This window comes from Xenopus laevis, chromosome 5L (assembly GCF_017654675.1).
Source record: "Xenopus laevis strain J_2021 chromosome 5L, Xenopus_laevis_v10.1, whole genome shotgun sequence".
In the NCBI taxonomy this organism is placed as follows: Eukaryota; Metazoa; Chordata; class Amphibia; order Anura; family Pipidae; genus Xenopus; species Xenopus laevis.
Genome location: NC_054379.1, coordinates 18,177,563 through 18,238,510, shown reverse-complemented (window position 1 = coordinate 18,238,510; position 60,948 = coordinate 18,177,563). Strand labels below are relative to the sequence as shown.

Here is a 60,948-nt window from a genome sequence, read left to right as displayed (position 1 = left end):
TTTTTTTATACATAAATTAAGACATTACATTTATTTTCACCAGTTTTTTGTGTGTGTGTGGGTGTATAATTTGAATTAGAATTAAATTATATGAAAGAATTTATATCAGACAGTCAACAGTAACAGACAGAGGCTGCTTTGCATTATTAAAGGGGATGTTCACCTTCCAAACACTTTTTTTCAGTTCAGTTGTTTTCAGATTGTTCCCCAGAAATAAAGACTTTTTTCAATTACTTTCCATTATTTATGTTTTTACAGTTTTTCCAAAAAGTGGAATGTCCGTGTCTCTGGTGTTTGAGTCTGGCAGCTCAGTAATTCAGGTGCAGATTCTGAACTGTTACAATTTAGTTGATCCATTTCTCAGCTGCATTTCTGGAGTATCAGCAACTATTGTATTAATTCTAACAACTGCCTGTAATGAAACCCAGAGATACTGCTCCGTAGGCACAAACACAAGAAATGTATCAACTAAATGTATCAATTTAGAACAGTTTACAGGGTCGGCGACCCCCCTCCCAGAGATACTTTAGAACAGCTTTTTACACTTCAATATTAGAAAAATGGTGAAACATAGAAAATAGAAAGCAATTGGAAAAAGTCGTTATTTCTGGCGATCTATCTATCTGAAGTGTTTCCTGAACATCAGTCATGGGCACAAGTACCATGTGTAAGAGACAATCGCTGACCTCACTGGCCTTGGCAACCAGAAAGCAGATTAATCTATCCAGATTTGCACTCACTTTTGTTAACTTCTTGTCTGTAGTTCACTGCCTGGTTGCAGTAGGATCAGTTTAAATTCTAAGTTGCAGAACAAACGTTTAACAAATTAAAAAGTACCAAATGCAATCGGTCTTATAATACCACTGCTTGGTTTAGCTTTATTTTTAGTAAAGAATGTTTTATAATCTTTTTGAGTGAGGCGATCATAGACTTTATCAGCCCCCAGATTCTGCACAACTGATCATAAAAAGTTGTTTGGCCAAATGCTCTTATTATGTTCATTTAGGCCGACAACCCAAGCCAACATCACTGCCGGAAGGAACAAATACCTGCCCCTGCCCCCAGCAATTCAGCAGCTAAAACTTTGCATTTGATTAGACACGTTCAGATGGACCAAGTTTGAACACATACGGCTCCTTTAAATGTATAGAAAAGCAAACACTATAGTTCCAACTCTATAAAGGACATGGCAAGTGTGTTCACTGGGGAGAACAGGGGTCTGAGTTTGATGTTATTGTTAAAATTTATTCTGAGTAAATCCTCCGATTAGTTGGAACAACTGAGACAGAAATAAGGCTGCCGTAAAATCGAAATGAACCCCAAAGATCACTGGAAAGGTAAAAAACCTTGTCATGTGACCCCCCACCCCAAAAGCAGCGAGATACTCTTTATGTGGCTTTTAGTATTTAAAATGGTTGTTTAGTTAATTTTTAGTAGGTTATAGAATGGCTCATCTTCTGACTCTTTCTAACTTTCAATTGGTGGTCACTGAGAGCATGGGTTACTCCCTACTCTTGGAAACCAAAGAGTTTCTTCATGGGCTGCATTCTACTGTACTGACACCAGATGGCAGCATTGTATCTTTTTCTCACTAAAACAAATGCTACATTTATGTGCAGTTATCAGGATTGGCAGTAACAATTATATTAGCAACTGTTTCTATATGAGATGATAATGATGATAAAGAATATTAACAGAGCAACTGGATTATGTGATTTTTTACTAAAATCCAATGAATGATCCCTATCCCCATGATCTACAATTAGCTTTACTTCTCCTTTAATACCAGTGTTGTTTAAACCCATTTATCAGTTTTGAGGGGAGTATTAAACTTTGAGGGGAGACTCAAGATTGGGGTTGTTTTCTCTGGAAAAAAGGTGCTTGCGAGGGGACATGATTACACTTTACAAGTACATTAGAGGACATTATAGACAAATAGCAGGGGACCTTTTTACCCATAAAGTGGATCACCGTACCAGAGGCCTCCCCTTTAGACTAGAAGAAAAGAACTTTCATTTGAAGCAACGTAGGGAGTTCTTCACAGTCAGGACAGTGAGGTTGTGGAATGCACTGCCGGGTGATGTTGTGATGCTGATTCAGTTAATGACTATAAGAGGGACTTGGATGATTTCTTGGACAGACATAATATCAAAGGCTATTGTGATACTAAGCTCTATAGTTAGTATAGATATGGGTATATATAATTTATGTGAAAGTAGGGAGGGGTATGTGTATGGATGCTGGGTTTTCATTTGGAGGGGTTGACCTTGATGGACTTTGTCTTTTTTTCAACCTGATTTAACTATGTAACTATATACTGAGAGGTTCAGGTATTATAAGGAATTATATACCCCCTATTATAAATGATAAGGATATTAGAAGTCACTGAGGGGTTCTGTGACCATATAAAGGCACAAGGCTGCAGGCTGAGTTATACAGGGAACTTTGAGTATCACTCATGTGTTATAAGGGATAATGTACCCCCTACTGTAAATGATAAGGATATTAGAAGTCACTGAGGGGTTCTGTGATCACTTAAAGGCACAAGGCTGCAGGTTTAGTTTCTTTTTTGGAATCTTCTTACCAGACAAATGTTCTTTTATTCACAGTGAGAAAGAAGAGGAACCTGAGCAACTGAATGAACATAAACATTCTATTTCTGCCTCTCGGGGTTTGGATATGACAGATGGCATCTCAGGCACCTCTCCGGCTCAGTGATCTTTTGCCATAATGTCTCTTTCTGTGCCCGGCAAAGAGAAATGTCTATAGAGATCAGTTAGATCATTGTGTCGGGCAGAGAACCATGAATCACTAAATGTGACTTCAGCAACATGTGAGGGCCTGACTTTTCTACCTACCAAACCCCACGCGGATTAATTTCTTATCAAACTAATCAAGTAGTAACTCACATAAGTGCTCAGGTTGATGCTGAACTTTTCCCAAAGTTAATACAAAAAGCATCTAATACTACAATACATCATATGTAATAAAAGGCACAATGTTTGCCCAGGAGCAGTAACCAATAGCAACCAATAAAATGCTTCATTTTAAACAGGTGACCAGTAAATGCTACCTGCTGATTGGTTTCTAAGGGTGATAATTGTAGCAAACTTTGCTCCTGATATTACATAACCCTCATTTATTTTATAGCCCCCTTAGGAACTTCTTTCTGTGCCCCCTGATACCATCTCTGTGTGCCTGTGGTTGGGCGGAATAAAGGGTAAGAAGACCCAGCAGCGGGTGAGCAGGGAGATCTCCGCAGTCAATGTGGGGAAGTGTTGGCATCATGGAGACGATCTCCTTCTCTCTCTGCAAATGAGCAATGGCAGCAATTCAAGTGGCCGCTTCCCTGCACATTTATTAAGGCTGGAACCGGCAGTTCTGCCAACAAAATCAGTTTAGTAATTAGTTCCCCAGTTATACAGGGAAACACATTTATTGGATCAACATGGATAAACAGCACTGGGCATGGGACCCCCAAACACACAAACTGTTCATTGACTTGTGATAGAAGTGATCCCTGTGCAGGAAATGTTATAAGGATTTGATCGTAAGCTCTGTTTGGGCAGGAACAGATATAAAGAAATAAATAGGATTGGAATAAATAGGTTGTATTGTATCTCTATAAAGAAATGTTACAGATATACCTTGAACTAGTGGTGGGCGGAAGAAGCAGAGAGTTACAGTTCATCATCAGTTCAACTGGGTCCCACTGCAAAAAAAAACTTTTTGGGACCTCTCTCAACATCATGTTACCCAGGCTGCTGTCAGAGGCATATTCTGCTGTGCCAGAGAGGGGGTCAATACACAGTTGGGTAACTACCAGGGTGTGAGGGGTGCTGGGCCAAACCTGCTGGAGTCGCACAAAAGGTATATCGCAGACAAAAGGGGAATGCAAGATTTACAGGAATTGTTTAATATAAAAATCCAAAAATACTGTAGCACACCAGTCCAGTTTTGTAATGCAAAAAGTGCTTTTATTGGCTCAAAGTAGCGATGTCTACTTTGAGCCAATAAAAGCCCTTTTTGCATTATAAAACTGGACCGGTGTGCTACAGTATTTTTGGTTTTTTTTGTTTTTTTCTGACCCTGAGCAGGGGGGTCTTATAGACTGTTTAGCACCTGGCACCTGAAAAGGTTTATTGAGAACAGGTGAGCGCTCTAATTTTGTGTAGTGTAAAAATAAAAACTGTATAAATAGGCTGTGCAAAATAAAAAATGGTTATCATGTCAGTTAGGCAAAAATGTAATGTATAAAGGATGGAGTGACTGGAGGTGTAACATAATAGGCAGAACACTTCTTTGCAGCTCACTTGGTTTCCACTGATTGGTTACCAGGCAGTAACCAATCAGTGACTTGAGGGGGGGGGCACATGGGTCATATCTGTTGCTTTTGATTCTGAGCTGAATGCTGAAGATCAATTGCAAACTCACTGAACAGTTATGTCCCATGTGGCCCCCCTTATAGTCACTGACTAACTCAGAGTTAGAGAGCTGAAAAGCAGGAAGTAGATTTCTGGCTATTATGTTAGACATCCAGTCACTCCAGCCTTTATATTACATTTTTGGCTAACTAACTATATTAGAAACTTTTTTTTATTTTGCACAGCCTATTTATTTACCCAGTTTTTATTTTAACACCTAACTGTTCCTTTAAGGCACATTAAGTATTTGGGGCTTGTGGGGAAGCGGTTGATAGTAATCAACCACTTCATGGATCAAATGGATCTAACAGCATGGGTGAAGGCTGGGGGAAAGGTGCCAGGGAGATGTGAGTTTTTTATGGCTCCCCAATCCTACCTGGGCCCCTTTGTGGTCACAGGATCAGCTAATAGGTAGTTATGCCCCTGCTTGTGTTTATACAGGCCCGGATATGTGGTGAGGCCACAAAGGCCAGAGCTTAGGGCGGCAAAAACTAATAGAGGCGGTGGCAGCTCTCCAGTCCCCCGGCACATGTGCACACGAGGGGGGTTAGGACCGCACGGCCCAGGGGCGCACTGTAGTTGAAATCCGGCCTTGTGTATATATAGAAGATATGCAGCGATTACACACATCTGTTCCCGCCACCTAGGGGCCCCTTTCATACAGTGGGTGCAGGACAGCTGCCTTCTCTGCCCTCCAAACATAGGGGAACCATATTGGCCATAGCTACGATTACATGTAAACACCTTTTAATAAAAAAAACCTGTGCATTACATATTTTTCCCATAAAATATGTAAAAGTGTCATCATGGGGAATAAGACTGGCATTTCCTTCAGTCTGCAATACTGTCAGTGCCCAGGAGGTGGCGCACCTGTTCAATCACAAAACCGAGTGTCTCATTTAGGCAAAACAATGAAACTTGGAATAACGACTGCAAATATCACAATAACATTTTATTAAATACAAAGGAGGAGGGCGGAGCCTCCAAACATGGACGCTCTCTGTTAAAAAACATTAGAAAACACAGAAAAAAAATCACCCTCATGCTTTGTATCATTGGTTACAAGAATAACATTATTTACAGTGTAATGTACATCGGCAGCCCCGTGGTATGTACAAAACCAGATTAAACCGAGGGCATTAGTGTACCCCCCCCCCCATGAAAGTACCAGTCTGTGGTTCTAAGTTTCTCTTTGACCCTGAGGGATCATTCTTTTTTTTTTTTTAAACATATCCACTGAATAGACAGCCTTATTGTATTTAAAGTATACGTACAAGTGGGCGGGGACCAGGGCTGCCGTTAGAAACCATGGTGGCCAATCCCCATCTGTTTTGTAGTAAGCACTGCCCCTTTCATGGCATTCTGAGTCATTGAGACTGGTCCCCTGAAAGGCACCCACTTATATGGGAGCTGCCATAATGTTCTTTAAAGGATTCTCTGTAGACATGTATAAAACATCACCGTCAACTACCGGTTCATGATATTTCGTTACAAAATGCCTTCAAGTCTATGGAGTGTTCCTCAGCTAAGGCAACACTATGACAGAACAGAAGACTGGAAGCTGCCATATTGCTGCTTGGCTGATGCGTTCACCCTACACTTCAAAGAAAAGTACGACTTACGTGTCAAAAACGGCTTGTAAGGCTCTCTGTGTGTGTGTTTGGTCCCACCAATACTCTATTTAGATACATTGTATCCAGAGGAGTCTGTATAAGCAATGGCTTCCTACATAGCAGTGGAATTAAAGGACAAGGAAAGCCAAATCTACTGTATTTGGGTAATAATCGCTTACTTTTTTTCTTGGGCCCTTCTGTGAATATGTACGTTGGTCCAGTGTTGCACAACCATTCCCAACTCACAGGGAGATTATTATTTTAACATTATCTTACCCTTTGCACTAAATAGATGCACCCAATAATCTTGATTCTCGGCAGTCACTAAGGCAGAAGGGGCAATGGCAGTGACATTTGCAGCTGGACGGACATGTCCGTATGTCAGGCAACGAGTCTGCTGCTGGATCTACTCTATGGAGCATCTCAGAGACAGGCTGCCTGGACAGATATCCCTGGCGCTGTTGTGAGATCTGACTCATGAGCCAATTTTAGCTCCATGTGACATTTAGCCAACACAGAATAAGCCCTTTGCTGCAGTCAGAGTTCATGGGAAATGTCTGTTATGAAGCGGCTGAGTCTTTCTGGCAGTATCCAACAAATTCCATAGATTTGACAGATCTTTGCTATTTAAGGGGAACTTAACCTTTAAGCAGCTTTGTATTAACTTCCTATTTTTTTTTCAAATTTGTTTCCCTTTGGTTTAACGTGACCCTTGGGGAGGGCCCTACCAACATGTAGAATGGGTTCCAACATAAAAAATGGCCCCTAAGTACCACTTCCCTGTTCTGCCCCATTATGCAGAACCCCCTCGTTTACAACCTCAGCTTTCACATCTTTTGGGACCCCCTCTCCCACAGGGCCATCAGTACATTACTCTCCCAATGGTGGCCCTAAATGGGGCCCAAAATGTCAAAACTGAAGATCACAGAACAAAAAATATAGACAATTAAAAATCCCACAATGAAAGATTGCAAATTCCCTTAAAATATCACTATTTGGTACAGAAAGCACAATTAAAGGGAACACTTGAAACATGAAATATCACATTTAATGACTGATGAAGGTAAGTGAACTGGTTACGTGCAAAATCAGGCAGCACTGTCACCCCTAATGATATAATAGGCAGGGGTGTGGCTATTATGGAACTGGGTGTGGTCAAGGTGTAACTGGGTGTGGCCAGGCATTTAGGATGTTCCAAATGTGGCTGTTCAACTACGAATTACTACTATTAAATTAAATAGCAATGAGACCTGCCATACTGCATTCGCTAAGTAAAAATCCCTTATATAACTTTATATATCACAATGAAACTGCTCCTCCTAGTGGCTGAATAACACATGGACTGATAGGATATGGTTATTTCCAAGTTCACTGTCAGTACAAAGTCCCTTTTTAATCGTCTATAAAAAAGTACAATATTAAAATGTTTTTTTCTGGCCACTGATACTTGTCTTTCTGCTCTACAACCAAGATACCAAGTAATACATTTCCTTATAGCTATATATATATATTAGTTAGAGTGGAGTATCTGCCATACTGTCCATCCAACAAGTAAGAAACACAATTAATACATGAATATACTGGTGAGAGGGCTTTGTTTGCCCTTTGTAGCTCCTGTAAATAAGGAAAAAAACAAGAAGAGTGTCAGTGATATGATCCTTCTCTGATTCCTGCAGGGAGTTGATTCCTTGGGCTGGAAGCCATATTCTTGTGAGTGGAAGCCATTTCTCTACCACTGGCCACTGATGTTTGGTACAGAACTTGGGTACTGATAATAGTCAGGTTTGGTACCAATGGAAGCAGAACAACAGTGCCAGTAGGGCTGGATACTAGTGAAATCCAGATACTCGTATTATAATCCCTAATAAAGCAAAAAATTCTACATAAAATTCCAATTTTGAGCGAAGATTTGGTTATACAGGGGGTGATCTGTAAATCTTCCACCACTGAAACACATGTGGTCCAGATCCTCATAGTTCATTGCCGAGCTCCAAAGGGGAAGATACACGTTGTAAATACTGAGTAGAGATGCCGGGGAGAGGAGGGATTTGACCAATTTACAGCTGCTGAGGAATCCCCTGGTCTTTGTACCCTGCACCGACATACAAACAAGTGTTACACAGAGGAGAGACATGGTCACATATAACCTAGCTCTATCTATCTATCTATCTATCTATCTATCTATCTATCTATCATCTGTTATCTATCTATCGATCAATCTATCTATCTATCTATCTATCTATCTATCTATCTATCTATCATCTGTTATCTATCGATCAATCAATCTATCTATCTATCTATCTATCTATCTATCTATCTGTCTGTCTGTCTGTCTGTCTGTCTGTCTGTCTGTCTGTCTGTCTGTCTGTCTATCTATCTATCTATCTATCTATCTATCTGTTATCTATCAATCTATCTATAATCTATCTATCACCTGTCTGTCATCTATCTATCTATCTATCTATCTATCTATCTATCTATCTATCTATCTATCTATCTATCATCTGTTATCTATCATCTATCTATCTATCTGTCTGTTATCTATCTATATGTCTATCTATCATCTGTCATCTATCTATCTATCTGTCATCTATCTATCTATCTATCTATCTATCTATCTATCTATCTATCTATCTATCTATCTATCTATCTATCTATCTTCTGTCTGTCTATCTATCTATCTATATATCTATCTATCTGTCATCCCTCTATCTATCTATCTTTCTATCTTCCAATCAATGTGTCTATCTATCTATATATTATCTATCTATCTATCTATCTATCTATCTAATTATCATCCTCATATGGTGACCCTATGACAAGCCTGTGCTTCTACCGAGTTGCCCGTTAGTTGGCCAATGTGACATGCGCTTGATCATAACAGGAACCACTTACCTTGTGAGACTTTGAAGAAAGATAAGGAAAAACAGAAGAAAAAATAAGAATGTGTTACTCGTCTCATTGTAACATGTTTATAGCTTACAAGCAGCTCAATAGCAGCAGCAAATAGAGAAACGGGCATATCAGTGGAAATGCAGGATATTGCCCAGAAGTGCATGTATATTCCATATAACACATGACAGAGCTGCTGAGAAAGAGACCTCATTTGTATTTCCATGACAACTTTGCAGAATAAGAGAGAGTGAAATCAAATGGGAATATATGCTCAGTCGGGGAATTTACTACTGGTACTAGGGATGCAATCAAGTGAGATTCTAACACTTCCATTGTAACTGACTTGCATGGTGTTAATGTTGGTGCCTAAGGTTAATTCTCTTTCTGCCCAACTATATGACCAACCCTAGCAACTTGTGCAAAGGGAGAAATATTTAAAAGGGCAAGTGAAGGTGTGGCAACAATTGTATTACACATATGTCCTCCCCAGGATTCTCCCTTGTGTGCCACCCTCCCTGGCACTACACCCGGGACTGGCACCAACTCTACTTAATTTATTACTAATCAGAGCGCCAGGACTGAGGTACACAATAGCAAATCTGTATTTTGGTTCCTTTTCAAAAGTCTTTTTGCTGTTTTATTATTTTCCGAGATGAAGGGACTTTACCCGACAAAGAGAAAATTACTGTCCCCCTCCCCAGTGCCTCTCACATGCTAATTAACAGATGTGTTCCATGGATCTGCTATAAAAAGAACTAATTGTATTCTCCAGTAACAAAACGGGATCAGCTTCTTTCCCTGATAGAACTCACAGGCACTGCCCGGCCCGGCATAATTACAGCAGGGCCCAGGAAGGGTTAAAGGAAGAACAGGCACAGTAATCAGACACAGGAGACTCATTAAATGGAGAAAATCAGTATTTTTAAGGCAGGAAGAGAAGGATCTCATTGGGAATAGAAATATGTAGGTTGCTCAGGGCTGGGAGTCTGGACTTGCTGCCTCCTTATGTGACTTCAGGGTAACAAAAAAGCTGTCAGGCGGCGGGGAAAGAACCGAGGAGAAGGGCACAGAGATCATATTGTTACAGGCAAACGAGAGTTTAAATAGATCTGGGCTCCCAAGAGCAATAAAAACTTTCTATACATGTGTGCATCTAAGTATCAATGAATATATGTGTATCTAATCACTCTATCTGCATGTCTGTTTATGTAACCTTACCTGTTATAACTATATACCAAATAATGTACTTACCTGAGCATTTTATCGGCCTACCCATAAAGAGTTATGAAGATATCTGTCTACTGTATTTATCTTTCTTTCTGTCCATTTACACCAGCTATGTACCTATCTCTACACCTATGCCTAACTATGGCTGCCTATTACTCTCTGTGTTTATAGTAGGGATGCACTGAATCCAGGATTCGGTCAGTATTTGGCCAGGATTCAGCCCTTTTTTTTAGCAGGATTTGTATGAATCCTTGTGCCTGGCAGGACTGAATCCGAATCTTTAAAATCATGTGACTTTTTGTCACAAAACAAGGAAGCAAAATTTTTTTACGCGTCTCTCTTCCCCCCCTCGCTGATTTGCATATGCAAATTAGGGGTTGATTTCGTATTCAGACGAATCGGTCACAAAGGATTCGGGGGTTCGGCTGAATCCAAAATAGTGGATTCCGTGCATCCCTAGTTTATAGTACCCTTATATTGGAGAGGTATCTGTAGATTTGGGAGCAAGGATACTCCCATTCATTAGATATATATAATGAATATGTTGGAAACTAAAAGTAATTCCAGTTTCTACCACTAAAAAGGTGACATGTATTTTTACTTTTGTACCTTGTCCCAAAGTGTCTAAAGGTTTCTTGCAGAGTGTTCTTAGACTTGATGGTTATTGTATGTTTCGGTGAATGGGAAAGCCTTCTGGTTTTGTTGACCTGTAATTTGCAAACTCTATGGTACTTGTTCCCAATATATGGGGCTCCCTGGTGGACCCAGACATGTAGCATGACAAAGGGGTTACGCCCCGAAACGTTGCATCCGCAATAAATGAGCAAGGGGTTTCCCTGCTAGAAGCAACCCATGCTGTGCCAGTGTTTTCTTGCTTTTCATGTGGATTTTGAGGTTGCCAAACACCTCCTTCACTGAGCACCTGGGATTCGTTCTGATTAGGAAGGCCAGGGTGTGCGAGGGTAATTTCTTTTCTACAAATACAGTATAACCTGACAATTACAAAAGGCAGCTTTTAGTATATTCTGGTGCCAGTCCCGGATTGGCAATCTGTGGGTTCTGGCAAATGCCAGAGGGGCTGCTATAAGGTGCCATAGAAATTCACTATTTAGTGGGCTGGTAGGGGCTGTTTGGGCCTCTGTGTACCTGTAATGCCAGGGCCTATTTTAATTCTCAATCGGACCTGTCTGGTGCTCAGCGGGTAGAGTGTGATTAGGTTGCAGGACAACAACAATGAAACTGCCTCATGCTTCAGCTACTGTTTCCAGGCCCGGATATGTGTCGAGGTCCATAAAGGCCCGGGCCTTGGGCAGCAAAATATTAGGGGAAATCCGGCCCTGACTGTTTCTCACATTCACAAGCTGTAAATAACTAAAGTTATGGCAAAGTGACATTGATTAATTCCAATCTGTTCAATTCTAATAAAAAAAACCCTTCACTTACTTGCAAGGATGACCATGTCCATTCCCCAGAATATACTCATGATCCACCCCACCATTACGATCGCCGTGAGGATTTGGATAAGAGCGGCGGCGATGTTTAGCCAGAAGACGCAACACATGTGTCTGTCCGGTAGGTCTGTCCTGGCCCCACACAGTACAGTGAAAGCTGATACAAACGTTCCTAAAAAGAAGAAGAAGAAAGGGAAAATATCAAACAGGTGAAATCCTAGGTGCCAGCCGCAAGGGCCTCTTCCAGCCACTGATAGTTTCTAAGTAAAGATCACGTTAGTCTCAGTCCCCAAATTGCTGCAAATAATACCATATTCGGTATAAATGTTTTGTTTGCCCCTCATATAGCAATAAATTAGAGGAGGTGCTTCTCATTTGCACCCACAACCATACAGGCAGACCAAAGGCCATCATTGAGCAATTTAGTCACACACACTGGTGCCACACCGGCCAACACAGCATCGGGACTGATCAAATACATGTTTCAGAGGGGAGAGGCAGAGTCACCCTTTCACACACCTCCCAACATTTGAAAATCAGAAAAAGGGACAAAAAGTTCTGCCTACACGTGTTGAAATGTTTTTACCACACCCATTTTGTGGCCACACCCCCTAAATACCATGTCCGCTTAACAAAATTTGGCAGTTTATGAAAAGTCTGAACTTTTTGCACCCCTAAGTAAATAGGCCTTTCCTTCTCCTTTAATAGTTACAATTGTATCCATGGTTATCTTAAAGTGATACTGACACTAAAAATTTTCTTTTGAAAATATTAATCTACATTAAGAGTCACCTATAGGTCATGTTGATTGTTTTTGCTGATAATTCCACTTTTTTAAGTAATTGTCACTTGAAGTATCTAAACCTGACTGTTTTGCCAACCTGACTGTCCCTTCTTAACCCGTCAGTTAGAGTTTCTAATGCTAACGGACTCCTGCTGCAAAAATATGGCAGCCCCCTCATAGAGGAACAGGGTAGTAAGAAAGGTAATGTAAAAACATCAGGCAAATACTTTTATGGCAAAATGAATTAATAGCATTTAAAGACAATGTTATGATAGATGGCATCTCACAAACAGCCAAGGGTAGGATGCATACATTATACATGTACCACCACAAGGGTTTCTTCTGATGCCCCAGGCTAAAACCTTTTTTTTTAAAAAAAATATAGAACCGATAATGCCAACACAACAATTCCTTTCTTGATAAAGGTATCTCGTCAAGGAAGGAGAAAACTTTATCAAATAATAACAACTCTGATGTTCTATCATGTATACTTACCTATAGCCCCCAGTACAATTTAAAGAGGAACTGTTATGAAAATTTAATATAAGCTTCAGCATAGTGAAATAAGAAGTTTTCTAAATATAATCAATTAAAAATTCTGTACTGTTTCTGAAATAATTAAGTTCATGTTCACTATTCCTCTCTCGGCAGATCCAATATATCTTATAGGGGGGCTCCTTTTGCCTAGAAGATGTATTTAGAGCTCACTCTATTAAAATCCCCAGACATCATGTCTCTCTACATGCAGGATTTGTGCAAAAGGCAGTTATTTTGTTAGATTTTGTTTGTACTGGAATCAGTTATTTGAGTGAGCTCTAATTCATCTGATAGGAAAGGACCCCCCCTATAAGATATATTGGATCTAACTGTCAATGAATATCTGACACCCAACTGCTGCATGAAGACAGAATGAAGAGAAACAGATTCTGAGAGGGGGATAGTTAAGATAAACTTGCTTATTTCAGAAACGATGCAGAATATTTAATTATATTTAGAAAGTTTCTTATTTCAGTATGATGAAGCTTACATAAAAGTTTCATTTTCACAAAATGTCCCCTTTAGTAAAAACATCATTGATAAAGATTGTATCTATTTTGCAAACCGACCCTACCCTGAGTCACATTTTAAACCAAGGTTAAAGGGGAAGTAAAGTCTAAAATAGAATAAGGCTAGAAATGCTGTATTTTGTATACTAAATATAAACACGAACTTACTGCACCACAAGCCTAATCAAACGATTGATTTATGCTTTCAAAGTTGGCCACAGTGGGTCACCATCTTGTAACTTTGTTGAACATCTCTGCAAACCAAGACTGTGCACATGCTCAGTGTGGTCTGGGCTGCTTAGGGATCATCATAAATTATCAAAACAGTCAAATAATATCTGCCAGTAGCCAATACAGCAAGACTGATTAATAATCAGAATATACAGATTGCACTGGGTCCTGTGCTGTTGTAATTTTATGTAGATTTTATAGTTTTTGTATTGTTTAATACAAACTTTCTCCAACTCTGCAGAACCAGTGGCTGCAGCAAAATAATCCTCCAAATAGAATCCCAGTTTATCTGTTTAAATCTGGCTCCATGATCTTTGTCCCAGCAGCTGGATTCGGAAACAGTAAAGGGGATGTAAAGGCAAAAATAAAATCCGAAACTAATCTCTACACAGTTGCCGACTGCTCTACAGGGAAACAAACAAAGCTGCTTGAGTTCTGCATGGCTGGGAAGTAAGGCGGGGCTCCCCCTGCTGTTCATAAGTATGATTGGTTCCCTGCAGAGCAGTTAGGGACAGTCAGACAATTCCTATCCACAGCAGTAAATGAAGGGAGAATTTCACTGCATACACTCAGGTTTCTTGTGAAAACAGTACACATTTTTTAATTAAAGTATATTGGAGATAGGTTTCTTTTTCATTAAAGTAAAAATGGGATATTTTTTTTTGCCTTTACATGCCCTTGGGTAATAGATCCTCCCCCCAGCCTTGTTCAAATGACTAAACAAAAAGAAACTTGGCTTTCAACTAAAGGAATGTCTAAATGTGGCTCGAGCCAATGCATTATCTGTAAACACGTTAAAAAAACTCTTCACTTCATTGTTCACCAAAAAAACACATCAAATACGACATTATTTTAATTTACATGAGATATGTTATTTATTTATTAACTTGTGAAAAACTTAAAAAAAACAAAACAATATACAGGACGAACCCCAGTGAAATGAGTAGGCTTGGGCAGAAGACACCCAGCGCCTATATATCAGCATTCAGTGCAGCCAATTCTACTGAAATCTAATTTTCCCCAATCTCTAATGATGATCTGGCCGCACATGAGGTGGGAATGAAACACAGAAACACAAGAGACGGGCTTATCAGCTCTGCCCATTCTACTACAGCCTCGCACTCTATTAATGGCTGCTCTTCCTTCCTGCTTAGGACTCAAATCAACTGTCATCAGATTCCCTAGGTTGCTAGGCAACAGTTATACATGCTGCTGCACAGAAGGGGGGAACTGCCTGCTTTCGTGTGGTAGATGTTTCTTCTGTAATGTACCTTGTATGGAATAACTGGCTTCGTCTTTCTTCCTGGCAAATGACAGTATCCTAGTATTTGGTGTGAATATGACCAAACAGAATGCAATTGAAACTCAGAAATGTCATTATTCAATTCAGCCTTTGTCCCCAAGGGAGTAAATAACAACAGGAAAACAGTTAACAGGTTCATTGTTTTTAGAATTGTTTACAATATTCACTGATACCCGTGTACAACCATTAAAAACTGGGTGGCATGTGGCTTCACCTTTACTTCATGTATACTTTTAGCATAGAATATCTTATTCCTATCAACTTTGCAATTGGTCTTCATTATTTATTTCTTCTAGTTTTCAAATTATTTCAAATTATACTCTTTCCTCTTCATCTTTTTCAACTTTCAAATGAGGATCGCTGCCCCACCAAAAAACAAATGCTCTGTAAAGCTTAAATTTTACTGTTATTGTTACTTTTTCTCACTTTTCTTTCTATTCAGCCCCTCTCCTTTTTGTATTCCAGTCTCACAATTAAACCACTGCCTGGTTGCTAAAGCAAACAAAAACCTGGCAACCAGATAGTTACGGAAATTCCAAACTGAAGAGTTTCCAAACTTTTAGAGAAGAGACACACGCTCAGATTTGGGGAGAGTAGTCGCCTGCGATAAATCTCCTCTTCTTCGGGGCGACCAATCTTACCAAACTGCCTCCCGCTGGCTAGAATGTAAATCGTCGGTTGGATGGCACTAGGAGCACTTTTTTTTTTTTTTTACTGCGTCGAAAAACGAAGCGCACAGATTGACATCCCATCTCGATTTACATTCTAGCTGGCAGGAGGCAGTTCTGGGAGATTAGTCGACCTGAAGAAGAGGAGATTTATCAATGGGCGACTAATCTGAGCGTGAGTTGTTTCAGATATAACGACTTTTTCCCAATTACTTTCTATTTTCTATGTGTGACCGTTTTTTTTTTATATTGAAGTGTAAAGTGTCATTTTTCACCTTCTAAAGCAGCTCTGGGAGGGGGGGTCACGGACCCTGTAAACTGTTCAATCTCTGGGTTTCATTACTGGCAGCTGTTAGAATTGATACAATAGTTGCTAAACTCCAGAGATTTTTTTTCAAAATAAATCTGCACGCACTCCTGCAACCATGGCCATGGAGGTTAAAAATGTAACTTTATTCCATATTAGTTAAAAGATATGCGTCCTAACGCGTTTCGTATCAACAGATACGTAATCATAGGCACTCACAGTGCCTATGATTACGTATCTGTTGATACGAAACGCGTTAGGACGCATAACTTTTAACTAATATGGAATAAAGTTACATTTTTAACCTCCATGGCCATGGTTGCAGGAGTGCGTGCAGATTTATTTTGAAGACAGAGTTTGCCTAAGCTACGGGTTCGGGGCACGGCACCCGGACCATTCGGCTAACTTGGTGAGTGTAAAGCTCTTTGGCTGTTTTCTATTATCTAACAATTGGAGTGAAGGGCCTGGGGTCTGGACACCCAGGTCAGATTTTTCTGCTTGGTAAGGATTGCCTAGCGGTTTACATCAACGTAAAATTTGTGCAATTTGAGCAATTATATGTATATATATATATATATATATATATATATATATATATATATATATATATATATATATATATATATATATATATATATATATATATATATATATAAAAATAAGGGATTTGACCCGTAAAATTTTATAAGTGGTTTTGCTCTATTTATATATTATAATCAGTCCAAAGGAGATTGGAGCCGGCATTTTCTTTTTTGTAAACTCCAGAGATGCTGCTGAGAAATCTATTGAATAAATATTGCAAAATTGTAACTGTTTCGATTCTGCACCTGAATTACTGAGCTGCCAGACTCAAACACCAGAGACAGGAACATTCAACTTTAAACTTAGATTTTGGAAAAACAGTAAAAAAATAAATAATTGAAAGTAATTGAATTTTTTTTTTTCCTGTGGAATAATCTAAAAACAACTGAATTAAAAAAAGTGTTTGGAACATGAGCAACCCCTTAAAGGTTAATTGCAGAAAAGCCACAATATTTTATTTAAAAAAAAGCCAAATGCAAATTGTCTCTGAAATGTCTACATCTAAATAAAAGTCGATTTAAAGGTGAACAACCCCTTTAATTTATTTTTAAAGGTGTAATAAAAGGAGCACCTCATTGAGAAGTTAACCTAACACAATGGGACCCCTGCACAGATCTTCCTGCCAGTATAAGGTTTGTTGTTTTGGTATAATGATCCTCAACCAGGAGCCCGGGCAATGAAAGCAGACCTGGGTAGTGGGGCTTGTGCAGGGGTCCCAGTGAGTATGGTAGCCTTGCCCATGGACCCCTGCAGGCCTGGACTGAGATTCAAAATAGGCCCTGGCATTTTAGGTACACAGAGGCCAAAACAACCTCCCACTAGCCCAATATACAGTGACTGTCTATTGCAACTTACAGCAGCCCCTCTGGCATTTGCCAGAACCCACAGATTGCCAGTCCGGGCCTGAACCCCTATATAGAACTGCTGAACTTGCCATTGTTCAGGGTGAGTTTTGCTGGGTTATAAAGGTATTTTGAATCCCAGGCATAAAGTAGAGCAGGATAGAAGGAGACTGGAAGGCATATACTGACCATAGAAATAGTGCCTATACATTATACAAATTACACCAAATCATGGTTCTCCAATGGATTCCTAGCAATGCACTTACAGCTGATTAAAACTGATTAGTGCTGCTATTTAATAACATCCTTCCATTACCATTAATAATTTTCATGCCTGTCTCTGTACATTTTCCAGTCGTGGAAAGGAATGTCTACAGTCTATGACTTACTCCATGTCTTTAGATATTATAGTATATAACATATTCTGTTCAAATATGTGCACACACAATCTATGAAGAACCAGCAGTTATTGACCATATCCATCCATTGATAATATCTCAGTGGCCCTGTGGTGGGGTTAATTGACAATATTAAGGGTTTCAGAACTGCCTCAAGGTGCTTTCATTTCCATGTAACCCCCCTCCTCTGATAAAGTCCCAATTATTTAATTACCCATATCTGTCATATCAGTATTCTTTCTGCTGGCTGATTATAGCGATGTGACAGTTTATAGCAAATCTGTCTGTTCAATGTCAATCACTGTCATTTCTGAAAAATACCATAAAGGTCACACCACGTTTGCATTTACTATAGTGAGATGTGCTGCTCCCGCGGGGAATGGGCCGCATTAGATCTATAATAGATAATGGATCCAATATACTGACAGGGAGAATGGAAATTGCTACAGATAAAGAGAGAATGGAGCAAAATGTGGCCTTAAGATCTTGACCTAATATAAAGTCTTTAAGGTTGCGTCTGGTCTAGCAACAACCAATCACATATTTGCTTTCCCACCAGCTAATGCTACCTGATGATTGGTCGCTATGGGTTAGTAAATCTGTTTGTATTCCCATTTCAGTCCATTAAACTGTGACCTAAATAGTGCACACATGGAGAATATACTAAGTACAGCCAAGGCCATAATAATCCCTTATTAAATGGCTGATAGCAAGAATAAAAGCAGATGCATCAGACAATAAATGACCTGCACGGTACACAGGCAAAGCAATAATAAAAATATATAAAGGGACAGGTCCTCACATGATTAGCCTTTTTTTTTGGAAATCAATTTACATTTTCTCACAGGGTATAATAGCTCTATGTTATTTTCTGCTGCTCTAGTCTATACAATCTGATATATTTATACATTTTGAACATTCTATTCTCTACCGGAAATTAGGCGAGAACCTCTCTCTGCAGCACTGCATTAATTTCTTAACAAGCACTTCAGATAAAGGGTAACTGATCCTGTGGCTTGTGAGGCAGGCGTGAGACAGGTGTTCTGATCCTAAAAACATACAGGGAATGGTCACCTTAAAGGAGAAGGAAAGGTTAAAATTAAGTAAGCTTTATCAGAAAGGTCAATATAAATATATCAGTAAACCCTCAAAGTATTGCTGCTCTGAGTCCTCTTGCATAAGAAACACCACATTTCTTTCCTTCTATTGTGTACACATGGTCTTCTGTATCAGACTTCCTGTTTTCAGCATAAACCTCCTTGCCCCAGGCGTGAGCATGCTCAGTTCGCTCCTCTCCCTCCCTCCTCGCGAAACGGCGCCGGCGCCCGTTTTTTACTTTTTTACTTCTATCATAGCTATTTATCATTTTGCAATAAAAGTATTTGCCTGATGCTTTTACATTAGCAAACTGATCCCCCATGTTCCTCTATGAGGGGACCACCATATTTGTACTGCAGTAGTCTGTTATTAGAAACTCTAACTGACAGGCTGAGAAGAGACTGTCAGGTCAGCAAAACAGTCAGGAACTTCAAGCAGCCCATCAGCAAAAAATGAAAAACATGGCCTATATGTAATTTTTAAGAATAGTTTTATAGTGTCAGTATCATTATAAAGCCTAGGTTATAAACTATAAACATAGGGTAATATGACTAGGGTAATATAAACTATAAACATAGAGTAATAATTATTTAAAACATAATACTATGATTTCAATATACCTTTAAAGAGATAGTTCACCTTCCAATGCTTTTTTTAGTTCAGTTATTTTTAGAGTGTTCACCAGAAATAAAGACTTTTTTCAATCTATTTTCTATTTGGAACCATTTTTCCATATCTCCCAACATTTTGGAAGTAAAAAGAGGGACAAAAATTTTTTTCCCGCACGTAGCGCAGCAATTTTTTGACCACACCCCTTTCTGTGGCCACACCCCCTAATTACCATGTTTGTTTTACAAAATTTGGCAGGTTATGAAAGTTTGAAAATATTTCTCCTTATCTAAACTGTGTTTTTGTGTCTCAAAATTGTTACAAAGTATCATATTTGCACCTGTTAGCTGTTCTGGGCTCTCTGCTAAAGGCCAATTAAGTGAGAAACTTTGTTTCTTTTTCTGGCTGTTCAGTGCATAGAAAAGAGGGTCTTTCCAGTAAAAATGAGGGACTGCGGGTTGAGCTGTCAAAAGAGGGACTGTCCCTCCGAAAAAGGGACAGTTGGAAAGTATGATTTTTCTAATATTGAAGTATAAAGTTTAATTTTTCACCTTCTTATCTCTCTGGGAGGAGGGTAACCGGCTCTAACTGTTCTAACTTGATACATTTCTTATCTTTGGCCCTGCTGATGTTGCAACTAGTTTTCTGGCCCCTAAATTTATAGACTCGCCCATGCTTGGTCCAATGGGATTTTTAAACCCGCCAGGGTATATATTGATTGGAGAAACACGTCTGAGGGCCTCATACACTGCTCAATAAACTACCAACTTAATCTGTCGCCAGTTTATATTTATATATCTATCAACTATCTATCATTATATATAGTATGTGTGTGCAGTTGTCCTATGCAGCTGTTCCCAGTCAGTGCCTTTACCTTGTGTTTTCTTATTAAAACATCTACAATAATAACTGGGTCCTACCAAAACAAAACAATAAAAATGATTCCCCAATTACAAATTCGGATCGCTGGGATTGTTCAAATTTTCAAGTGTTATTAGACAGAGACTGAATACATCATTACGTCATTTCATTTATTCACACTGCCGTGAGATCATTGGTGTGTGGTGCCTGATCTAGAAAATCTGGGAAAGAAGAGAGTCTTTTTGGTCAATTTATTTCAATTTCATCAGTTATTTTCCAGTCTCTCACATTGAGCCAGAAATAGGTTTGCGGGTCTTGATGCTAATTTGATTGCATGTTTTTTAATACAGTGATGGAATAGGCAGCAAACAAGTATATTATATACATACTGTATGATGTTCCTGCATACATATTCCCCTGTACTAAGCACAATTCACCAGGAAAAGCCCCATAAATTGTCTGTACAGAGATATACCATAAAACTATGGCAGCATACAGTAGGATTTCCCCTGTACTAAGCACAGTTCAGCAGGAACAGTCCCTAAGTTTGTTCATAGTCTGTACAGAGAGATACCATAAAACAATGGCAGCACATTCCTCTGTACTAAGCACAATTCAGCAGGAACAGCCCCCTCAGTTTGCTTAAAGCCGACCTCATTTCTATTAATGGCTATCCTACAGTAGAGTTGACCAGAAAGCGGCAATGGGAAATCATCACCAGTTGACACTGTAAGGCAGGGGTCCCCAACCTTTTTAACCTGTGAGCCACATTCAAATGTAAAAAGAGTTGGGGAGCAACACAAGCATGAAAAAGTCCATTGGGGTGCCAAATAAGGGCTGTGATTGGCTATTTTGTAGCCCCTATGTGGACTGGCAGCCTACAAGAGGCTCTCTCTGGCACTATACTTAGGTTTTGTGCAATTAAAATTAGATTTCAGGCTTGACATTAAAAAATAAGCACCTGCTTTGAGGCCACTGGGAGCAACATCCAAGGGGTTGGAGAGCAACATGTTGCTCACGAGCTACTGGTTGGGGATCACTGCTGTAAGGAGATGCCATATTTGCCCCCTACTAAGTAGTGCTGAAATCTGTCCCGGTAGAGCAAGGTTTCGTCAGTGCCGGCCAGATGCAGTGTGTGCAGTGGTGCATGGCTAACACCGCGCCTTATCATGTGTGAAAATGCCTTGCGCTTGCGTATCAGTTAATTAATCTAATTAGGCAAAATTATTAAGCACAGCTAGTTCAGTTTAGCAAATTAATTACTGCAAATGAATTGGCACATAAAGGCTGAAGAACAGCAAATGTTACAGAGGGAACCATAAATCATATATAATATTTCCTGACAGAGGGGTATACAAGCTTATAAACGATAAATGGAGCCTTTTGACTGGTTACAGAATGGTCACATCAGGACTCACTGTTACAACGCTGAACCAGAAAGTGATTATATATATATATGAGCCGTACCCTTTACCCAGTTAACTTTGCACCCTCACCCCATGCCTTGAGAGTTAACACAATGATTTATAATTGATCTTGGGATCCTCTGGAGACCCCTAATCAGTGGAGTAACTATAGAAGAAGGAAGGGGGACGCGGAGGAGGGGCGAGAGCAGGGCTGCCATTAGAAATCACAGTCACCGTACAACAACATTTTCAGGGCCCCCTGGGCCCTACCCACCCTGGCTCCCAAGCCCCCCCAGACCCCGCCCCCTCTACACCACAAAGACATCAGCGCTAAAAAAGTAACCCCCAACACCCACAAGTTATTAAAAGCTACTGATGGCCAGGGCCCCCTATTAAGTTTTTTTAAAAAGCATTGGTTCTAGGGCCCCCCTTACAAGTAAAAAAAATTGGGGCCCCAAAAAAATATTTTTTAAAAAAACATTTGCGCCAGGGCCCCCCTTACATGGTAAAAAAAAAAATTGGGGCCCCAAAAATGTCTTTTTAAAAAAAACATTGGCGTCAGGGCCCCCCTTACAAGTTAAAAAAATTGGGGCCCCAAAAAATATTTTTTAAAAAAACATTGGCGCAAGGGCCCCCTTATATGTTAAAAAAAATTGGGGCCCCAAAAAATATTTTTAAAAAAACTTTGGTGGCAGGGGCCTATAGAATATTAAAATAATATAAATAATACATTGGTGGCCAGTGGATTAAAAAAAACTAAATAAAAAAAAACACAAATTGGTGTTCAGTAGAATTGAACTTATGGCTTCAGGACTTCAACTTCGACTCCTTTCGTGACTTTGGGTCTTTTCACCACTTCAGGACTTCAATTTCGGTTGTTTTAGTGACTTCGGGTCTTTTCGCCGCTTCAGCTGTTCGGCACTTCTGCATTTTCGGCTGTTCGACTGGCCGCAAATCTTCGGCGCTCGCAAGGGGGGCCCGGCTCTTTCAGAAGTGCTGCACTGCCGGGCCCCCCTTCATGCCCGGGCCACTTGTCCCCCCCCATGGTTGCCCTGGGCGAGAGGATGGGGATAGGAGTGCGCTGAGACCCTCTGAAGATTTTTTTGCAGGGGGGCCAGGCACACTCTAGTTACGTCACTGCCCCTAATTGTTAACAGATTGAAAGTCTCTTATACCGTTAATAAGTCAGGGACCATCAGAGATCAATTTGGGTTAACTTTTAGTATGATGTAGAGAGTCATATTCTTATTTTCATTTTTTACTACCTGTGGTTTTTTACTTATTTAGCTTTTTATTCAGCAGCTCTCCAGTTTGCAATTTCAGCAATCTGGTTACTAGGGAGAGATGGTGCCTATAGTAACAGTGGGATAATAGTCTCTGGGAAGGGAGTGTGACTGTGGGATAGCAGGTATAGTAGGGAGAGATGGTGCCTATAGTAACAGTGGATAATAGTCTCTGGGAAGGGAATGTGACTGTGGGATAGCAGGTATAGTAGGGAGAGATGGTGCCTATAGTAACAGTGGATAATAGTCTCTGGGAAGGGAGTGTGACTGTGGGATAACAGGTATAGTAGGGAGAGATGGTGCCTATAGTAACAGTGGATAATAGTCTCTGGGAAGGGAGTGTGACTATGGAATAGCAGGTATAGTAGAGATGGTGTCTATAGTAGCAGTAGGCATTATATCCTCTGGGATTCTTGCACAAATGGTACATTTTGTGTGCATAGAACTATCCATTTCAACATGGGAAGAAAGGATTTTATTAGATAATTATTTTCACATATGAAATGACATTTTAAAATATTTAGAAATTCCAACGTGACTGGCAGGATCCCACTCTAAATCAGTGACATTAAATTGGTTAATGTTTCGCAAAAGAGAAACACGAGAGAGTGAAATTCAATCAGGGAGCAATCAGCGCTCATTCAGTCTGATTGACTCTATTCAAGCGGAAGCATCTCTATTGATTTACCACTGGGGCTAACACTCTCCCCCTCGGCTGAGATATACACATTGATAAGTAATATCCCCGAGGCTCTAATGTGCGACTAGTGAAGCAGGGACCGGGCAGGGAAACATTGGCACAGAACTCATTTTCTTATTGAGGTTAATGTCACGTTTGAAAATGCCAATACTGCCCATCACTATGCACAGGGGGCAGATTTTGAAAACATTCATTATGGTGGCAATAATGTTTTAAAGGGTTACTAAACCCTTAACTTTTCCTGTAGCATAATGCTAAACCAAATCAATAAAGGGATAATTTCCCCTTTAAATAACAGCACTATGGGGGCCCACTGTGACTACAGATGACCTCCCATACAAAGAGAAATCTACTTAACCTGTAAGACCTTTTATGAAATGGAATGAAATGAGAAATATATATATGCAAAAATATGCAAACGAGGATTCGCAATTTTCACGGTCTGGTAGTGAGAAATGACTGCAGAATTACACATCGCCCCCCGGTATCTATTTAGGAGAAAAGGCTTTGTGTATCATATCTGCAATGCTTCCCTTCCTCCAAATGAGGGAATTGGCATAAATTCAAAGCACTTTTATGGCGAGTTATTTACAATATACATTATTTTTACAATATAACATTCACAATACAAGGCTGATTAAATGAGAGTCAGATTACACGGCAGCATAGAGATCAGTGCAGTAGTGATGTGCAGGCCAAAACCAGTGGGTCGGCAGGTTCGGGCCGACTCCTGCACAAAATCTTCGGGTCGAGCTCTTGCTCTCCCCACCCGCAACCTAGCCGGAATTTATAGAATTCCACCCGCCCCCGTCCCTTTTGTGACATCACTGCGGGTGGGGCGGGTCTATAAACAGAGGGCAGCAGCAGGCCTGGACCGGGTACGGATTGAGAGGGGGCGGGTTAGAGTCGGGTACGGGTTGAGAAATCCATCAGAATTGATTCATAATCAGTCCTGTAGCATCAGCCATCGGCCTCACTATAGAGGAAGCAGGAGGTATAGAGCCCAGGAGGTATAGGGGCCCCATGAGGCCCTAATTCTTATACAATTTCAATAAATATTGGTAAAACAGGGCAACCTGTAGACATTTTGGGGGCCTGAAAAATAATTTACTGGGGGGCCTCATAATATCCCCATGAATTTGATCATCAGTATTCGAGTGCGGTCATACACAGTGGAGCTGAAGCTGAGGTCAGCCCAAATACGCAAAAGGAGGCATTTCCAGGCTGACCTCAGCTTCGGATCCACTGTGACCGCACACAGGCTGATCGAATTCAAATCAATGGAGCACGGGCAGGGAGTAGATCTGCTTCTCTCAGCCTGCAAAAATGCATAGGCTGAAAACAACTGGAGCCTTCAGCCTGTGTGCCCATAAGCTTTCTCCCCAGCAGCTCAGAGCTCACTGAGCATGTGTAGTGCCACTGACACACAAAAGATGCCTTACAAGATCCAAGATCGGGAACTGCTGGGGACAACTTTAAAGGCCTGGACTCCTGAACTTCTTGGCTGGTACAGTAATACAAAATACAGCATTTTTAGCCATGTTCAGGCACTATATAACAATCACTTGACTATGGTCATGTGACTATTTGACTTTAGTTGTGTTTTCGGGAAAATAGCTACTTATTTACATAGATAATGGTAGGTACATGGAGGTTCATGCACTGAAGAGCAGAATGGAGCAAGCAGACAGTCCAGTCCAGACAGTCCAAGTCCGGTGCTGCCGTGGCCCCATAAACTGAGCAGTGATGTAAATGATAAACCAGTTTTTTTCTCAGTGTAAAGTAAGGGAAGCTGCCAATCAGCCCAGTGAACCTTCCCTGTAAGGCAGCAAACAAATGAGCAATTATTATGCAAATATCTCTCGCTGCTAATTGTGTAAAGGTCCTGCTGCTCGAGATATGTAACGATCGGCTGTTTGTAATTAAACGAGTTCATTTAAAGGGGCTCTGTGGCACAAAAGGAAATGAAAAGGAAGTTTTTGAGAGAGCTCTTCGGCACCATATACTTTCATTTTCTCTTTGCTATGGTTTAAAAGATATTTGCAGTATTAGATTGCTACATGGGACAAATGATCTATCTCAGAGGTGAGGTTCTGGTGGCCTCTGGGTTAATTGAATATGTTCAAGGGTGAGTAAGAGAGGCCTAAATAGAAAAAAGAGTAATAAAATACAGCAATAACTATACATTTGTAGTGTTACAGAGCATTTGTTTTCTAGATGGGGTCAGTGACTCCCCCATTTGAAAGCTGAAAAGAGTCAGAAAAAGAAGAAGACTAATGAAGACCAATTGAAAAGTTGCTTAGAATTTGCCATTCTATATGCTCAGTGTGGTCTGGGCTGCTTAGGGATCTTCATAAATTATCAAAACAGCACAAGTCAAATATCTTCCAGAAGCCGATACAGCAAGACTGATTAATAATCAGAATATACAAACTGCACTGGGTCCTGTGTTGTCATGTAATCTAATGTGGATTTTATAGTTTTTGTATTGTTTAATACAAACTTTCTCCAACTCTGCAGAACCAATGGCTGCAGCAAAATAATCCTCCATGATCTTTGTCCCTACAGCTGGAGTTGGAAACAGTAAAGGGGATGTAAAGGCAAAAATAAAATCCAATACAAATCTCTACACAGTCGCCAAGTGCTCTACATGGAAACAAACAAAGCTGCTTGAGTTCTGCATGGCTGGGAAGTAAGGCGGGGCTCCCCCTGCTGTTCATAAGTATGATTGTTTCCCTGCAGAGCAGTTAGGGACCGTCTGACAATTTCTATACACAGCAGTAAATGAAGGGAGAATTTCACTGCATACAGTCAGGTTTCTTAAAAAACAGTACATGTTTTTAAGTTAAAGTATATTGGAGATAGGTTTCTTTTTCATTAAAGTAAAAGTAAAAATGGGATTTTATTTTTTTGCCTTTACATGCCTTTTAATGTAAGGTTGACAAGGAGATTAGTCGCCTTTGAAAAAATCTCCTTTACGTGGGCGACTAATCTCCTGCAAGTGCTTTCCTATATCCCAGTCCCAATTTCCCAGTCTGTCTTTGCCTTAAAACTATACCAACAGCCAGGGGAAGGGGCTGCTTTCCTCCAGCCTTGAACAGTTTTCTAAGACCCCACTCACTAGTTATTTTGTACAAAAATTAATCTTGTGTTCTTGCTCGCTAACCTCTAGAACAGTCGCATCCACATTACTGGGACTATGTAATAACCAATTTGCCAATTTCTCTAGATTTAGTTAGCCAAAGCCCCGTAGGAGGTGCAGACCAGCAAGTGAGACAATGGCTGCTGAAGCAAGGCTGAAACTGCAAATCAAGTCAGTAGCATTTTTATAGAATAGAGAATAGAGAATAGAGTAATGAAGCAAATGGATATACATTCAGTAATTTCCTTGGGCAAAGCCATAGGGAAAATAAAAGGTATAGGGATCTTTTCTTTTCAAATTGTTTACAAGCTTAAATTGCTACATCTGATGGGCCCAGGGCAAAATCACCATTGTAAACCACAGGATCCCCCAGAAAATGATGGACGTGCTGCCCTAACCCTATTTAATACTCATTCATCTGCTAGAAAATTCACAAGTAACCTGTTAAATGGAACATCCAAATTCCCTTTCAGAATCAGTAACCTTTCTAAATAACTCCAAGATCTGGCTTTTCCAGACATTACACTTAAGGGTTAATATTAAAGTGAACTGCCCCTTTAAGGTGTATAAATGTGCATATGTGCAGGTTGCACCCTTCCTCACACACCTCTAGTGCAGAGACAGGACTGTTTATTATGGGATGTGACGGACAGGCTGCTTGTTTCCTGGTCACTCTGCTTACTGTTCCCATGACCTGACAGGGGGGTATATTCCAATTCCCCGTATACTTTATCATATTATAAAATCACACACGCCTGCTTCTCGTCATTGATAGACAGCTCTGCGGTCTTAGAAATGGCTTTTCCATAATCCTCCTGCTGGTCCTGAATACATTTCACTTGTATTTATTCTTTCATCCAGAATATATATATATATATATATATATATATATATATATATATATATATATGACCTTTCTCAAGGAGATAGATAGATCGCAAAAATAATATCATATGAAATGAATTTTCGTATGATATTCGGTGCGTGTATGGTGGGAAAAGAGCCGACCGATATCGGTCTGGACGGAAAATTTTGATTGGGTGCCTTTAAAGGGACCCAAACATTGTCCATTGTTAGTGCTGAATCGTCAGATACAGGTAGAATTCTATTGTTTCTACCTGTATATCTACCTGTATATCTGACGATTCATCACTACACATGTGTATTGAATCGAACTATCGAAGATCTTTTCCAAGAAAGATCATAATTGTTACATCTATGGCCAGCTTTAGCGTGCGGACACACATCTGGTGGGTGGGTGGGTGTGTATTTATAATCCCCAGAAGTATATCCCCCTTCTTTACAAAGGAATCCCTAAACAACTGAGGCTCAAATCCATCCACTTTCTGGTTGCCAAGGTCTTTTACCTTAGTAACCATTAACTATAGACAGGATAAAAATGCAAATAATTCCCAGAACCCCAATAAACTGAAAAATACAAACCAACTGCAAACTAGATTCAATTCAAGCCATGTAACCCTAAATTCTCAGGATATCCATTCATTACACATGTCCAATGGTTATAAAGTTAAGTGTCAATGTCATTGCTATTAAAAGCAGCATCTGTCTGTCCGGATGGAGACTTCATTTCAGAATTGTCTCTATTGGGCCAAAAAGGGATTTTCTCCTCTAGATAAAATAAATATAAGATAAACCCTGATTCCAACAGGTTTATCTGCCAAACAAGTTATTACATAAGAGCACAGTTCCATACATATGAGGAAATCTAATAGTACTGCGCTCTGCAGTCGGACCTTACAGATGGTGGTGACAGATGCAAATCCTGACAAGCACTTAATGGGGAACAATAATGTCTTTAATAAGAAATAAGGATCTGTTTTGCTGCCAGGTTCTGGAATTTATTTTGTATCTACTTTTGCCAAAATCTTAAAGCTGCAAAAAACAGTGCAATTAAAAGCACGTTAACGCAGCACCCACTGCTGTTTTAGATCTTGTTTTGTTCCATATATGGATTTATAACAGTTTATGGCATATTTCCATGTTCCAAAGAACAGGTGAAAAGGTTGGTTTTGCCTTTAATATAACCATGGTGTCATTTGTCAGGGAATGGTTCTCTCTGTTAGAGAGTCAGCTGTTGGGTCAGTGAGTTGGAGTGTTTTAGAAGGAACAGTTTGGCACACACTCCATTGCATTTGTTTATCTCACATACTAGATCAGACCTTCCATAGGAACGGTATTTAACTGGTATTAGAGTCTCAGCGTGGTCTCTCTGTGAGCTGGGAGACTCCTTGTTTGGCAAAGGAATCCCCAGTGGACTGCGGGTGCTGTGTTCCACTGAGCACTACCCAAAGGTTTGGGTAACTGAAGTATGAGGGTGGCCCCAAATATGTCGCTTTGTTCTACTGGTAGTCCCCAAGGGGTCCAGATTATTAAGGGAGCTCACTAAGTGTGTTATTAAATGAGTTATTTTTATGATTTATTTGGGTGCTGATGGGGAGGGCAGGAGATGATTCAATCAAGGACCCTGTGGCATAGTGTGGCCCGAGAGGCAGGACTGTGAGATTAAAGGGTCAGACTTATGGAGGCTTTTTAATTGGGGCCCCTCTACTTCTTGACAAGGCTCACTGTACAGGGGCCCATGTGAACAGTGGATTCATAACTGGAGCCTCCTTGTGGGAGGACCCAACTAACTTAATAATATGAAGCCCTAATGTTGGCCTGGCTGATGAGCAGCCCTGTGCTTCAATGGAAACTGAAGAATATGTCAGCTGTGGATGCCAGAAGTTTACACCTGCTTTAATCTAATATTCTGTTTATGGAGCACATTGTGCCGTGGGGAGCATACACTCAAACAGATTAGTGCCCCTAAAAGTGCATCACACACACAGTCTCCAAAGCATAACAACCCCATGCTGTGCTCCATCATTCCATCGAAACCTCCTTTAGTTCATATAAGGATATGGACAAAAACATGGTGGCAGCAATTGCCCAAGAACAGCTCCTAGAATGGTCCATAAATAAGAAAATCAGCACTCGCCCCAGATCTCAATTCATGTTGGGCTGCCCTATCTACTGTAGTGGAGGGGGCAAGACTGGCACATCAACCTGAATCAACAACTGTGCATTATGCCACCCACAGTGCCACTAATCCTGAATGATGGTGCCCAGTGGCAACTGTTTCAAATATGCTTTCTTTGTCCAGTGGCCCCAAACTGCATCACACAGTCCATCATATCCCCAGAATTGGATCATCTTCCCCAATAAATATCCCATTCTGTGCTCTTCTGTCTCTATTCTGAGATGATGCTGAGAAAGAGCCGGACAGCCTCCCATCAAACATTCTTTCTCTGTATACAAATGCCTGATCTACTTGCAAACTACTGGCCTATGAAGTGTAGGGATGGAACAGTCACATAGTGCTTTTGATGCTGTGATTTATGAAATCATTTTTATCAGTTTATTCTAATTTCTGGCCTTGGAGATGTGAGACATTAACAACCCCCCCCCCCCCAGAAACATGTTGTCGTAGATACAACATCCCCATAGGATTTGTGCAAGGAGCTTAAGGATTCCCCACGGGATGTAAGTACCTCTTGATAATCATTCATAGTGTTAAGAGCACAAGGAAATGAAAGGTCACTGACCACTTACACTGGCATATCTGCTTAAAATTAAAGGGACCAGATTAGGTCATACATTATGCTAAAATTTTGATGTGCGTGATTGAGGAATGGATGGGAGAGAAGGTCAAGGCTTGAGAGGGGGCTTATGTATTGAAAGGGGTTTCTTGGCAGCTTAAAAAATAGTATTAGCCCATCATCGCTTCTGCTACATTATTTCAGGAGTCAGAATCAGCAGCGCAGAGCAGAAATTCAGACAGGCAGATACTGCTTTCAATAGCAATTCCATTTACATATCACTATAAAACCAGTAAACATGAATAATACATTTATATTGGGAAGTTACTTTTCCTTTCATTATGCAAAAAAAACAGTGTTCGGGCGGAGGAGCTGTTTAAAGGGGAAGTAACTAGGGCATGTGAAGGAAATTTTCCAAGAAGTAGAAAGAATTAAATCATTTTTTAAGGGACTGAGCTGCATGGGCAAATGTGTATGATCACTAAATAGGTCTTTCACCCATCCTATACGGAATAATAAATGCAAGGATAGCAAAATTATACATAGTGCAAATTTTGCCTTTATCCCCTGTCTGACAATCCCTGTTAGCAGTATTAACCCCTGGTGTTTAGGGTGCCATAACCATAGCAACCAAACAACAGTCAGTGCTGTCCGAATGCGGAGAATGATGGAAGATGTAAGATATGTTGCTACGGCTACGGCAGTTATGCAGATTCGCACCTATGTTATTATTAATGCAGATAGATGCTTCGTAGAAAGTGAATTGCTTAGCGACACCCAGCAAGAATTACACTATGTCTGTAATTATGCCCCAGCCTCTGCCCTTGCCAGCGCCAGGCAGTACAGGCATAGCCTCCCACATATAATATATATATATATATCTATATACACACACACGTAAAATCTGTATTGCAACCCCAAATCACTCCCCAGCCAACTCTCTGTAAGAACAAAACACTTCTGCCTGTGCTCTGGTGCCCCCTTTTGGTAATTAGGAGAAAAGCCTTTAAAATAGTTTTGGTATAAGTTGAACGTAATAAATCGTTTTTCAGCTGTGATAATAACAGCAACAAAGAATCAAAGGATAAAACTGTTGTTTGTTTGCATTAAAGAGACAGTGAGGATAATCCTAAAAGGCAAAACCTTCCCTGTTGGATTTGTCACACAGACTGATTCAATACTACATGTATTAATAAAGCACCAACACATATTGCAGCGTTGTACCTATGGTTCCACTATAACTGACTTACAGGCAAACAAGTACATGTATTAATAAAGCACCAACATATTCCACAGAGCTGTACCTAAGAGTCCACTATAACTGACTTACAGGCAAACAATTACATTTATTAATAAAGCATTAACATATTTCGCAGTGCTGTACCTAAGAGTCCACTATAACTGACTTACAGGCAAACAACTACATGTATTAATAAAGCACCAACGTATTCCGCAGCGCTGTAACTAAGGTTCCACTATGACTTACAGGCAAACAATTACATGTATTAATAAAGCACCAACATATTCCGCAGCGCTGTAACTAAGGTTCCACTATAACTGACTTACAGGCAAACAAGTACATGTATTAATAAAGCACCAATATATTCCGCAGCATTGTACCTACGGGTCCATTATAATTGACTTACAGGTAGGTTAATGAGAACCCTTTCAGCGAGAGCGTACAATCATTAACCTGTTGAGTGCCAGAATAGAACACAGCACATGGCATCAATAAACCATCAATAAAGAGAAACAATGATTTACTGTAAGGTAGTAGTGCCCCTCCCAGCCCAGATAATACTCCCAATGTGAAGATGTTGCCATCAGGGAAAGTTTAAATCTCCATCCCTTGTGTCTATGACATTGTCCTGCCCCAAGTTCCCCGGTAGGACCAAACCCTTTCAGAGAGAGATCCCTCAGGGGAAGGTACAGAAGAGGTGCTACTTACCCAGCCCTGGCACAAAGGTGTTGAGGAAGAGGCAGATGACAGCCACAGGGAATGGCATGTAAGGGATGGCAGCTCTCAGGGGTCCCTTCTTCTCTCTGACCTGTACCACCACTCCGCTGGCAGATGTTCCTCTGTCTATCATGTCCCCTTCTTTGATATCCATTCTGGTGGTGCCCCCTGGGTGCCCTGAGCAGAGAGCAGTGGATCGGGATGTGCTGGAACTTGGTGCAGGTTTGTGTAGGGTCAGACTGAGCGAGAGAGAGAAAGAAGGCAATTCCTCTCCTCCTCCTCCTACTCCTCCTCCTCCCCTGTCTCCCACTGTGTGTGTGTCACTGTGTGTGTGTATCTTACACTGATTGTGTGTATATCACTGTGCCTTAAGTTTGTGTCTCATAATTAAAAAGCTGCATATTAAATTACACACAAAAAAATACAATTTGGCATAAAATGGCGCACCTATTTCTAAAACTGAGTGATTCCGGATAACGGATCCCATACCTGTATATGTCTTTGTATGTGTCAGTGTCTCTCTATAATTGTCTTTATACTAGGTTTTCTCCAAGGATGTCAGTCTCTTAACCTAAGTGGGACTGTCTCTCTTTGGTAATCTGTGTATTCTTGTCTATCTATGTGCCCGGCTCTCAAACTATCTACACCTGTACACAAGTTCATCACAATATTAATAATGTCATTAGAGTGAGATTCACTTGGTGAAAATCAGTTGTGGCTATTAGGCTAATCCGCTAAGGGCAGTGGCAAGTACAGACTCACAGTAATTTCAGCGGTTCCTTATACCAGTCCGTACTGTAATGGAGCCCATAGGGTGTGAGTACCATTATGAATAGAGTCCATGCATGCTCAGGATTGTGTCTAAAGAATTTACAGTTGGACTTGTCTTCATAAACGACACATTTTTACACCTCATTATAAAGGTATAGGACCTGTTATCCAGGATGCTTGGGACCTGGGGTTTTCCAAATAATGGATCTTTCTGTAATTTGAATCTTCATACTTTAAGGGGCACATTTTCCAAGGGTCGTATAGCGAGGGTTAATTAACCCTCGATATTCGACCCTCAAAGTAAAATCCTTCGACTTTGAATATCGAAGTCGAAGGATTTAACGCAAATGCTTCGATCGAACGATTAAATCCTTAGAATCGAATGATTTGAAGGATTTTAATCCATCGATCGAAGGATTTTCCTTCGATCAAAAAAAACGTAGAAACCTTATTGCGAAGGTCCCCATAGGCTAACATTGATGCTCAGCGAAGTAGTTGATCAAAGTTTTTTTTTAAAGAGACAGTACTTCGACTGTCGAATAGTTGAACGATTTTTAGTTTGAATCATTCGAGTCGAAGTCGAAGGTCGAAGTAGCCTATTCGATGGTTGAAGTACCCAAAAAAAACCTTCGAAATTCAAAGTTTTTTTCATTCTAATCCTTCACTCGAGCTTAGTACATGTGCCCCTAAGTCTACTAGAAAATCATGTAAACATTAAATAAACCCAATAGTCTGGTTTTGCTTCCAATAAGGATTAATTATATCTTAGTTGGGATCAATTACAAGCTACTGTTTTATTATTACAGAGAAAAGGGAAATCATTTTTAAAAATGTGAATTATATGGATAAAATGGAATCTATGGGAGAAGGCCATCCTGTATAACAGGTTTCCGGATAACCAATCCCATACCTGTATATGTATATGTCTTTGTGTGTGTCTGTGCCTCTCTATAACTGTCTTTATACTAGGTTTTCTCCAAGAATGTCACCCTGTGTTTACAAACATAAGAGAGAAGGGGCACAACCTCAGAAACAAAATGCGGGGTGCTAATCCATAGGAGGCTCCCCATCCGGGTCTCCAAGTCAAACTGCTAAGCACAACCACCCATTTGGGCTCACCAAATATAATTTTTGTATTGTTTGTTATTTTTTCCTTTTTTGTAATAAATTAATTTTTATTGACCTGAGTGTGCTATCCATTACTTACAATATTTCTCACCCTTTGTTGGACTGTCTCTCTTTGGCAATCTGTGTATTCTGGTCTCTCTATGTGCCTGGCTCTCAAACTGTATGTACACTCTATATGTACACTCTATATGTACACTCTATAAGTACACTCTATAAGTACACTCTGTTTGTGCTTGTCTCTCTCATGTTGTGTGTCTCTCTCTCACTGTATGAAAGCCTCCCCATGTAGTTACTTGTCTCTCTCATGTTTTATGCTGTCACTCTCACATGCTGTATGTATAGTTTCTCTCCATGCACTCTCTGGGCTGTCCCCCCTTGAATGGGAGAATCAACCCACTCACCTGTTAGTATTAGCAATGATAATAGGGAATAGGGAATAAATACCCTGCATGTGGCTTCTAGGAATTACCTAACGATTAGCACAATAATACATTCTCTGAGTATTTGCGTCTGATTTCATGTGTCACGTGTAATTTTAACTCCCTGAGTGCCAGTCATACACTGAAAGGGATGAGATGCCATGAAATATATAATGTGCTAAATTCTCTCTCTCTCCATATGCATTTATGTATTTACAAGAAATACCGCAGTCCAGAACTTTGGTTTTAATTGGTTTATTGTGTAGTTCAACGTTTTCATCTGGACAACACAATAACCCGTTTTGTGTGTGTCTTTGAAGTCCTGCGAGTGCCATTTCATTTACAACTATCACCCAGGTAGCTGCTTACTGAGCATGATATATATATATATATATATATATATATATATATATATATATATATATATATATATATATATATATATATATATATATATATATATAGTGAATAAAGTACCGCCTCTTTTAAAATATAAGGATATTATAAGTTACCGAGGAGTTTCATGACCATATAAAAACACGAGGCGGAAGGCCGAGTGTTTTTATACAGGTCAGGAAACTCCGAGGTAACTTCTAATATCCTTATATTTTACAACTGGGGGTACTTTATTAATTATAATACACCAATTTTAGTGAGTCATGTGACAAAAATTACATCACTACTCACCGTTTATAACTGATGACATCACTACTCACCGTTTATAAGGATATAATTTACAAGATATTCATGGCTTTTGTGTATTTTATATATATAAACTTCAACTCAAAGAACCGCACCATCCAGGACTTTCAATGTTCAATAAAGTGAAAAATTTATTATCAACGTTTCGGCTCTGTGTCTCGAGCCGTCTTCAGGACACAGAGACACAGAGCCGAAACGTTGATAATAAATTTTTCACTTTATTGAACATTGAAAGTCCTGGATGGTGCGGTTCTTTGAGTTGAAGTTTATATGTTTTTTTTGATCTTGCACACAGGCACAAATGCAGTTTACTGTGTGCACCAGCAACTCGTTTTCTTATATATCTTCTTATATATGTTAAATTTAGACACAGTGCACACGGAAAACCAAAGAGAAATGCCTGTGTGCTGGTTATATATATCAATAGTAATAAGCATAAAGAAAAACCGCACCAACAGGTCTTTATACAAAAATAGAAAAACTTTTATTGATCAACGTTTCGGCTCGCTGGACCGCTGGAGCCGTCTTCAGGAACAAAAAAAAAAAGACGGCTCCAGCGGTCCAGCGAGCCGAAACATTGATCAATAAAAGTTTTTCTATTTTTGTATAAAGACCTGTTGGTGCGGTTTTCTTTATGCTTATATATATATATATGTATATATATATATATATATATATATATATATATATATATATATATATATATATATATATATATATAATGATGATGCCAAGAGAAGGTGCTTCCATTCAGGTTAGGGTTGTCAGCTTTGCAATGGCTAAACCCAAACAAAGGGGGCAGGGCAGATAGCATTGGGGGTGGAGCAGTGATGTTCGGTTTGGCATGATGACATCAGAGATGATGTCGTGGAGTTATGATGATGGGTCAGGGTTATTGCATCACTTATACAGTATGCAACTGGCTGGATTTCTATCCAGTTTTCGCAATGTTTAAAATGGGACAGAAAGTTTTGAACAGACAGCCCTTTGACAAACTGAGATGCCCAGTTGAAACCCATACGGCTGGAAACCCTACATCTATGTATTCTGCCTGATAAATAAGTCCAATCCTTTAACTATAGGTATGGAATCTATTATACAGAAATCAGTTATCCAGAAAGATTTGAAACATAGCAATGCTAATTTATTTTTGATTCTGTAATAACAAGAAATTAACTGAAGCTGATAAATAATGACTAAGCCATGTCAAGGTGAGTATCTTTGTATTTAATTGGTTTTCATATATATATTGGCCAGATTATTGTTCGGGTTTCACAAGGCTGAAAACTGAACAGAAAGTTGAGACCCCAACAGGCCTTAAAAAAACCGGACTGTTCAGGTCAAAACCAAACAGGTGGCAACCCAAATTCAGGTGGTTATCACTATATTTCCCATAGTGTTTAGGATCAATCATGATCTTACAATCTATGTGCACCTCTCTGTATATACACAATGATATACTGCTGCAAGTGTGAGCTCTTTGTTATATAAACATGAATATGATTATTGTCATGCGTGCACCCTATGGGGATTAACACAAGGGCTCACACATAATTATGGAGTCTATGGGAGATGGGAAAAGATTCCTGGATAACGGGTTTCCGAATAACAGATGCCACACCTGTATAATTATTATATTTAATCCCCACATGGACACTAAAGACTGAACAGAAAGACCCCTCCACACATAGATCTTTCTATAGACACAGTGGGGCTTATTTCTAAACGTCGCACAGTGAAAATATTTGCCCTGCACATGGTTATATTTATAAAGCTGGATAAGAGTGGTGTACTTAATGTGCAAACAGAATTGCAAATTTGTTTTCACACTGCGTATGTCCATAAGAGCGAGTACTCAGCGTCTGAGTTACGCCACAACTTTGGTGGCGGAGAAAATATTTGCAAAACAGTTTCATAAATAGCAGCCCAACCTAAAAGCACCGACAGCCTGTCACTATTCATCACCTGTCTGATGAGTAAGTAGAAAGGCAATGGTTATAGGCAATAATAAATAGAGTTTATTCTTATAGTTAGAGCTCATTATTTATAGCTATTATGAAGCTATACCCTCATACTATGGAAAACAATATGGCAGTGCCTACCCATAGGTATAAACACAAATATACAGAGAAGGGATGTTCTGGGCATACAATAAGCTATTCCTTCAGTTTCTATTTTGCCTGAAACCCCCCCTCCACTAATATCCTATTGTTCCTTTAATATGAATGAGGTGCCGTGTTCCAAGGGCAAATGTTTGTCTGTACAATACGCAGCTCCTCTATTAAAGGCAGTTTATTGGGTGAATCCGTGTAAATAATGTAAGACGCATGCAGGAGAGTGCAGTCCCTTTCATGGCTTAATGTACATATTGTATTTCAGTGGTTAACAACACCGGTACTATAGGAAGCTGCTCAGCCAGTTTATAATATCTCATCTCAAACACCAGCCTCCTCCCGAGGGAAAGAACATTTAGACAGTCATCTGTCTGACCTCCCAAAGTGCTCAGCAGGGAATTCACTCAATATTCCAGACTATTAGATCCACAAATTAGCACAGAGCTAAAAATCATCAGTCTCTTTTGGGCAATTACCAGTTAATTGAGCTTCCTGACTAAGTTAGGCAAATGCATGATAGAAAAGGACCTGGGGGCACTGATAGTAGATAATAAATTCAGCTTTAGTAAGTAATGCCATTCAACAGCTTCAAGGTCAAACAAGGTTTTGAACTTCCCCTTTACAAATAACTGGTAAGGCCCATATAGAATACGCTGTGCAGTTTTGGGTTCTAGTACTCAAATATTAATAAATAGAGAAAGTACAGAGCAAAGCGACTAAGCTTATAAGGGTTAGGTCACACCTGGAGATTCGGGGAGATTTAGTCACCCGGCGACTAATCGCCTCTTCTTTGGGGTGACTAATCTCCCCGAACTACTTGCCCGTGTCTTTCTTTCTTTAATGAGAAATCAGTTACACTGGAGAAGAGGCAGTTAAGGGGGATATGATCACTATATATAAATATATAATGGCAGTAATGAAACAGAGAAAGTACGAAGAAGAGCGACTAAAGGTGACTATACACTGGCTGATATAAGCTACCGACAGACTACATTGGGGGCTTATTGGGCAGTGTATGGGGCCCTCTGCAGGCTTCCTCTGATTCTCCAAAAATTGGTCAGATATAGATTAGGCAGGTTTAAAAATCCCATCGGATTAAGGACCACATTAGTTCATTGATGCAGTCCTCAGTCCGACTGCCTGTATTCTTGGCGTTGTGATCAGGGACATAAAAAGAGCGCACCAGGCCCCCCTACCAGAAAAATGTTTGGAGGGTCCGGCGAGCAAAGGCGGTCCTGCTTGCAAGTCTCTGCAACCCCCCTTCCCCCACTGCATGCTCGTTTAGAAGAAGCATAGGGCAGGCAGAGTATGACACACACAGGGAGAATAGGACAGGCAGAGTATGGCACACACAGGGAGCATAGGACAGGCAGAGTATGACACACACAGGGAGAATAGGGCAGGCAGAGTATGACACACACAGGGAGCATAGGACAGGCAGAGTATGGCACACACAGGGAGCATAGGGCAGGCAGAGTATGGCACACACAGGGAGTTTAGGGCAGGCAGAGTATGGCACACACAGGGAGTTTAGGGCAGGCAGAGTATGGCACACACAGGGAGCATAGGACAGGCAGAGTATGGCACACACAGGGAGCATAGGGCAGGCAGAGTATGGCACACACCGGGAGCATAGGGTAAGCAGAGTATGGTACACACAGGGAGAATAGGGGAGGCAGAGTAAGGCACACACAGGGAGAATAGGGCAGGCAGAGTATGGCACACACAGGGAGCTTAGGGCAGACAGAGCATGGCACACACAGGGAGCATAGGGCAGGCAGAGCATGGCACACACAGGGAGCTTAGGGCAGGCAGAGCATGGTACACACAGGGAGCACATGGCAGGCAGAGTATGGCAAACACAGGGAGCATAGGGCAGGCAGAGTATGGCACACACAGGGAGAATAGGGCAGGCAGAGTATGGCACACACAGGGAGAATAGGGCATGCAGAGAATGGTACACACAGGGAGCATAGGGCAGGCAGAGTATGGCACACACAGGAAGCATAAGGCGGGCAGAGTAAGCACACACCGGGAGCATAGGACAGGAAGAGTATGACACACAAGGAGCATATGGCAGACAGAGTATGGCACACACAGAGAGCATAGGACGGGCAGAGTATGACACACACAAAGAGCATATGGCAGGCAGAGTATGACACACACACAGGGAGCATATGGCAGGCAGAGTATGGCACACACAGAGAGCATAGGGCAGGGAAGGAGCAGAAAGGATGACAATCTGTGCAGGAGGCTCATGTAAAACCCTTGGTATAACGGAGAAGTGACCTAGTGAATCACATACGCAGGGCAAAGTAATATCTGTAGAATGTCCTAAAATAAACCTCATACATGCAGGCTTACTGGCACTGGCAAGGTCATTTGTTCAGCTAAAGGCAAGTTACAGTGAGTCAGAGCCGACTCCTGCCACCTGTCTGGCTCTGGAACTGCTCAGGTGCCTCCAGGCATTTATACAATTCTCTGCCTTAGTGCAAAATACAGAATTGCTTAGAATGACTCTCTCTTTCATTGGGCAATAAACAGTGTTTGGGTGCAGATCCCCTTCACTATGTTATTTGTGCTAACCCAAAAAATCTGCACTCATAGCCCTACTATAAACCAGCAGCACAGCACATACCTAGTCTGACATTATAGTGATGATATATTGGCTAAATCAATGGCTAACAGTATTAAATATACTGAACAGAACACTGTAATATTCACTTTCATTTGTGATCTATAAAAGTGATCTATAAAAGTATTGTGTCCCTAAAGAGCACTTCTGACTTCTAATTAGTGATGGTCTCTGAGCGATTATATACATAGAAATATATATAAATACATTAATTATTTGCCAGTAATGCTGTGCAGTCTATAGTGTAGATGACTGTGTCCGTATAATAGCAGTGATGGTACGAACTGTTATCCAGAATTGTCGGGACCTGGGGTTTTTCAGATAATGAATCTTTCCATAATTTGGATCTTTGTACCTTTTTTTTTTAAAAGGTATTTATTTTGTAGATCAACTTACAGAGGCATACAAAATGTAGTACTGACCGGAGAAAAATTGTTACAGGTATATTGCATTTAGCTGCTCTGTAAGCCATTTTTAATTAACAACCATGGGATCCCCAACATAGAATTAAGTGACAAGAGCAAAGAAAGAGAGAAAAAGTAAGGAAGAGAGAGCAGCACAGAGTAGAGGTAGGGGGGGGGGGTGGACCAACCTGCAAAGGAAATAATTAGAACAGGTAAAAAGAAAAAAAAAATTGGTGCAAGTCAACTAGGGTCTAGTTGGGAGCAACAAGCCAGTCCATTGGTTGGGTGGGAACAGTTACAGTTCTATTTGTATATGTTTCGTTGCGCAATATCCAAAGTGTCCAGATTTTATTGAATTTCGTGGGGCACCCCCTAGCATAATAAATCTGTTCCAAAACAGGCAACGTTTGCTCCACCTGAGCTATCCAGAAAGATAGGGTAGGAGGACTCTCATCTTTCCATTTTAAGGCTATTGCCCGTTTCGCATGGAACAGGAGAAAAGTGAGCAGAGTCCTTTCAGAGCGTGAGGACGTAGTATCTTGTAGGTAGTTTAGGAGTAAAACAGCAGGATGGAACTCCACTGGCATAGCCATAAGTTGAGTAATATAATCAGCAATTTCCGCCCAAAAGTGTTGAATTTGGGCACAGTCCCATACCATGTGAAAAAAGTCAGCATTAGGGCTATTGCATCTGTTGCACTTATCCGGGAAAGCCGGATTCATTTTATGTAGAATGTAGGGGGTATAATAGGCACGGTGCAAATATTTGAATTGGATAAGTCGGTCCCTGGATCTTATCAAGGGGGTAAGAGAGTTAGCCAAAATATAGGACCATTGCTCCACTGTTAAATCCGGAATATTGACAATCCACTTCTGCAGCAGATCCCGCCTTGTGGTTTGGTAACTGGTGCGCAATAGAGAGTATATCGCAGAAAGTGGTTTAGGTAGGTGCTCCTTACGTACAAGGGTCTCCAGACGGGAAAGTTCAATCCTGGGGTCAGCAGACCGAAATTGTTGAGTGAGAGCATGCCTCAACTGCAAATACCGAAAAAGCATACCATTAGGTAGGTCAAATTTGTCCTTAAGTTGTTGAAAGGAACAGAGGGTATTGTCCAAATACAAATCACCCAGATATTTCACATTGTAGTAGGCCCACAGTTGAGGGTCAGGTACAGTAAGGAGTTGTGACAAATTACCGTTAAACCATAATGGAGTATAAGGAGATAGAGTCTGGGTACCAGCACCTATTCTCTTATTACCCAGCTGCCAAGCTTTAACCACATTTTTCATCATTGGAGTAGCCCTGATAGGGAAAGAAGCCTTTCTATAAATCAAATTACACAACCCTTCAAGCGACCCTACTATTTGAGCTTCGAGAAGCGTCACTGGATCTTCAGGAGTTGGGGTTTGCCACCACCTCAAAGGTGTCAGTTGGGCTGCTATAAAGTAGTCAAACATATCAGGGGCAGCAAGACCGCCCTCCTGTGACAAGGATGTCAGGGCAGTGTATTTAACCCTAGCAGCTCCCGGAGACCAATAGAGTTTGTTAAGTTGCGTTCTAAGAAACTTAAAAAAGGAAGCTGGTAGCCACACCGGTGACTGTCTAAATATATAAAGGAATTTGGGGAGGAACTTCATTTTAAACAGATTTATCCTGCCAATTAAAGATAGGGGAAGCTTGAGCCATTTATCAACTGTCTTTTGGAGAGAATCCATGAGGGGGTCTATATTCAACGATTTAAATTTATCCAAATTCGGATGGATATGAATCCCCAAGTATTTCAATGTATCTACCCGAGTTAAAGGAAGGGAAGAGTCAAGTACTTCGATAGCTTTCGGATCTAACAGCAGTAGGGAGGATTTAGTCCAGTTAATTTTGAGGCCCGAGAACAGGGTGTGATTATCAATTAGGGTTAAGACGTGTTTTAGTGAGGGGCCCGGGTCGTGTAAATAAAGTAAGGTGTCATCTGCGAATAAGGATATTTTCTCCCTAAGATTACCCAGTTCAAAACCCCGAACTCCTGTGCTATCTCTAATAAGGCATGCTAGTGGTTCCATGGCTAGTGCAAAGAGACCAGGCGATAGAGGGCAACCCTGTCTAGTTCCTCTGGTTAGTGTTATCGGATCAGATAGTTCAAGATTTGACAGTATTCTGGCTTTAGGGTTGTTATATATCGCCCTCAGCCATGTCAAAAAATTTTTCCGAAAACCAAACATTTTCAGAGTCTCCCACAAATAAACCCACTCAACCGAATCAAATGCCTTCTCGTTGTCGAGGGATGCAATGGCTCTAGTACCTGAATTATCAGAGGGCACAACAATATTAGTGTACAGCCGCCTAAGATTAAAATCTGCCGCTTTGTGAGGTATAAAGCCTACTTGGTCAGGGGCAACTAGTGACTGAATAACATGGTTGAGGCGTCTGGCTAATACCTTTGTTAAAATTTTAGAGTCCGAATTGATAAGTGATATGGGTCGGTAAGAGGAGTGATGTAGTGAGTTCTTACCAGGCTTTAAAATCAAAACTATCGTGGCGTCTGCAAAGGACGGCGGGAGAATTCCCGAAGTTAAAGAAAGATTAAATAGCTCAGTGAGATATGGAGCTAGAGTAGCCGCATACGAAACATACCAAGCGTTGGGTAAACCATCGGGGCCCGGGGTTTGCCAGATGGAAGTGTAGCTATGGCCTCCAGGACTTCTTGTTCCTGTATTGGGAGGTCTAGGAGTTCTCTATACTCCAGAGGGAGATTTGGGAGACCCAGTTGGTGGAGGTAGGCTCGAACTTCAGTAGGGTGCTTATTAATTCTAGAAGTATATAGGGCTTGATAATAATCTGCTAAACTTTGATTAATTTGAGATGGGTCTGTAAGGAGCGTGCCATCATCTAGCTGTAATGCGTGTATAGCTGTCCTAGGTTGTTCCTCCCTTGCCAACAGAGCTAGCATTTTACCATTTTTGTCCCCTTTCTCATAGAGGGCAAATTTGTAGTGCAGATGTTTTTTATGGGCGGTCTTCCACTGAATTTGAGTGTACAGCCTCTGGGCCACAACATATTGGTCTTTTGAATGTTCAGTAGGGGTACGAGTATATCTCGCCTCCGCCTCCCGCAACTCCCGCTCCGCTTCAGTCAAAGCATAAGCCAATTTCTTCCTCGTAAAAGCTATAGCTGAAATATACTCACCTCTAATAAAAGCTTTCATTGCATCCCAAACCAAAGGCAAGGAGGTTGTATTAATATTGTCACGAAAATAGTTAGTGAGCGAGTTTTGTATTGTTTTTTGGATATCTGGATGGGTTATCCAGTGCGGGCTAAGTCTCCACACCCTATTTCTAGGATCTGGAGACAGAGCCCATGTAATCAGCAGCGGAGCATGATCAGAGATTCCCCTAGGAAGGAACTCCGCCTTAATAATTTTGGGAGATAAGTCAGGAGAGGCAAAAGCGAGATCAATCCTCGACATTGCACCCCTAGAGTAACAAGAGAACATCTTCGTGGTGGGATTGCACTCCCTCCACACATCTATAAGCCCTGAGGTCAATGCCCATCCTCTCAGACCACCAGGATCGGCCCTACCTAAAGTAGACAGAGATAAGCGATCCAGCTCCCCATTCATGACTGCATTAAAATCCCCAAGGATCAAAGTTGGACCAAGAGGCAGGTCCGCAATATGTTGAAGTAACTCATATAACAGCACATCTTGGAATGGAGGAGGGACATATATACTAACCAGAATATATGGTGTACCAGCTAAGGAGGCTCGAATAAGGGTAAACCTTCCCTCCGGGTCGTTCTTTAAGTGAAGGAGTTGAAAGGGGAGTGACCGATTTATCAATATGGCGGTACCTCTAGAATAGTTTGAGTAGGCAGTGTGGTAGGACTGTGCAAGCCAGGGTTTCCTGAGGATGTTGGAATTAGTAGTTTGAGATAAGTGAGTCTCCTGGAGACATACTATATGGGGGTTACGTTTACGTAAGAAGCTGAATACCAAGGACCTCTTCAGTGGAGAACTTAGCCCCCTAACATTCCAAGATATAGCAGTTATCATCGTCATAGCATAAAAAACATAACAATGAACCATCTCCCCCCCAAAGAGAGATACAGAGCAGAAAAGAAAAGGCAGAAGGAAAAGAGAAGAAAAGAAAAATCAGCAAAGAGGGACAGGGAAGACACAAAATAACCAACATTTCCCACCCTACTTCTCCCAAAAATGGAGAAGTTTTGTACCCTAAACATATTACAACCAAGGAGGGTGTACCCAAATCGTACACCAAGTTTGATTAACCAGCAGATCAAAAAAAAAAAATGCAATGAAAGTATGCATCAATATAACTAGACGATATCAAATAACAAAAGTTGTGCTAAAGCACCGAGAATGTAGCAGGGCCTGTGCATTTTTGTAGCTCCGTAGGCCCACTTAAGCCAGGTGATATCGAGTGGCAAGTAAGGAGGGTACCCCTGAGGGTTGTGTGAAGGCAAATACGTTACCAAACCAAAACTACATGGCAGGGTTGCTGCAAGATTGAGGCAGGAGAACTTAGGGCTGTCTGCGCACTGGTGGTTGTTGGTCAAGCCAGTTGGAGACTTCAGTAGGAGTAGTAAAAAAGTGGTTGCGCCCTTCCGCTGAAATTCTGAGCTTGGCTGGGTAGAGCATAGCATATTGGAGACCGGAGTCCCTGAGACGCCGTTTAACAGCCGTGAATTGTTGTCGCAGCTTACGTAGATCATTAGAGAAATCAGGGTACAAGGAGATAACAGCATTTTCAAACCGTAGTTCCCCTTTGCGACGGGCAGCAGCAAGTGCGGCATCCCTGTCTCTGAAATTCAAAAACCGTGCAATAATAGGCCGCGGAGGGGCTCCAGGGGGGTGGCGGTCTGCCTGGGATACGATGGGCCCTTTCAATAATAAAAGCAGTGGAAAAGGTCTCTGAACCAAGCTCCTGCTGGAGCCATCGTTCCAAGAACTTGGTAGCATCTGGGCCTTCAGCTCTTTCGGCAAAGCCTACAATTCTTACATTGTTTCTGCGAAGCCGATTCTCCAAATCGTCAGCTTTGGCCTCCGCAGCGTCAAGCCTGTGACGCAGTTGTTCAACGCGATCAGGTAAAGGGTTGCAAAGGTCCTCTAGGCCCCCCACCCTCCTCTCAACCTCGGTAGTGCGTTCTCTCACTTTCTGCACATCCTGTCGAAGTATTGCAAAGTCCACCTTTAATTCCTCGACCTTAGCCATTGTGGCTATATGGCAGGTTTGAATAGTGGCCTTCAGGACTGTAACCACTTCAGCCAAGGTTAAATCATCAGGCCGCAACGATTCCGTTACGCCCAAGGGATCACCTACTTGTGACGCGCAGAAGTTTGGGGCCGATGTCACCCCCGACTCCGTATCGTCAGATGTCGAGCGATCCCCTGAAGCATCGAGAGGTGGCTGAGAGGAGGGAGCAGGTTGTTCCTTCTGAGGAGCGGCACTGCGTAGTTCCGCCATCTTGGCGGGCCTCGTGGCGGTGCGGAGATGTGCTCTGATATCAGAAGATTCAGCGGCTTGTGGCTTCTTCTTGCCCATCTGCTAGGTTCAGTAGAGATAGATGAGTCAAATGGCTGGGTTCATGCCACTCAAATCAGGATATTTTACCGGATTCAGTAGGCGAGCTACGGAGCTAAGCAAAGAGACGTCCGCTCACATCGCTAGTTAACCACGCCCCGGATCTTTGTACCTTAAACATTAAATAAACCCAATAGTCTGGTTTTGCCTCCAATAAGGATTAATTATATCTTAGTTGGGATAAAGTACAAGCTACTGTTTTAATTATTTAAGAAAAAAGGAAATTATTTTTTAAAATTTCTATTGTTTAGATAGAATGAAGAATGAAGGAAATGGTCTTTCCATGATTCAAAGCTTTCTGGATAATGGGTTTCCAGATAACTGATCCCATACCTGTATTGTGGTCCCTCCAGGCTTGAACAGACTGCATTTTCCTTTCTTACTGCCCCTTACAGGATAGCAAAGGATTGAAAATACCAGGGTCCAGGGTAGTGGAAGACCATTGGCCAGTTCCATTGGGGATAGATATACTGTATGGGAGTAATTATTAAGTCCCATGCAATAAACAGGATCAGGTATTCCCACTGTCAATATATAAGGGGGGCTTGGGGATTCCTAATTCTGGATGCATTTTATTAGCAATATAATACAATTAAATTATCAAAATAAAACAAAAGCTTTAAACCAGTTTAGAGCAACACAGTGCAGCCCCTGAATGCTGCCACTGGGGTCCTGTAATATACTGCTGTCATTGATCAGGTGCTAATTACTAAGGTACTGAGGTTTATGTTGTTAAAGTAAATCCTCACTTATTGTGCCCTGATCCGTTTTTTCATTAGTGGTTGGTTGCCTTTGGCCACACACAAACTGCCATCTGTAAACTGGAATCTGTGGAGACTTAATGTGGAGACTTAAGGTGCCTATTCAGGGGCAGATATCGGTGTCTAACTCATGTACTCTTGGTCAATTGTATGAGCCCAAAATATACTGGCTGTTATGTGACATGCTGGGTCAGCCTCTGTGATCTCCATGTTATTATCCGACAGTGTAGGTGATAATAAATCAGATAACCTGATGATGGGTAACAGCAAAGTGATGATTCTGTTCTGCTCTGACAACTGGAATGAAAAAGCTGCGTCTGTTATAAGGGAGCCTGGCACTTGTACGATGGCATAGTGTGGCAGAAGGAAAATACGCCCGGCTGCTTGACAGGAAATCTAAAATTAGCCCATCTGAGGATCAGATCCAAGATCCCGAAGTTCTGGAAGACATTAAATAAAGACGTCACTCTCAAGATTGGCTCAGTGCATCCGTGCATTTACTCTTCCTTCCAAATAACCAGCCTGGAATGAAGAATCTAACTAACAGAAGGGTGGTGTTTATTCAAAGTGTACTTAGTGGATAATCTTTAAAGGAGCAAAGAAGCAGAGCAGGCAGTAACCCTTCCAACACTTTCTTCTTGTCTCTATATATTAGGTACCTTTCTAGTGCCATCAATCACTATTTCTGTAGGGAAATAAGAGAGAGCAGGTGTGCAATCTGATCTCTTTGCATGACCAGCATAAGACCAGAATCTTGTGGCTCTGTGGAGCTTGCTTCAGTACTCCAGGCCAAGGCTTTAGGGCCTAGCCTGGAGGAAAGTTTGCAGCCTGATTCAAGCTCTAACATCTCAGAGTTTGGATCTGTGGAACAACTGTCAGCTGCTGGGGTTGCTTCCCAGGCAGTGAGTATGGAGGACTCCCCAGCTGGATCCCACAGACATTGTGGTGCAGTGGAAGCCCAGGCAGGTGAGAACAATATGGAGCCCCAGGCCCTGCAACCTGCCTGGCAGAACTCAGAAGCTGGAAGTGAGGAGGAGTGAGAGGACATGGCAGAGACAAAGAGGTGCAGCTAATCTGACCCCTGGGGCAGCTGAGGAGAAGGAGAAAACTTGCACTTTAAGATCTGGTGCAAAAACCATGAGTAGTAAATCCTTTTCTAATAATGCTAAGAAACACCAACGTTCTGCCTCTGTGGGTGCTTTACCTGATGTCACTGCAGAGGAGGGAGAAGGAAATGTGAAGGCAAAAGACACATTGTGTGGGGAAAAAGCAAGGTGGGGTTAAAGCTGCGAGTAAACTACATTTCCCAGCATCCCCTGTAAACCTTGCATCTGGCACCAAATGACTCCCACTGCGTCAGCTGGAAACACTTGGGTTAAAACTGTATCTCACTCACCTGTAAATAAAATGCAAGATGGTCCAGGTTTCCCAGTATCCCCTGTAAGCCCTGCTTCTAGTAGCCAAGTTCCCCCCACTGAATGTGATAGCAATGTTGGGGTTAAAGCTGTGTGTGACTCACCTGTGAATAAAGTGCAAGATGATCCAGGTTTCCCAGCATCCCCTGTAAGCCTGATAGTCAGACTATTCCAGCTACTTGTGATGTTGTGCCAGAAACTCCCCATGATGTCTGTGCAGCAAGGGAAAGTTCATTTGGGGAGAAGAAAGGTGCTGCTGTGATTCAAACTGGAAAGATCATTTTTGTTGCTGCTAAGCTTTCTCTTACTGGGGAGGCTAAACCTCAGGATTCAGCAGGTAACGAGACACCTGCGCTCAGTCCTGCAATTAATCCTGTAGCTGCCAAATCTGCACCTGATACTGCCTGTAACACTGACCTATCTGATGATGAATCTCAGTTTTCTTGTGAATCAGCTTCTGCCTCAGGTGCATCTGCAGCTCTGGTGGTACGTGCAAAACAGCCCCCCAAATCCCCTACTGCAGAGAGCCTCCCAGTGTCCTGTCCTGAGGATATTCCAACTATCATTAAGCAGCTGACACAAGCCTACAGTGACAAAAAAAAAGAAAGAGGCAGAAATTGTGCAGCAACAAAAGCTGTTCAGAGCTGCAAATAAGAACAAAAGAGGAAGACTTGAGTTGGACATGATCATCCTTAAAGGGGAACTCTTTGAGGTGGAAGTGTCCATTGAGAGGTTGCTGACTAAAGCAGGGCCCTGGAGGGAGCGTTTTGAAAACATGGAGAGATTTGAAAAGATGCAAAAGTCTCTCAAGGAGCAGGTTCCCTATCGCACCTGGAAGCCCAGCACTACCAGTTATTCTGCCTCATCTGATACAGAAGGGGAATTTAAAAAGCCTGAAGCCCTAACTATGTCAAGTTTATGTGGGAAGGGAACATAGAGGATGCCCCAAACATAACCTACATTATTAGGAAACTGCTAGAAGGCTCAGCTAAATTTAAAGGAGAAGGAAACCCCCTGGGCGCAAAAATCCCTCCCCCCTCCCCTGTGTTGCCCCCCTCCCTCCTCCCTCCTGGCCTACCTGTCCCGCCGGGCAAATGCCCCTAACTTGTTACTCACCCCTCTGCGCAGGTCCTGTCCACGGAGTTCACAGGCGCCATCTTCTCCCAAGCGGTCTTTTTCCTGCTTTGACCGATGCGCAGTAGGAGCATTTCACCGGTTCGGATCTACTGCGCATGCGCCAAAAGTCACGACGCTCAGAGTAAGGGCTGCTACATTGTCTCTTTGGATCAGGCCAAGGCTTTTGACCGGATGAATTATCAGTACCTGTGGTCTACTTTGGCAAAGTACGGCATCCTGGGCAAATTTATCCAATGGCTGGCAGTTTTGTATGAAGGGGCCGTAAGCTTCCCACTTGTCAATGGTTGGAAGGGAGATGATTTCAGTGTGGAGTCTGGAGTGCGACAGGGTTGCCCCTTAAGCCCACTCTTGTATGTATTTGCCATAGACCCATTCCTGCGCAGTCTAGAGAGTTGTGGCTTGAGGGGTATATTGTTCCCCAGATGCCAGACATTGACATCCCTCGCCTATGCGTATGAAGTGCTATGCCAACAGTCCTTGGAGGACCACTAGTAATAAGTTGACATTAATTCATGTTTTGGATTTAGATCCCTTTTAACTGTTCTGTGTTCTTGCTGTAGAGTAAATCCAGCCTTTTAGAGTGCTTCTAATGGGTTTTGAATGCCTATTGTTGGGTGTGTGAAACATAAACCATAAAAGGTAAAAAGCCTGAAGAAAGCACAACTGAAATGTCAACGGGTACAGACCTGAAACTGAGTGAGGGTTTTGCACCTTCAGATCAGGAGCAGGAGTATGTTTTGGAATGTGTTGTCTACAACATGCAATTGAACAGTTTGGGAACAAGGATTCAGATCCTTGCTAACTTATAGGTGGCCATAGGCAACATCTCCAGAAGTCTCTCCAGATACTTATCTCTAATCTTAGTAAACATGCCCCATTGTCCCATTATGATTAGCGACTGGCGAATCTGTCCCGTTTCGCTTCGACAAATAATTTGCTGAACTGATTTTTCGCCGGCAAATTTTCTACACAGTTTTGCAAATTTATTGGCAGAATAAATTGGAATATTCGAAGCGAATACATGCCTGGCAAATCTATTCGCCCATCACTAATTATGATCTACCGGTACGTCCATAAAAGCATTGGCACTAAATATTGATTTATGAAATATTGTGCAAAATAAAAAATGTTTCAAATATAGTTAGTTAGCCAAAAATATAATGTATAAAGACTGGAGTGACTGGATGTCCAACATAACAGCCAGAACACTACTTGGTTTTCACTGGTTACCAGGCAGTAACCAATCAGTGACTAGATGGGGGGCCACATGGGTCATAATTGTTGCTTTTGAATCTGAGCTGCATGCATAGGATCAATTTCAAACTTAAACAGTTATGCCCCATGTGGGACCCTTCAAGTCGCTGACTAGAGAGTTGGAGAGTTAGACAGCTGAAAAGCAGGAAGTAGTGTTCTGTTCTATTTTGTTAGATATCCGTTCACTCCAGCCTTTATACATTTGTTGCCAAATAAATATTTTTGAATTTTTTTTTTATTTTGCACAACCTATTTACCCAGTTTTTATTTTACATTCAAATGTTCCTTTAAGACCTACCCTTAAATCCATATGCCCCCTCCCCTGTGGATAACACAGCACCCCCAGCACTTGATTAAACCCCTTAGGGTGCCCGAACAATAATTTTCAAATGCTAAAAAAAAACAAAAAACAAATACCAGGCTTATGTTCCACAGGCAGAACAGGGCACAGACAGGGAGCATAGCACAGTTAGAGTATGGCACACCTAAGGAGAATAGGGCAGGCATAGTATGGCACACTCAGGGAGCATAGGGCAGACAGAGTATGACACACACAGGGAGCATAGGGCAGACAGAGTATGACACACACAGGCAGAGTAGGCCAGGCCAAGACAATGGCACACACAGTGAGCATAGGAAAGGCAGAACAGAGCAGGAGGCAGTTTCCACTGATCAAGACCACTCTAAGATGTACTACATACAGTGACACCGTGCTGGTGCCCCATTAGCACAGACCCACGGGCCGCCAGTTGGACAGCCCTTATCTAACCTATTGAGGGATATTGGACCCAATGTGTAATTAGAGGTAAACAATCACCCTTTGATCCAACGTAAAGAGGAACACAGGACACAATTGAGGTATGATCATTACGCCTACATTTAACAGCGAGGGACATGATGAGACCCAACAGGAAATTGGAGTAATAACATCACTTCTTATCTAACTGAATGAAGGATATGGTACCTAACAGAAGATTACATGTAAGACCTTCAACCCTTCTTCCAAATCAGTGTAAGGGGTATGGGACCCAAGAGAAGATTAGAAAGCCTACTCTTATGGTGACCTAGACCTTGCGGTGATGTAACATCTGCACCCTCTTTATGATACTGTGTGGGTCTGACCCTGCTCATTATCCTCTTCCTAAAGCCTGATGAATGCAATTCATAAAGAAGTGCAGGAGATCACAATGCTTCATTTATTCCATTACCAATATATTGATTTTGCAATTACCCTCAATTGTTAGAAGAAATAGCAATTTTATGTGCCATAATATAAGAAACAAACTACGGTATCTTCTGTCTCACAGGGCCATTTAACTTAAGTACCATACAGAATACCCACCCAATACCTAATCTGGGCTCACATGCGACACCAACCTGACTGTTAAACGGCTGGAATATCTGAAATTGAAAATCATTGTTGAATACCTTATATAGACTAGAATAAAAAACAGTGAGGGGCCAGATAAAATATTAGGTGATAACTGTAATTTAAAATGGTAGCTAGGGTTCTACTGTCCCTAGTGATGTGCGAATTTGTCCTGTTTCGCCAAAATTCGCGAAACGGTAATTTTCAGAATAGTCGCCGGCATAAAAATTCGACTCCATGGAAGGTCTTTATTACACTACAACCTTAAGTAAAGCCAGAAATCGAAGTGGAGCGATGTGAATCAGACTTTCAGACTAGTGTTGCACTCGGTGTCGGATTGGCCCGGCGGGACACCTGGAAAAAACCCGGTGGGCCCCAACCTTAATGGGCCACTGCCGGGCCAGTCCCCTCTCCCAATCAGATTCAGGGGGGGAAAAATAGGTTTATAAGGCGCCGCGCAGCACCATCTGCACATGCGTGCTGCACCTATTGATTTAGGAGTGCCGCCTTCAAGCAGGCGTGCTCGGCGCGTCATAGTAGGGGGGCGGGGCGGCTGGGGGTCGGAGGGGGGCCCTGGACATTAGTCCCGGTGGGCCCTGGGCCCCCCGGTCCGACCCTCGTTGTAGAGTATTGAGTGGCCTAGAGAAATTAAGTAGAGAAGGACAATTTACAATATATACGCACTTAATATATATGTATTAAGTGCGTTAGATGAGCTTACTACTATATACTGTGGGCCCGGATGCACACACCCCAGACCGTCAGCAAAGGGAGCAAACACCAGGAGACATCAAAAAAGGCTACCACAAGCCTGGACCCACAAAGAAGTAGAGCCAAAGTCTGATTGTAAAGGTTAAAAGCTTACATTTTATTCTCCATAATTAAGAACCAAGGCCTGGCGCATTTCGTGTCTTTATATGACTGTCCTTGGAAGACATGAAACGCGTCAGGCCTTGGTTATCAATTATGGAGAATAAAATGTAAGCTTTGACCTTCTACAATTTGACTTCGGCTCTACTACTTTATGGGTCCAGGCTTGTGAAGTCCTCTTTTGATGTCTCCTGAGGACAATTTACACCCAAGAACTATCTGCTACAAAATAGTGACCACTATTATTTTAGCTCATCCTGGCCTCTGTTTGCGTTCAAACTGGTAAATGCATGGCAGAAGAATGTTTACCTATAGATACATTAAAGGATCTATACATTAATAATTCCCATAGTTTATAGATCTGCCACTCTGTAATGGAATGGGGAAACTTCAAGTCATCTATTTTTGGATAAGTTCACTGTCAAAAACAGAGTGATTATAGCTTTAGAATGTCAGATTTAATGTCTGAAATGAAAGAAATGTCATCAATGAACCCTGGATAAAACTCACTAATTTAGTGCATAGGAGCAGAGATTGTATTAAACAGACACAGTACCACAACACAACATCACTGTGTATGAAATGACCATTTTGGTTTTACTATTAGTTTTATACATATATGTATATACATATTGATTACACAGTATATTGATAATGTATGCTTAGTAGAAAAGCAGTTGTCCAGGAAGCTTGCATTTCAAGTCACACCCAAAGGCAATACCCGTAACTGATGGAACAACCATAAATCTCATTATTGAATGCAAGAGACCCTCTCCAGAAGATATGAATAAAGGGCTAGGTGGGTCCTTTATTAATTATCGGATCAGTTGGGAGTTTAGATGTGAGGGCAGTTACTGAAAACCTGCAGAAAAAGTGAACACCGCTCAGTAGTGAGGCAAGTAAGGAGCCAATTTGTGAGAACTGCAAATGTGCTTGAGACTGGAGAGGGAAGCCATGATGGACCTGCTGGACAGAAGGAAATGGACCTCCATGTCTCTTTCATTTTATGATTGTTAGTAACTACAATGCATTAATCTGTAATTGTAAATATGGTTTTAGTTTAATCCTTAATCACTTCATTTATTATTCAATGTATTTTCATTTAATTATACTGTTACTGACATTGATTTTTTGTCTGCTTTCTCAAAAAAACTGTAACCCTAGTAAGAGGGGTGAATATTAGAATTGTGTGTGTGGAACGCACAACTAAAAGTCCAAAAATTGCCTGGGTGCTAGTCCGTTTTTAAACAACATGTATATCCACAAGTGACCGCACTCCAAGGAATATAATAATAATAAAAAATAGGATAAACTAAATCAGGTTTATTGAATCCAACCTATCGGTTCCATACTAAAAACAATTGTTTTCTTTCCATGACGAAGGTTCTAGTATAGAACCAAAACGTTGGATTCAATAAACCTGATTTAGTTTATCCTATTTTTTGTTTTTGTTATTATATTCCTTGGAGTGCAGTCACTTGTGGATATATATGACTTTGATGCAGTTGACCAGTTTGAATACATTGAATATACTGATACAATCTCTGTTTTGTTTAAAGGAGAAGGAAACCTAGTCGGCTCAAAAAACCTCCCCCTCCCGTGTGTTGCCCACCCTCCCTCCTCCCCCCTGGCCTACCCATCCCGCTGGGCAAATGCCCCTAACTTGTTACTTACCCTTCTGCGCAGGTCCAGTCCAGGGAGTTGACCGACGCCATCTTCTTCCACGCGATCTTCTTCCTGCTTTGACCGGCGCATAAAAGTCACACCGGAAAACTTTTGGCGCATGCGCTGTAGATCTGTACCAGTGAAATGCTCCTACTGCGCATGCGCCAAAACGCCGTTCAAAGCAGGAAGAAGATCGCGTGGAAGAAGATGGCGTCGGTGAACTCCGTAGACTGGACCTGCGCAGAAGGGTACGGGTAGGCCAGGGGGGAGGAGGGGGGGAGGGTTTTTGCGCTGACAAGGTTTCCTTCTCCTTTAAAGGGGAGGGTATTTTTTAGTATTATAATGCACAAAAAGTCTTAATGTCCTTAATATATTGATAATAGGTTGAGTGCAGAGGACTTCTGGTCTTTGTCTGTATATATGTATGTATTTTGCATCAAAGTACAAGCAAAACATGTTCTCAAGCCTTATAAATAACTTTCCGTATCTGGAAAATTCTAAGTACCGTATTTCTATTATTCATTATCATATTTTTATACAATACTGAGCTGAGCAGGGAAAGTGAAAGAGACAAATTAAATCTCAATATCTGTATCTAATTGCTTGGGCTTTTAATATCCTAAACCTGATTTAAAGGAGAAGGAAAGGCTTGCAGCACTTGGGGGTAGAAAAATTGCACCGGCCTGGGGTAATGACAGTGAGCACCACGGAGTAATCCTCTTCCGGCTTCCTCCTTCCTTGCGAGGCTGCGCTTGCGCAGTAGAACGAAGAGCTGAACTTTAACTTAAAAGTTGGCTATTTTGTTCAACTGCCATTGCGTTTGCCCCGGGAAATTTGAAGAAAGAAAAAGATGTGCTCACTGGTATAACCCCGGGCCGGTACAAGTCTTTCCTTCTCCTTTAAACTTGCTTAAAATGTTGTTTTTCTGTAGAAGAATATTACGATTGATCAGTTGGTAAAAAAAGCTCCCTAGGTTTCTGGTGACTCACTCCAAATACTGATGTCTGTAAGTGGGCACCTTTATGACAATTGCAGCTGAGTAACCCATAGTAAAGCACTGGGTTTGAAAGCTAAAATGACATGGAATAAAAAAAAACAAAACAACATTAGTTGTTAAAACAGAACTTCATTAACAAAGCAGTAGGGCTTATTACCCATGATAGTGACTAACTGGAGTCAATTTAGGTTTGTGCAATATACTGCATTTGACTTGATAGTGATGTAGACCAATAAAAGGTTGGGGGCTGTATTTAACTGTAGGACAAGTGTATAAGGGCTCTTACTCACTCGTGAAATGCGTCTATTCCTGCGCTCCCCTGCGGCTGAATGCCGAAAAACGGAACGCAGGGGAGCGCAGGTAAAAACGCGCGTGAGTAAGAGCCCTTAGGGCCACAAATCAGGACTAGGAGGGCCAAATGCAGCACCAATTTGGCAAGCTTGAGGTATATGAAAACCTAAGAAAGGTCCAATTTTCCATCTCTATAATGAAGTGAGCATAAAGTCTGGTTCCAGTCCCCTCTCTCTATCTCTGTCTCGCTCTAAGATTCCGTTTTGGAAAATGACCAGGAGCGTCAGAGTTTTTCAAACACACTTGAAAGAAGAAATAACAGCTCAGTGAATGGACAGTATGCTGGAGTTCCCTTTTATGGAGTTAGTAAAAACAAAAAATGTGTCCCAGATGTAATGGAGTAGCAAGTTAGATGTCAGTCTGAAAATAAAAATAAAACGAAAATAAACCATATTTAGGAATGGTCAGATCATCCATGTTAGTGAGGAACCTATCATTTATTGTGCTCACATCCCCTCTCTCTTTATATATTTGCATTCATTGTTGTTTTGAAGCATTTTACAACATGTGCTGGACTATAAACTCAATGGGGCTCATTTATAAACGCTGGGCAATTTTACATATGGGCAGTAACCCATAGCAACCAATTGATGGAGAAGCTCTATCTGATGGAGTGGAAGGGCAATCTGGCATTGTTGGCATCCATGGTAAAAGAAAGCAATGATGCAATGATTTTACTGATGTAAGGAACCACATATTCTTGTTCGTGTTACTCTAATTTCAGAGAAATTCAGGGAATAAAGAGCTGGTGGAAATATTTTCTGTTGAACATCAAGATGACTAGAAATCTAATCCTGGCCCTTGGATACAGATCAAACTTCCAACTGATACTCCAGACCTAATGCCTTAAGCAAATATATTTTCAGCCAAACATGGGCTTGTAAATTCAAGTAATCCTGGACTTTTATTAGAATGCCCTCCAAGTCGGAGATGATACAGACACCTTGCTTTCTCAACACCACCAAAACAATTGCGCTCTGTACTACAAATCTTACAACTCTGGTGTTGTGGATGGATTGAAAATTATAAATGCATCTTTGAGATCCAAAGTCACTTCCCCTTGACTGGAGAGCGAGATTACCAATGTCAGAGTCTTTATCTTGAATATGAATATGAATATATATATATATATATATATATATATATATATATATATATATATACCTGTATATATATCCCCAAAATCACAGCACTCACGATAAATCGTCTCTCATTGCCTGGGTGCATGCCACAAGTATGCATACGATCCTCCAATGAAGAAGCCACACTCACAGGACTTATCCAAAGTATAAACACTTTATTCATCAAACTTAGTTAAATAAAGTGTTCATACTTTGGATACGTCATGAGAGTGTGGCTCCTTCATTAGAGGTATATATTTATATACATATTTTCTCACTGCATTAGCGCAGTTCTCATGATGTGGATGCTTACACAAGCACTGAGATGTCAATAGGGGCACCACCTTTGGAAGCCTACCTCTCACCCAGTACACCGTGCTACAGGAAATGCTTGCAACTCATTGTGCTCAATAAGGTGACCTTTAAAAAGTTCTTTATTTGGTCCCAACATCACCAGTTCAAGGAGGCTTGACCTGCATGCATTTTTATATTTCTTTATAATGAGGAATGGGCTGTAATAACGTGTGGATTACAACAAGGTTGCTAAATCCTGTAACTCATTAGACCATTTGTGGCATGACTGTAAGTTTGACAGTCCTCCTTAGGACATAATGATCAGTCAGATAAACAATATCGTAAAAACGTCAATGTAAATGAGGCTGAGGCCAATGACTGGATAACATGGAGGGATTATACAGAGCCATTGACCAATTTGCGTCAAATTTGCTTCCATCAAATATTGACTGGGATAGAGGATTGTTTGGTACCTCAATATTAGAGATCCCCAACCTTTTTTTACCCATGAACCACATTCAAATGTAAAAAGAGTTGGGGAGCAACACAAGCATAAATAATGTTCCTGGAGGTGCAAAATAAGTTATGTGATTAGCTATTGGTAGCCCCTACGTGGACTTGCAGCCTAAGGGATAAAATGTTTGTCAGTACACCTGGTTTTTATGCAACAAAAACTTGCCTCCAAGCCAGGAATTTAAAATAAGCACCTGCTTTGAGGCCACTGGGTGCAACATCCAAGGGGTTGGTGAGCAACATGTTGCTCCAGAGTCACTGGTTGGGGATCACTGCTCTATATAACACAACAAACTGTTGAAGGAGTCAGAAGGGCAACCAGTGCCTGCCTATGAATGAGCACCTTGTTCTCCCAGTTTCTTGTCTACTATTTAAGCACAAATCCCTGTACATCAGTTGCAACAAATCAATGTTCCTTCCAGGCACTGTGTCAATCAATAACAGTATGACCAGATGTACTAATAAATCTCTAGAGTTATGTTTTCCTTTCGCGGGAGAAGGGCTAACGTAATGCTATAATAAATCCCACTTAGATGCTTTTCTGTGGGCATTGTCAGGATTAGAATGGAATAATATTGTTCCTTATACAGTAACTATGAATGAATTATTGCCCCCCTAGCAACAAAGAGACTGTCTGCCCATGAAAGGCTGGTTGCTAGGGGAAACCTTTAAACTGGCATTAGTTAAAAGATTACTATAGTTATTTGAACTCCTTCGCTGCTGGAGCTCTTTAGAGCTTAAAGGAATCATGGAGTGAGGGGGGGAGCTCAATCAGCGATGCGCTGCTGGGGGAATTGTAAAAGGAGGAACAAAGGGATAATGAAAATATGGCTTTTTAAAGAAATACAGATCAAGTGGTAATTCAGTTAATCTCGGATGAAAACGTTTGAACAGAAATAGAAAATTCAGCCCGATGGAGTAACAGATGGAGGATTTTATAATTCACGCATTTCCGTTGTCAAAAGTAAATGAGTTGGAGACATGTAACAGCATTTAACTTGCTTAGGATTATTTACTCTGTCATTTCTGTGCGCAACACCAGGGTAGTCACCATCATCATCAAGTCTAGTAACTCATAGCAACCAATATGATTTTTGTTTTTATTTATTCATTGTTCTGTAGTAGACCAGAAAATGCTTAATGATGATTGGTTGCCATGGGTTGCTAGACTGGGACAATTCACTTCATGGCCAAACTGAATAATAGTCTAAGGGACCTATTTTTGAAGCCTCAATCTTTTTCTGGTCAAAATTTTTAGGGGGAAAACTCGAATTTTTAGAGGGAAAAAATCGAATTTTTAGAGGATTTGTTATACCTCCAAAGCTGCTAAAAATCCAAATCTGAAAATAGTCCAGCTAAAACCCATCAAGGTCATGTTAAAGTCAGTGGCAGATCTCCCTTTTACAATTCAAAGATGTTTCTAGACATCATGATCTGCGCTGGATAATCCGAAAAAGTCAGTGTTTTTGGGCGGCAACTAGAAAAAAAATCATACGATTCGGTTCTTTAAATTAGAAAAAGTTGTGAGAATTTTCATACTATTTTGTCAAGACTTTTCCTGCACTGCCTTTTTCGAGCTGATTATGACTGATTATGACTTTTTTTGGGCCAAGGCCAGATCCACGGATCTGTGCCATCTAAGTTATGATAAGAGTATGGTCCTAAACTCAACTTGTGATGGGATCCTAAACTCAACCTGTGTTTTGCAAACCCCATTCCGGATAGGTTGGCCTAACTCTGTTTCAAGTGTCAAATGTTTGGTTTAGTAATATGAACATTTTCATCTTTTATTGGCTACTAGTTGGTTTACTGGCATTAACATTCTAGTGTCCATGTTGGCTGTAGACACAACCGTTTCCTGTACAGATAAGCTGGCAGTTGGTACTAAAAGTTGGCAGTTGTTGCTATTACATTTACATTGTGTATTATTCTAATTGAATCCTATTCTGGCTATCGATTGGTAGCCAGAATAGGATTTGAGTTCTGTAAGACTACTGGTATAAAGAATTACTGAGCAGTGCTCCAGTTGGCAGGGTCGAGATTCACCTATTGAGGTGCTCAGAGCAATGAAGTCGTCTCCCAGCAACCCCACCGTCTATGTCCCTTGGCACTGGCATGATGAGACTGCTGAGCTGACATTGCACGGGAAGTCATCATGTTATGACTTGCCACCCAATTTAAATTACAAAAATCAATATCCTTGGTTCAGTGCCTTAGCTTAATGTGTTCTTCTCACTCTTCTGTTGCATGTTGCTGTTCTTGCTATAGGTTTGTTTATCTTTTTGACATATTTCAGTTTTAACTGGCTACATGTTAGTCTAGTGCTAATAAGATTCTGATGTTCCGATTGGCTACAGGTCCAGCTCCATCTCAATGATGAATGGACTACAGGTTTCTAACCGTGACATTTATAGTTATAAGTCCTCACAATACTGTTTAAGGCTCACCACTAAATCTGCTTTCAGAGTTCAGAGGTCACGTTACATATCTTGGTTGCAAAATGCCCCAGGTGTAATATTGGTTCTTTCTAAATAAATAAGGAGCCTATCCCCTTGGAATGAGTTTCTGGATAAAAGATTATTTGAATGCATTACACTGACTCGAAACAGAAAATGTTTGTGTTGTTTATCCTGCACCAAGGGGCTCATTGCCCTCACCTTCACCTTCACGACAGGTACCAGTTTATGAATTGTGTATTTTATAACTTTCCACTACCTAGCAATGTGCGTATTGGGGATTCTGTGGCTTATGATGGGAAGCTTTGTTAGATACAGTGTATCCCAGTGTAATTGTAACCCTGCAATGAATTCCCATTAAAGTTATTACAAATTGAAATGAAACCCTGTATTAATACATGAAGGTTATTGATAAAATTTGAATGCTACCGGATGGGACAGAAATGAATTACAGAAAATAAGCGTTCATTACTGTTATGTTCTAATTTACAAATGACAGCAAAGTTTGCAAAAAGCCAATTATTTCCCACAATCATTTTGACCTGACTGCAA

General features: G+C 41.1%; 1 protein-coding gene across 3 annotated transcripts; it reads right to left on the bottom strand.

The window, feature by feature from the left end:
• Positions 1-5,363: 5,363 nt before the first annotated feature.
• Positions 5,364-48,667, bottom strand: LOC108716490 (protein stum homolog). 3 transcript variants are annotated; one of them, XM_018262665.2, is made up of 4 exons: positions 48,474-48,667; positions 11,603-11,782; positions 8,933-8,941; positions 5,364-8,129 (listed from the first exon to the last, which is right to left on the bottom strand). In XM_018262665.2, exons 1-4 carry the CDS (start codon positions 48,574-48,576, stop codon positions 8,095-8,097), a joined length of 327 nt encoding a protein of 108 aa, XP_018118154.1. In that variant the 5' UTR covers positions 48,577-48,667; the 3' UTR covers positions 5,364-8,094. The 3 variants fall into 3 exon arrangements, with proteins under 3 accessions (XP_018118154.1, XP_018118152.1, XP_018118153.1); XM_018262663.2 differs by lacking the exon at positions 48,474-48,667 and adding an exon at positions 32,418-32,703; XM_018262664.2 differs by lacking the exons at positions 8,933-8,941; positions 48,474-48,667 and adding an exon at positions 32,418-32,710.
• Positions 48,668-60,948: the final 12,281 nt, after the last annotated feature.

Coding starts and splice junctions, on each gene's coding strand:
- LOC108716490 (XM_018262663.2), bottom strand. CDS start 32,580: ATGGATATCAAAGAAGGGGACATGATAGACAGAGGAACATCTGCCAGC. Junction 11,783..32,417: donor CACCTTTGTGCCAGGGCTGG/GTAAGTAGCACC, acceptor TCTTCTTTTTAG/GAACGTTTGTATCAGCTTTC.